Here is a 64,807-nt window from a genome sequence, read left to right as displayed (position 1 = left end):
GCACCAGACCCCACTCCCTTCCTGGAATCCTACCCCCCCCCCACATTGCTAATGGGTGCACTGGACCACATTTGCTTACATAGAGGGGGGCCTTGCCTCCCCCGCACTCTTTCCCTTCATCCCGCCTGGACATCCATCCTCATCTGGGGGGGCAAAAGGAGCAGAGATCTGCCCTCCATGCCCCACCCCCTGCAGCATCAGGGAAAGCCCCCCCCCAAAAAACAGCCCGGTTTCTATCTTTCCAGATACCCCCAGAAAAACAAGCCCCCCCCAGGATCAGAGTCCCCAGAACTTCCCCCACAGCTCATTGCCAATCTGGGGGTTCTCTGCACCCACCCCTCCCCCAAGATCAGAGAGACACCCCCAACCACCCCCTAGCTCAGTGCCAATCCGAGGAGTCCCCCCTGGATACCCATCCCCCATGTTCAATGACTCCGCCAGCTTGGAGCCAAACCGGGGACACTCCCTTCCCCCCAATTCTCAGCCCCCTCCCCCCCCGCAGCTGAGGTTTATTCGAGGAGTGGCCCCCTGCGCCCCGAGGCTGGCGGCACCCCCACAACCCCGGCCACACAGCTCAGTGCCAATCGGGGGGGTCTCCCCTGCCCCCTCCCCCGCCGAACCGAGCCCCCCAAGCCCATCCACCTACCTGCTCTAGCGCCGGCTGCGCCGCGGCGCGCGGTGGGGGGGCCAGTGCGCGCCTGGGGGCGCCCCTCCCCATCCCATGCAGATGAACAAAGAACCCAGGGCGGGGGGTGCTGCGATCCGTCCGTCCGTCTGCCCGCCCCCCACCGCGGCCGACCCGGCTGTGCTGGGGGGCTGGGATCCCTCCATCCAGCCCCCCCCTTCCTCCGGCTCCGCTGCGCGAACTTGACCAGCCCAGCGACCGCCGCTGCGCCCGGCTCCCCCACCCCCCCCAACCCGGCCGCGGCGCCTCCGAGGGGCCCGGCTGGGGGAAGCCGGCAGGGAGGGGGCCCGCTGCGGGCTGCACCTGGGGGAGAGGGGCCCCGATCCCCCAGCCAGAGAGGAAAAGGCAGGAGCCGCTGCCCCCCCCCCCCCCCCGCAAGCTGGCGCTAGGCTCGGGAGCGGGGGGGGGGGGCAGCGGGGGAATGTGGCAGGTTGCTGGTCGGAGACAGAGGAAAGATGCAGAAAGGGGGCGAGGAGGAGGGGGGCGAGCAGGGCTGCGCGGGGGGAGGTAGAGATGGGGGTGGGGATGGAGAGAGCCCGGGTCCGCGGATGGATGGACAAATCCACGGAAGGAAGGAGATAGATAGATAGATAGATAGATAGATAGATAGATAGATAGATAGATAGATAGGCAGGCAAGCAGGCAGGCAGGCGTAGGGGGATAAATGGAGGGGGTACTGAGGGACAGACAGACAGAGGGTGTCTGGGGTACACAGATGGTGGGAGGCAGGGGGACAGATGGGGGGAGGAAGGATGTGTACCGGGATAGAGGGATGGATGGAAGGGATGTGGGGGGACAGAGGGACAAACAGAGGATGTATTGGGAATGGATAGAGGGGGTGCACAGATGGAGGGAGGCAGGGAGACAGACGGATGGACAGACAGACAGGACATATAGGGAGGGGGCAAAAGGGTAGCAGCCCCAGACCCTGGAGAGGCTGTTGAGCGGCAGGGAGAGACAATCTCCAGACAGGTCTCTGTCCTTCCCTAGTGCTGGCTGCCTGGTGGGGGGAGTGGGATCCATGCCCCCCCCCCACCACACTGCAGTCACACACTGATCCCCCCCTACAACTCACCTGCCGGACCTAAGCCTCATCCGCTTCTCCCAGCCGAGGGCGCCCGCAGAGCGGCATGCTGGGAGAGGCTCTTTGGGGTGCTGGTGACATCATCGGTGGGGGGGGGAGGCGGGAGAGAGCCATGGAGCCTGGATTCCGGAAGCAAAAAGCAAAGATGCCCACCCTGGTACTCGGGATTCCCTGAGTCTGACCCCCCTGCAAACCCACTGCTGCCCCGACAGCCAGCCAGGCCCCCAGAGGAGAAAGGCCCCGAGCCCCATTCCCCGCACTCCAGAATCCACCTCTATGACTGTAGGGAAATGGGGGAGGGAGGGTCTGGTCTTGGCTGCCCCCGGCCAATGCAGAGTCATGGGGCCTGGCCGGTGATGCTGCGTGTTCACAGAGGGGTGACAGGGATGCGATTTGCTTCTCTGACCTCAGGGACTCATCCCGCTGCAGGGAGAGAAGAAAATAATGCAGCATAAATGGGATTAGCCACTGCTAATCGGGGGCAGAATTAATTAACAGGAGATAGAATGATAACGAACAACTGCTGCTGTCCCAGGCCTGGACTTCCCTTCACTGCCCTGCCGGTGCCCCTCACTCCCGCGCCCCAGCCCTGCTGATGCCCCTCACTCCCGCCCTGCCAGCCCCCCTCCCGCCCCCCCCGCCCCCCAGCCCTGCTGATGCCCCTCACTCCCGACCCGCAGCCCCTGCCAGGCCAGCCCTGCCCCCCAGCCCTGCCGATGCCCCTCACTCCCGACCTGCAGCTCCTGCCAGGCCAGCCCGGCCGGTGCCCCTTACTGCCAACACGCAGCCCCCTGATGTTCCTCCCTCACCAGGGGGAAGCATTCTTAGGGGGACAAGGGTTTTCCCAGTTTTCATGGGCTCAGGTAAGATGCATTGGGCCAGTGTGACCCACAAGTAGAGATGGGGACAGTGGGCAGGGCACTGTCTGTGGCTGACAGGTGTGTTTGTGTGTTGAGGGTGTGCTAAGGGCTCTGTGTGTGCGTGTGCATTTTGGGGGGAGTGGTGCTGAGGGCAGTCTGGGTGTGTGTGCGTTTTGAGGGGACTGGGTGCGTGCGGAGGGCAGTCTGCGTGTGTTTGGAGAGGACGGGGTGCATGCTGAAGGCAGTCTGTGTGTGTGTTTGGAGAGGACGGGGTGCGTGCTGAGGGCAGTCTGCGTGTGTTTGGAGAGGATGGGGTGCGTGCTGAGGGCAGTCTGTGTGTGTGTGTGTTTTGAGGGGACAGGGTGTGTGCTGAGGGCAGTCTGGGTGGGTGCGTGCATTTTGAGGGGGTGGGGTGCATGCTAAGGGCTGTCTGGGTGTGTGTGTGCGTTTTGAGGGTGTGTGTTTGTGTGCTGAGGGCTGTCGGGGAAACATTTTCACTCTCTGGTCTCTGTGTACCCGTGTGCAAGGTCAGTAACTAAACTTTTTCTAGCACTTTGGCCCCAAAGAGCTCTGTGGAATGGAAATACACACACCCGTCACCCAGGGGAGATGCAGCTACCTCTGGGGTAGGTGCGGAGGCTGTTTACCGGGGGACCCCCTCAATCACAACAAAGATGCAGCCCCTCTGGAGTGGTGCGCCATAGCTGTTTCCTGTTTATATTGGGACCCCCTCGCCCAGCACTGAGATGCAGCCACCTCTGGTGGTGCGCAGCAGCTGTTCACGCTGAGTTCTGAAGGGGGGGAGGGGCAAAAGGAGGGGGTGAGGAGGCCCAAGATGGTAAGGGCTGGGAATTCCAGAGGGGAATGGCTGGCTCAGGGAAATGGGGCTCAGTCAGCGTATGGGGCCAGACGCTGTGGGGAGGGGGGCATGAGACAGTGGGAAGGCACCAGGCCAAAGGGATGTGGGAGGAGAGACATCTGTGGGGATGGGGGGGGGCCTGAGGTCAGGAATCAGGGTAGCATGATGGAACCCCTGCCCCCAATCCCCACCCCAACCCCCTGCCAGCCCAGCCCTGCCCCCCATTCCCCCCTCCCACCCCAGCCCCCTGCCAGCCCAGCCCTGCCTCCCAACCCAGCCCCCTGCCAGCCCACCCCTCCCACCCCCAGCCCCCTGCCAGCCCAGCCCTGCCTCCCACTCCCCCCTCCCACCCCAGCCCCCTGCCAGCCCAGTCCTGCCTCCCACTCCCCCCTCCCAACCCAGCCCCCTGCCCCCCACTTCCCACCCCTCCCACCCCAGCCCCCTGCCAGCCCAGCCCTGCACCCCATTTCGCACCCCTCCCAGCCCTGCCCCCCCACTCCCTACCCAGCCCCCTTGCACCCCAACCCCCTGCCAGCCCAGCCCTGCCCCCCATTCCCCCCTCCCACCCCAGCCCCCTGCCAGCCCAGCCCTGCCCCCCACTTCCCACCCCTCCCACCCCAGCCCCCTGCCAGCCCAGCCCTGCCTCCCACTCCCCCCTCCCAACCCAGCCCCCTGCCAGCCCAGCCCTGCCCCCCACTTCCCACCCCTCCCACCCCAGCCCCCTGCCAGCCCAGCCCTGCCTCCCACCCCCCCTCCCACCCCAGCCCCCTGCCAGCCCAGCCCTGCCCCCCACTTCCCACCCCTCCCACCCCAGCCCCCTGCCAGCCCAGCCCTGCCCCCCACTTCCCACCCCAGCCCCCTGCCAGCCCACCCCTCCCACCCCAGCCCCCTGCCAGCCCAGCCCTGCCCTGCCCTCCCAGCCCTGCCCCCCTCCCACCCCAGCCCTGCCCCCCCACTCCCTACCCAGCCCCCTTGCACCCCAGCCCTGCCCCCCAAGCCCTGACGGTGCCCCTCACTCCCGCGCCTCGGGCCTGCGCTCCCCCCACCCGGCAGCCTCTGCCTTTGGCTGGAAGCCAGGGCAAAAAATTCCATCTCCCTCCCCCTCGGCTCAGGCTGCTGCAGCGGGGAGCGCCGGGAAGGGGCGGGGGGCGGGGGGGGGAGGCGGTGCTAGTCCCAGCAGGGGGAGGGGGGGGAGGGGCGGGGGGCGGGGGGGGGAGGCGGTGCTAGTCCCAGCAGGGGGAGGGGGAGGGGGAAGGGAGGGGGGCGGTGCTGCCCTAGCAGGGGGAGGGGCTGACAATGGCAGGGAAATTCCACCCCCCAGCTCCAGTCGGCCCCGGGGCGGGGTCTAGTCTTTCTGCGGGGCGGTGGGTCGGATCTGGCCCCAAAGCAGGGGGCGGGCTGGGGACAGCTGGGGCTGGGTTGAAGACCGACTGAGTTGGCTGCAGCGGGTGCTGGGGAGGGGCGGCAGGCTGGGGGGCTGGGTGGAGGACAGGCTGGGGGGGGGGGCTTGAGAGCAGAATTGGGGTGGCCTGCCTGGAGGATGGGGGGGGACTCTAGTCTGGGGATGTTTAGGAAGCCCCACCCCTGCCTCAACATCATATTCTTCCAGCCAATGGGGAAACTCTGCGATGGCTCCGTCTTTCCATAGGTAACCAATCAGATGGCCAGATTCCTGAGCTCACCTTGCTCCTGTCCCTGGGCCAGGTCACCACCTAGGGGACGCTGGGGTGCAGGGGCGGGGTGGGGGTCAGTGGGGGGTGCTGGGGTGCAGGGGCGGGGTGGAGGTCAGTAGGGGGTGCTGGGGTGCAGGGGCAGGGTGGAGGTCAGTGGGGGGCGCTGTGCTGCAGGGGACAGAGTAGGAGTCAGTGGGGGGCGCTGTGTAGCAGGGGGCAGAGTGGGGGTCAGTGGGAGGCACTGTACTGCAGGGGACAAAGTGAGGGGTCAGTGGGGGTCGCTGGACAGCAGGGGACAGGGTGGGGATCAGAAGGGGGTGTTGGGGAGGGGTGTAACTAGGGGGTACCAGGCTGCAGGGGGCAGGATGTGGGAGCCACTGGGGGGGATTTTCCTATTGGGAGCCAATCTCGCCTTTCCCGGGGGGGGTTCTTCCTCGTGGGGGGCAGGAAGGTCTCTGGTCTGTCATTTCTCTGTCTCTGGCCATTAACTGACCCCCCCCCCTCCACAGGTTAGTAGCTGCCTCCTAGCCAGAGACGCCCTCCCCCTGCCCGAGCAGGCCCAAGATGTCCTGTCACAGAATTTATGCTGCCAGCACATTTTAGGGTCGTGCGAGGACATTTAATGTCTTGGTTTCTCATCACCCGCCCTCCTGCACAATCTGGATTCCCGGTCCCTTTCCCAGAGCTGCTCTGCTCCCAGTCCCTGCTCTAACCACTAGAACCCACTCCCCTCCCAGAGCCAGGGAGAGGACCCAGGCATCCCCGCTCCCAGCCCGCTTTGCTAGGGGATTCACACCAATCTGTCCCCCCTGAGTGTTCTCCCCCGGCTCCTGCAGCTCTGAATGGGGGGTGATGGTAGAGACAGAGAGGGGTGTGCGTGTGCGTGTGCGCGCTGCCCCCTGCTGGAGGAATGAGCCCTGGTCTGGGAGCCAGAGAGTCTGACATCCAGCCTGCGCCCATGGCTGGGAACCTGGCCTGGCACGGTGTCTGCGGGCCTGAGATCGAGCTGTTCCTCTGGGCTTTCTCACCCTCACATCCTGGCTTGCACAGCACCCTGGGCACCCCTGCAGAGCGAAAGTGACCTCTGATGTGGGGCCCAGGGTCTGCTTCGACAGGGGAACTGCGCCCGGTGCGGAGAGGCGCCCACCTCTTGGGTGGGGTGCAGGGACCCTGCCCTGCCCCAGCTGCTTCTTCCTGACTGACCTGCCCCGCCGGGCAGGGGATGGTCGGAGGGCGCTGGGCTGCCCTGATCAAAGACCGTGACCCCAGGCTGTCTGGGGCCTGTTATCCCCTTTCTGCGGAGAGCAGCTGGGAGAATCATTGCAGAGCTGGCGGAATGGGGGGCTGGGCTGGCAGGGACTGTGGGGTGGGAGGGAGTCAGGGGTAACAGCAGAGCTGAGGAGGGGGCCCACGAGTCAGACACAAGCCCTGCCGTGCGAGTTTGTACGGAGGTCGCTGAGGCTGAAAATCTCTGGGTGAGGGGGGCACCCCTGGCAGAGCCCGCAGACCCCAGGGGACCCAGCTGAGAACTGCCCCCCAGAACCAAGGGACAGGGCATTTTTTTCTTTCATGGGGCTGCCGTTTCCCCTGGGCCCAGCAGGTGGCGCTGGCACCTCACATGGACCAGACCCAAAAGGATGCTGTTTGGTGACATGAGCTGTTAGGTCTGAGCTGGGGTCCCACTGGCCAGAGCCATCAGGCACAGGGGCAGGGGACAGCCCAGCTTGGGGGGATGGGGAACGGGGCAGAGGTCTGTGGGGTGGGCGCTGGGTGATGCTGGAGGGGCTGTGGGTGTGTGTCTGTCTCATCCAGACCATCCCCCACCCAAGGCTGAGCTCAACAGGGTGTCTCCCTCTCTCCCACCCTTCTTTCCATTCCCTCAGCACCCTCCACCCCTTCCCAGCCACCATGCCCCAGTCCTGTGGGGTCCAGTGAGCCTGGGTGGGGTGGAAACTGACCAGTGCCCTGGCAGATAACGGCTAATTAGAGATGCTGGGAGAGGATGCGGGGGGGGGGGGGGGGGGAAGGGCTCAGCCACAAAACAGCTGGCTCTGTGGGGGCTCTTTGACCGTCTGTATGGGGATGGGTCGCCCAGTGCTGAGACGCGGCTGCCTTGGGAGTCGGCTACAGGGACTGTTCATACAGGGATTCCTCATCTGGCTCTGAGACGCGACTGCCTCTGGGGTAGCGCGTGGGGGCTGTTAATATAGGAACCCCTTGCCCAAAACAGCAGCCCCTCTGGGGTGGCTCCCAGCAGGGCAGGGCCCTATACCCTATTCCCCCCGCTCCCAGCCAGCCAGTCCCCTATCTGAGCCAGATGGGAGCTAGCACCCCCTCAGAGGGGAAAGTCCCAGGGCTCAGTCCCCAGCCCTGCCAAATCCAGGCAGTGACGGTGGATCATTTCCCACTTTCCCGGCATCCCGCCCTGGCCAGATGTCTTTAAGCTGCTTCCAGAGCCCAGCTGTGCGGGGCAGTGGGGGTGAGCTGGAAGGGTGCCTGATCCCGGCTTCGTCTCGCCGCTAATCCGTCAGCACCGGCCCAGCCTGGGCGCTGAGTAACTGGGGTGAATAAGGCCCAGCTCATCTGCAGCCAGCAAGAGGCACAGCCCAGACCAGGGAGGCTAGGGCTTGGGAGGGGATACCGGGGAATTACTGCACCGCACACTTCAGTCAACCTCCGTGAGGGGCCAAGAGACCGGCTGGCCCCTGGTGCCCCAGTGTGTCCCGGCTCTCTGCTCCCCACCGGGGGCCTGGGTGGCTGGCAGGAGTCTGGAAAGGATGAAGGGCCCAGGTAGCAGTCCCGATCTCCCTGGAGCCCTACACCCGCCCCAGGGGAAAAGGCCAAGGTATGGGGTTCATAGCAGGAGCCCACCAGCCTTTCTGGTCAATTTCAGGGCTGCAGTCCCTCTCCACCCCCAGTTGTGAAATTGGCGAGAACACTCACAGGCTTCCACGGAAAGCCATAAAAGATCATAAGCAGTCATTTATCCCAGCATTGAAAACTCTCATCTGCCGCTGCCGCCGCCTCCAAGTTCTCTCTGGGTATGTCTACACCGCAAAGTTATTTCGAAATAACTTTCCTAGAGTCTACACAGCCATTCTGTTATTTTGAAATTAATTCGAAATAGCGGAGGGCTTATTTCAAAATTGGTAAACCTCATTCCATGAGGAATAGCGCCAATTTCGAAATTGCTATTTCAAAATAAGTGCTGTGTAGACACTTATTTCGAAATAGGGAGCCTCCAGCCCTTCCCAGAGTGCCCTGCTGGCCGCCCTGGCCACAAGGTAACTTCTGACCTGATGCCCGGCCGGAACTGGTTCCAACCAGCCTTAAACGCGATTCAACGTCCACTCAGTGTGGACGCGCTATTTTGAAACAGAAAAACGCTATTTCAAAATGCATTTTGTGTGTAGATGCGTTATTTTGAAATAAGCTATTTCGAATTAACTATTTTGAAATTGGATATTTTGAAATAACACTGTAGTGTAGACATACCCTCTGATACTGGAGAGATGCATTCACCTGCCTAGCACGGCCCCTTCCTCTCTCTGGAGCAGAGCTACTCAACACATGGCCTGTCAGCCGCATGCAGCCGACAGCCCGTCTGCAGCCTGAAGTGCAGTTTGAGCGTACGCTGGTGTCCCGCGAGTGGGAGCCAAAGCAGAAAAAGAGTCAATCTAGTCGTCTTCTGTTGAGATGTGTTTTAGTAGTTCAATTCCTGGATTGCCATTGCTCATTAAAAGTGCTGTCATATGGGTGGAAATTGGGTAACTATGGCATTTTATTAATACCAGCAGAACTTACATCTCTAGATCCGCAGTCAATGCTCCTCCTAATATGCCATTGGCCATCTTGGCTACAAGGGCATCCTGTTGACTCATATCCAGCTTCTCATCCACTGGAATCCTCAGGCAGTCGGTCCCCAGCCTGTAACAATTCTTGGGATTCTTCCATCCCAAGGACAGAACTCTGCTCTTGTCCTTGTTGAACCTCATCAGATTTCTTTTGGCCCAATCCTCTAATCTGTCCAGGTCACTCTGGACCCTATCTCCACGCTCCAACATAGCTACTTCTCCCTCCAGCTTAGTGTCATCCGCAAACTTGCTGAGGTGCAATCCATCCCCTCAGCCAGGTCATTAATAAAGATGTTAAAGGTGACGCGTTGTCACCATCTCATCGGATGGAACCTTGACCAGCCTTGGACCATCGTGTGCCTCGGGTGGATTTTCTGCTCTAGGGTCCTTTCTGTCCCGTGCCCAGCGCTTCACCCTGCCCCCCCATGCCTTGCCCCCCCAAATCACACCCAGTCCCAGTGCCTGCACCCCCACACGCCCTACTGTCACAAGGATGCTCCGCTCTAGCTGAAGTGCTCAAAGCTCACAAGACACGTACTTGTTAGCCCAGGGCTACTCAACACACGGCCTGTATGTTTGTGGCCATGGTGCCATTTGGGTTTACACGGAGCTCTACACGCCGCCCACGGCTGGGATCCTTTGAACATGGCCCCCACTGGGAACACGCTCCACTGGTGAGGCATCAAGACGCAAGCGGACGGACTGGCTAGAACAGGGGGTCAGGGTTTCTAGCCCCCAGGGCATTGTGCCGGGAGCACCAGGGCATTGTGCCAGGAGCACCAAGGCATTTTGGGAAGTGCTTTGCACTCATGCCCACCAGTGAAAGAAGCTATTTGCATATATATTTGCATGTCTATGCAACCACACTTAAGTTGTGGCCCTCGGCCTGTGCTGTGAGTATCATTGTGGCCCCCGGGGCTTCCAAAGTGGAGTATCTCTAGACTCCACTCTCCGAATGTGATTCCTGCAGACATTGGGGGCAAGGGCGAATGACAGTGGTGAAAGGGTGACGGAAATGTGACCTATTACATCACCCTCAATGAATCAGAGAAGATTTCGGTTGGAAGAGACCACAGGGGGTCATCTAGTCCCAATCCCCTGCCCAAAGCAGGACTAACCCCTACAAAACCATCCCAGCCAGGCTTGGTCTAGCCCCTTTCCTGGGGCCACCACCCCTCTAAGGCCCCACCCCTTCCATCAAGCCCCACCCCCTTGTTCCAGCCCCTCCCCCATTGCTTCCTTCCTCGCAACCTCACTCGCTTTCACCGGGCTGGGGCAGGGGGCTGGGGTGTGGGGGAGGAGAGAGGACTGCAGCTTGGGGTGTGAGCGCTGGGGAAGGGCTGGGGACGAGGGGTTAGGGATGCAGGAGGGGGCTCAGAGCTTGTCAGGGGGTTGGGGTGTGCGGGAGGGGTGTGGTGGCAGCTCCAGGAGGGAGTTTGGTTGCAAGAGGGGAATCCAGGCTGAGGTGGGAGGGATCGGGTGGTGGGGGAGGGGTTTCCCAGCAGTGTTTTCTGTGGCTCCCAGTGGTTGTGGTCCCTGGCCAATCCTCCCTGGCTGCCCCTGAACCTAGGGGCCGCAGGGATCTGACAGCCGCTTCCAGGAGCCGGCCAGAGCCAGGGCCTGGGACAGGTGGGCTGTGAAACTGGCCAGGAGTTGGTAGCCAACAGGTGACGCGAGTGACGCAGTGTGGACGAAAAGACACAACATCACCTACTGAGGCTCACGGATGCCCGGCGCCTTGACTGGGGCTGGCGTTTGTGTGGGGCCGTAGGGAGTTCTCTGCATCGGCAGCAAGGTCCACCAAAGGGGCTTCACGTTGACCTTGGGCTGTAGCATAGACCAGGCTGGACACTAGAAGGGCAGCTGCTTCTTGGGAGGAGCAGGGAGCCCTTGGATCTGAACCAGTGCTGTTTAACAGTGCAAAGGATGAGCCCAGGATACTGGCCCCGATGCCCCAGCGTGACACTAGGGGGTTCTGTGCTGCAGGAGGTGGGATCAGGGCTCTCCCCTGGCAGTCAGAGCTGGTCTAGATGCCCCAGCGTGACACTAGGGGGTTCTGTGCTGCAGGAGGTGGGATCAGGGCTCTCCCCTGGCAGTCAGAGCTGGTCTAGATGCCCCAGCGTGACACTAGGGGGTTCTGTGCTGCAGGAGGTGGGATCAGGGCTCTCCCCTGGCAGTCAGAGCTGGTCTAGATGCCCCAGTGTGGCACTAAGGGGTGCTGTGCTGCAGGAGGTGGGATCAGGGCTCTCCCCTGGCAGTCAGGGCTGGTCTAGATGCCCCAGTGTGGCACTAGGGGGCGCTGTGCTGCAGGGGCAGGGGCAGGGCTCTCCCCAGTAGCCAGAGCTGGCCTGGATACCCCAGCGTGGCACTAGGGGGCGCTGTGCTGCAGGAGGTGGGATCAGGGCTCTCCTCTGGCAGTCAGGGCTGGCCTGGATGCCCCAGCGTGGCACTAGGGGGCGCTGTCCTGCAGGAGGTGGGATCAGGGCTCTCCTCTGGCAGCCAGGGCTGGCCTGGGTGCCCCAGAGTGGCACTAGGGGGCGCTGTCCTGCAGGAGGTGGGATCAGGGCTCTCCTCTGGCAGCCAGGGCTGGCCTGGGTGCCCCAGAGTGGCACTAGGGGGCGCTGTCCTGCAGGAGGTGGGTTCAGGGCTCTCCTCTGGCAGCCAGGGCTGGCCTGGGTGCCCCAGAGTGGCACTAGGGGGCTCTGTGCTGCAGGGAGCAAGCTCAGCTTCCCAGATAGACGCCTCTGCACCCCACCCCAGAGGTGGTTGCATCTCAGCAGCAGGCAAGGGGCCCGGTGTAGAAAGCGACAGTTTATCAGTAATAATCCAATTTAACACAAGGACAGTTCAGGAGGAGACAGTAGTTTAAAAAAATAACTTTTATTTGCCACCGTTTATTAAATAAAGCCAGTAAAAATCTCTCCAGTGAAAAGGCTCGTTGCAATTATTACAGACAAATAAATAGACGATGTTCCTTCATTTCCCTGCTGGGGAGGGGTTGGGGTTTGTTGGCGAGAAAGGATCCACCCAACAGGAGCAGCGACTCTCCCCTCCAGACCTTCATCCCAACCGCAGACTCTGGGACGGGACCTTTTCAGTGCAAGCAAACGGTGACAGGAGTCATGTTTGCAACATTTGTCGGCTTCGTGGGCCCAAGTGGCACGGCGCAGGATAAAAACCTACTGCCGCTGTGAAAGGAGATCCCCCCAGAAACCTGCAGGGAGCTCTGATTTGGAGGAGGTGAGTTTAGCCCAGTGGGAGACATTTGGCAGAGAGAAAGGCATCCGTAGGGTAAAGCCCAGCAATGACGCCCTTCTCCGCCCCCCGAGATGGACGCATCTCAGTGCTGGACAAGGGAGCCTTTGTAAACAGTCGCCCCACCCCAGAGGTAGCTGCATCTCTGCAGTAGCTGAGGGATCCCAGTATAAACAGCTGCCTCAACCTAGAGGCAGCCGCATCTCAGTGCCATGCTGGCTGAACAGCTCCTGCTGCTCCCACAAGAGAACTTGTTACGTCTCAGCGCCCCGTCCCAGCCCCACCCCCCGCCCCAGAGGCAGCTGCATTTCAACACTGCTTCAGACAGTCCCGGAAGAGCCTCACTGGGGTGGGAGCTGCAGACGGTGACATTAATAAATAAAATGAGGTCAGACCGTTGCCTGGAGCTGGCTGTTAACCAGACACAAGGGGAAAGACGGCCGTTGGAGAACAACTGCGTCTTGGGCTGACAGAGCTTCAGTGCTGACGGGGTGTGAATAATCCACCCCACCCAGCCGAGTTCTGGGTCCCTGCCCAGCGGCCACTGGAAGGAGATTTCTGTAGTGTAGACCTGGCCTTAGAGATGAGAGAACCCAGGAGTTCTGGTCCAGAGCCCCCCTGCTCTAACCATTAGACCCTGCTCCCCTACGAGACCCAGGGAGAGCGCACAGGAGTCCAGATTCACTCTGCCCTCACCAAACATCAGGCCTCACTTTCCTCCCAGAGCTGGGGATGGAACCGTGGAGTCCTGGCCCCCCTGCTCTCACCACTAGCCATCACTTCCCCGTCTAATCCGGTTGTCCGGGGGGGATGGGAGGTAGAAGGAGAAGAACTCGGCACCCCGGGCTGCGGGCTCACACCTGGACTCGGTAGTGACCGGCCCGCTTGCGGCAGGCCCGCCGGATCCACACCCAGTAGAGCAGCCCCATGCCGGCCCAGTAGCCCAGGTAGACGCCCAGCCCGATGAACAGGTAGCCCAGCTCGGCCTGCTTGACCGGGCTGGCCCAGTCGGCCTGGGCCTCCTGGTAGATGGTGACCCCCAGCCCGGCCAGGAGCAGCAGCGCCCAGACGGAGACGGGCAGCAGGGGCATCAGGTTGCCCACCAGCTTCTTGCGGCCGGAGGTGCCCCAGCTGCTCTTGTTCATGGTGGCGATGGCGAAGTACTTGGCGGGCAGCAAGCCGCCCATGTAGAGCAGGGCGTAGAGGCTCATGAAGAGCATGCGGGCGTTGCCTCGCAGCCAGCAGGCGTACAGCGCCTTGACGCAGGCCACCAGCTGCACGCACAGCAGCACCCACAGCACGTCCCACAGGCTGCCCCCGTAGAAGAGGCGCAGCACGGTGGCCGTCACGAAGAAGGGGAAGACGCCGGCCACCACGGCCTCGTAGGTCATCCACAGGTGGTGCCGGTGCCACCACAGGGAGTTGTAGAGCCACTCCCGGAAGTAGGACTTGGTCCAGCGGGTCTGCTGGGCCAGCCAGCGCAGGAACTGGGCCGGGGTCTCCGAGTAGCAGCGGGAGCGGGCCGTGTACCTGGGGGGAGGGATCGCTTAGCTAGTGGAGGGCTGGGGTGGGAGCCAGGAGTCCTGGCTCTAACCACTAGACCCCACTTCCCTCCCAGAGCCTGGGAGAGAACCGAGGAGTCCTGGCTCTAACCACTAGACCCCACTCCCCTCCCAGAGCCCGGGAGAGAACCGAGGAGTCCTGGCTCTAACCACTAGACCCCACTTCCCTCCCAGAGCCCGGGAGAGAACCTAGGAGTCCTGGCTCCAGTTGCTGCTGCTCTAACCACTAGCCCCCATTCCCCTCCAAGAGCCAGAGAGAGAACCCAGGGGTCCTGGCTCCCCTCCCCCCATGCTCTAACCACTAGACACCACTCTCCTCTGAGAGCCAGGGAGAGAACCCAGGGGTTCTGGCTCTAGCCCCCTCCTGGCTCTAACCACTAGTCCCCACTCCCATCCCAGAGCCCAGGAGAGAACCTAGGAGTCCAGGCTCCAGTTTCTGCTGCTCTAACCATTAGACCCCACTCTCCTCTGAGAGCCAGGGAGAGAACCAAGGAGTCCTGGCCTCAGCTCCCTCCCCCCCCCCCCCCCGACTGCTAGAACCCACTCCCATCCCGGACCAGGGAAAGGACCCAGGAGTCCTGGCTCCAAACCCCTCCCCCTCCCGCCACAGCTCTAACTACTAGACTCCACTCCCCTCCCAGAGCCAGGGACAGCCCTGAGGGGTGCGGGCCAGGCACTCACTTGGTGGCGTAGCCCATGCTCAGCATGCGGTTGGTGAGGTGCCGGTCGTCGCCAAAGGTGCAGTGGGTGCCCAGGAATTTCTGGTTGTACCAGGACTCCAGGAACTGCTGCAGGAGATCGTTCCGGTACAGGCCTGCAGGGCAGCAAGCAGCACCAGGTCAGCACAGACCCAATTCCCAGCACTCCCTTCCGGGCCCCTGCTGCAGCCCAGCCTCCACCCTGTGTCTACCCACTAGACCCCACTCCCTTCCTAGAGCTGTGGGGAGAACCCAGGAGCCCTGGCTCCCAGTCCCCTGCTCTAACCATTAGGCATCGTTCCACTTCCATAGCCAGGGACAGTACCCAGGAGCCCTGGCTCCCAGCCTCCATCCTGTGTCTACCCACTAGACCTCACTCCCTTCCTAGAGCTGTGGGGAGAACCCAGGAGCCCTGGCTCCCAGTCCCCTGCTCTAACCATTAGGCATCGTTCCACTTCCATAGCCAGGGACAGTACCCAGGAGCCCTGGCTCCCAGCCTCCATCCTGTGTCTACCCACTAGACCTCACTCCCTTCCTAGAGCTGTGGGGAGAACCCAGGAGCCCTGGCTCCCAGTCCCCTGCTCTAACCATTAGGCATCGTTCCACTTCCAAAGCTAGGGACAGTACCCAGGAGCCCTGACTCCCACCCCCTCCCACTCAGTCTAACCACCAGCCCCACCCCACCCAGAGCAGGGGGCCGGGGGCTCACCCAGGGGCCCGCTGATGCAGGAGACGCAGTCGAAGTAGGACTGGCAGGCGCGCTCCACGTTGAAGGCCATCCAGTAGCGCAGGCTGCTCATGAAGCTGATGAAGGAGTCGGAGATGTTGAGGATCCGCACGTCGCCCCCCACGGCCCCGTAGCGCTCGTCGGCCTCCAGAACCTTCACCAGCTCCACCGTGGCCCTGGGGTCCAGCTTGGTGTCGGAGTCGCACACCTGGGGGCAGCCAAGGGGGGGAGGTTACCTGCTGAGCCCTCCAGGGGGTGCTGTGCTGCAGGGAGCACTGGTCCCAATGCCCCAGGGCAGCACTAGGGGGCGCTGTGCTGTGGGGGACAAGTTGATGCCTCTCCTCAGATGCCCCAGGATGGCACTAGGTGGCACCGTGCTGTGGGGGGCAGGCGGCTCCCCTGGCAGGCACAGCTGGCCCCAATACCCCAGGGCGGAACTAGGAGGCACTGTGCTATGTGGGGGCAGGGAGGGGGCTCTCCCCTGACAGGCAGGTCTGGCCCCAATGCCCCAGGATGGCACTAGGGGGCGCTGTGCTATGTGGGGGGGGGCAGGAAGGGGGCTCTCCCCAGGCAGGCAGGCAAGGTTGGCCCCAATGCCCCAGAGCGGCACTAGGGGGTGCTGTGCTGTGGGGGGAAGAAGGGAGCTCCCCCCCAGGCAGGCAGGCTCCAATACCCCAGAGCAGCACTAGGGGGTGCTGTGCTGTGGGGGGAAGAAGGAGGTTCTCCCCCCCCCCCCCAGGCAGGCAGGCAGGCAGGCAGGGTTGGCCCCAATGCCCCAGGGTGGCACTAGGGAGCGCTGTTCTGTGGGGGGAGAAAGGGGCCCCCCCAGGCAGGCAGGCAGGCAGGGTTGGCCCCAATGCCCCAGGGTGGCACTTGGGGGCACTGTTCTGTGGGGGGAGAAAGGGGCCCCCCCAGGCAGGCAGGCAGGCAGGCAGGGTTGGCCCCAATGCCCCAGGGTGGCACTAGGGAGCGCTGTTCTGTGGGGGGAGAAAGGGGCCCCCCCAGGCAGGCAGGCAGGGTTGGCCCCAATGCCCCAGGGTGGCACTAGGGGGTGCTGTGCTGTGGGGGGAGAAAGGGGCCCCCCCAGGCAGGCAGGCAGGCAGGCAGGGTTGGCCCCAATGCCCCAGGGTGGCACTTGGGGGCACTGTTCTGTGGGGGGAGAAAGGGGCCCCCCCAGGCAGGCAGGCAAGGCTGGCCCCAATGCCCCAGAGTGGCACTAGGGGGTGCTGTGCTGTGGGGGGAAGAAGGGAGCTCCCCCCCAGGCAGGCAGGCAGGCAGGGTTGGCTCCAATACCCCAGAGCAGCACTAGGGGGTGCTGTGATGTGGGGGGAAGAAGGATGTCCCCCCTCCCCAGCAGGCAGGCAGGCAGGCAGGGTTGGCCCCAATGCCCCAGGGTGGCACTAGGGGGCGCTGTTCTGTGGGGGGAGAAAGGGGCCCCCCCAGGCAGGCAGGCAAGGCTGGCCCCAATGCCCTAGCGTGGCAGTAGGGGGCTCAGCCATGGGGGGGCAGGGTCAGGGACAGGGTCAGGGTGAGCTCCCCAGCTCTAAGCTCCTACCTGGACATAGTCCACCGAGTTGCCCAGGGCCCGGAAGGCCGTGTACATCACCTCCCGCTTGCCGCCCCAGCGCTGCATGATGCAGACACAGCGCCGGGAGCGGACCAGCTCCTCCACCACCAGCTGGCCCGGGTCCACCATCTCCACCTCGGCGTAGCGCCCGGGCTCCTCCCCGCCGGGCCCCTGGCTGCTGCCCCCCGGGGCGGCCGGCAGCGGGGGCGGCTGGTGGTAGTTGTGCTCCCACACGTAGGTGCCCACGGCCTCGCCGGCGAAGACCTCCCGGAACATGTCCAGCATGTAGCGGTCGTCGGGGCTGTTGCCGTCGATCACCATGATGACGCGCAGCTTGTCGGAGGGGTACAGGGCGGCTCGCACCGACTCCAGGCACTGCCGCAGGTAGGCCGGGTCCTCCTGGTAGGCCGAGATGGTCAAGGCCACCGTCCTGGTGTAGCTGCAGGTCAGCGTCTGGCCCCGCATGCGCTGGTGCTCCCGCAGGGCGAAGAAGCTCTGGAGCAGCAGGTGGGCGGCGAGGAAGGCTCCGTAGAGGCCGAAGGCCATGATGTGGTCCCGGTCGGCCACCAGCTGCACCCCGGCCACATAGGCCCATGTCAGCACCCCCAGCACCAGCAGGGCAAAGGCCACGGTGAGGACACGGCGCCCGGCGGAGAGGAGGAATTTCGGCACTTTTCTGGGGTCCATGCCTGCAAGGGGCGGGCCTGGGGTGAGAGGCGGCTGGGCAGGTTGGGCTGGACCCCCAGGGCTTGGGGATGGGGTGGGGGTTCTCCCCATGGGACAGCCCGAGGTGGCAGGGGCTGAGGGGCACAAGAGGGATTACACGGGTGGGAAGGAGGAATCGAGAAGATGGCCACTGGCACCCGAAAATAATGGATCAGTAAACCGTGCACACAAATTTCACCTCCCACCTGCCAACACCAGCCCCCACCCTCTGCTCTAACCTCTACACACCACTGCCTTCCCAGACCTGGGGAGGTGACCCAGGAGTCCTGGCAGCCAGCTCCTACCCCCCTGCTCTAACCACTAAACCTCACTACCTTCCCAGAGCTAGGGAAAGAACCCAGGAGTCCTGGCAGACTGCTCCCGCTCTCTGCTCTAACCACTAGACCTCGCTGTCTTCTGGCTGAGGAGAGAACCCAGGAGTCCTGGCAGCCTGTTCCCACTCTCTGCTCTAACCACTAGACCTCGCTGTCTTCTGGCTGAGGAGAGAACCCAGGAGTCCTGGCAGCCTGTTCCCACTCTCTGCTCTAACCACTAGACCTCGCTGTCTTCTGGCTGAGGAGAGAACCCAGGAGTCCTGGCAGGCAGCCCCTACCCCCTGCTCTAACCACGAGACCCCACTGCCTTCCCAGAGCTGAGGAGAGAACCCAGGAGTCCTAGCTCCCAACCCCTGCACTCCCCCCGGCTGTAACCACTGCACCCCACTGCCCTCACCTGGTGCCGCTCGCTGTCGCTGCCAGGGCGGTCAGTTCTGGCTCCCTTACTGCAGCTGGGGGAGTTTTTAGCCTCAGGGAAGGGCTCAGAGAGGGCGGGAGCGGGAGGGGGGAACCCTTCCTGTGCGTCAGTCAGAGGGACCGAACCCCCGCCCCCCGGAGTCCCACGCCCTCTGCCTCCTCCCCCCCCCGGGCATTTACCGGCAGCGCCCCGGGCTGGGAGCGTCCGCAGGGCTGGAATGCGGGGGAGTGTGTGTGTGTGTGGGGGGGGGGGGCGTGGCGGGCAGGTACTGGGAGGGGGGGAGTTGCTGGGACTCCGGGAGTGTCCGGGAGCTGGGGCAGCCCAGCGAGCAACCCCTCCCCCCCCGTGCCAGTCTGGGGGGGGGGGGGGGTAACCAGGCAGGGGGTGGGTGGCGGGGAGCACCAGGGAGCCCCCCCCCACGCCCCTCACTCCCGACCCGCAGCCAAGGGGCTGACGCTGGGACCCTCCCTGCTCCTGCCCCAGACAAGCCGGTTGTCAGGGAGGCAAAAACAAAAATAGATGGGACGTGAGCAATGAGGCGCCCCCGCCCCCCTGCCCCACTTCCCCATGGCCGTGCCATGACCTTCATCTCAGTCCCTCCCACGTCTCCTGGCCTGTGCCAGCCCCGCCCCACAGATCCCCCTCTCTGCCCCCAGCCTGTGCCAGCCCCCACCCCATAGATCCCCTTCTCTGCCCCCAGCCTGTGCCAGCCCCGCCCCACAGATCCCCCTCTCTGCCCCAGCCTGTGCCATCCCCCGCCCCACAGATCCCCCTCTCTGCCCCAGCCTGTGCCAGCCCCCACCCCATAGATCCCCCCCCTCTGCCCCCAGCCTGTGTCATCCCCCGCCCCACAGATCCCCTTCTCTGCCCCCAGCCTGTGCAAGCCCCCACCCCATAGATCCCCCTCTGCCCCCAGCCTGTGCCAGCCCCCGCCCCACAGATCCCCCTCTCTGCCCCCAGCCTGTGCCAGCCCCCACCCCATAGATCCCCCCCTCTGCCCCCAGCCTGTGTCATCCCCCGCCCCACAGATCCCCTTCTCTGCCCCCAGCCTGTGCAAGCCCCGCCCCACAGATCCCCCTCTGTGCCCCCAACCTGTGCCAGCCCCCGCCCCACAGATCTCCCTCTCTGCCCCCAGCCTGTGCCATCCCCCGCCCCACAGATCCCCTTCTCTGCCCCCAGCCTGTGCCAGCCCCCGCCCCACAGATCCCCCTCTCTGCCCCCAGCCTGTGCCAGCCCCCGCCCCACAGATCCCCTTCTCTGCCCCCAGCCTGTGCCAGCCCCCGCCCCACAGATCCCCTTCTCTGCCCCCAGCCTGTGCCAGCCCCCGCCCCACAGATCCCCCTCTCTGCCCCCAGCCTGTGCCAGCCCCCACCCCATAGATCCCCCTCTCTGCCCCCAGCCTGTGCCAGCCCCCACCCCATAGATCCCCCTCTCTGCCCCCAGCCTGTGCCAGCCCCCGCCCCACAGATCCCCCTCTCTGCCCCCAGCCTGTGCCAGCACCTGCCCCACAGATCTGGCCACTCCACTGTGTTGATTTGCCCCCATCCCTCTCCCCTTCAGCCCCCACCCCCAGCCTGCTGTGCCTCCTGACTCTCCATGGGGAAGTTTTCGAGAGGCCAGATGCGGGAAGGAGGTGAGAGGAGGGGGGCTGGGTTGTGTGAGCCATCCCCGTGGGAGGGGAGGGGGAAGGGAGCGGGAGCTGGCGGGGGGGGGGGGCGCTTTGGGGCAGGAAGTGGTCCAGGTGTGGCCTGTGGATCAGGCTCTTGGCATTCCTGGCGCGGTTTGGGGCTGGGCTCAGTTCCTGGGGAAAACCGCTGGATTGCTCCCCCTCCCCCACGTGCGGGGAGCGGGACACAGGCCTGGGCATGCGCCGTGGGAAGGGGGCAAGTTGGCTCTGGAGCGGCGGGTCCAGGGGCCCCATGTGCGCCTGGAGTTTGCTGGGTCTCAGCCCCGGTTCCTGCAGGGACCGTCCCCCCCCCGAGCTGGGACTCAGGTGCCAGCCGGGCTCACCCGCCTCCCAGCCAGGAATCTCTCTACCCCGGCTCCGGCCCTGCCCAGGACAGCTGGACCCGCCTGCCCCCTTTCCGTGGGGCACGGGAATGGGAGGGTCCCAGGTGTCCTGCCCTCGGCTCTGCCTCTCCCAGGGGCTGTGCCCCAGAACATGCCCGTGTGACCCGGCTGGGCACCTGCGGCTGCAGCACCCGATGGCCCCGGTCGGGAGCCCTGCCGGCCTAGGGGCTGGATCTCTGTCCTGAGACCCCCAGTTGCCACCCGCTCCCTCCCAGCCCCCTGCCTTGTCCCCCCACCCCAACTCCAGCCTCTCCCTAACCTCTGCCCCCAGACCCTCCTCTGCCCTCCAATCCCCGCAGCCCCCTGCCCCAGTAAGCGCACTTCTCAGCCCCTGCCTGCCCCCCCGCGACCCTCCTCCCCTTGACTGCCCCACCCCCCCATAACACAACCCCTCCCCCGCCCCACTAGCTCCCCGCCCACGGTCCCGTCTGCTGCCGGTTCCAGGATCCCTGAGTCGGCAGCTTAGCTTTGCTGTCCCCATCAGCTTTGACATCATGTGCCTGCCCCACCCCAGCCTGGGAATCAGTGCCCTGAAGCCATGGGATGCTTAGTGAGCATGGCCTTCCAGGGACACGCCAGGAACAGGGGGGACCCCCTGCCACGGGGCATCAGGGAGTTAACCTGTGGGACTCCCTGCCCCGGGTTAACCTGTGGGACTCCCCGCCCAGGCATTAGCAGTGGCAGCCAGATCCATTGGGCCAGCCCCTGAGCGCTCAGTGGGTTGCCCTGTGGAACTCCCTGCCCCTGGACACAAAGGGGGCGATGGCGCCTCTTCAAGGAGTAGTGAAGCCTGGGGGGCTGCAGGTTGGTTCGGGGCCCCGCAGCGACCTCCCCACCAGCATCTCCAGCCAGGGCAGCCTGTCTGGCGCAGTGGCAGGGCTTTCCCGGCAAGTGCTCCACAGAAGGGGCTGACTCAGGCCAGCCTGGCCATTGGGCAATAGGGGAAGCCAGGGGCTGGCGCAGTGTCTGAGGGGCTGCGGGGTGGAGCCCGGGCTCCCGGGTTCGCTCCTGGGTGCTGGGAGGAGCAGAGACTAGCAGTCAGAGGCGGGCCGCGTTGCCATGGCAGCAGGGTACCATCAGCCAAACAGTCCCTGCCTCGGCGCTAATCAGCCCGTGGCTCAAGGAACTGACATTTCCTCTCCGGCTGCCTGGGAACCTCCGCCCTGCAACACCCGTCCCCAGGGGCCGCCCGCCCGCCGCTGACACAGAGCAGGAGCCGCAGGGATGGGTCAGCCCCCCGCTCTGTGACCACTAGTCCCGGCTCCCCTCCCAGAGCCTGGGATAGAACCCACGAGTCCTGGCTCCCCCTAACTATTAGACCTCCCCCTTCTTCCCCAAAATGGGCAGAGAACATAGGAGCCTGGGTCCAGCTCCCCCCCACCCCACAAACCATTGGACCCCACTCCCCTCTCAAAGCCTTGGAGAGAACCTAGGAGTTCTGGATCCCAGTCCCCCTGCTCTGACCACTAGACCCTGCTCCCCTCTCAAAGTCTAGGATAGATCCTGCAGGCGCTGGAACGGTTTAGGCGCCACCTGCTGGAGACATTGTGCATTGCACTCTGCGCACGCTGTCCCAGCCGCGTGCGGTGTGGGCTGGCGTCCATCGGGGGGGCTGGCAGAGACCCAGGACTCCTGGGTTCTCGCCCCGGCCCGGCAGGGGAGCGGGTGGCATGCTCCCAGCGGGGCTGGGGTCAGCGCAGAGGAAGGGGGCAGAGGCTGCGGTGTGTCCATGTGCTGACTGGGCCATGGCCTTGGCGCTGTGTCTGCTACAGGCAGCCTCCGGGGCTCCCTCCCCCTGGTCCCAGACTGTGCTAGGGTCAGGGGCAGCCACATCCTCTTCCTGCTACAGCCACTGCTCTGGCCCGTGTCCCCTGGGGCTGGACAGCGGCTGTCGCTGGGCCTGGGGGCAGGGGCCGATGAGGATTTTGCGGGGCCCAGGGCAGCACAATTTCGCGGGGCCCCCCCTTTGCCACGGCGCATGCGCGGGGCTTCTTGAAGCACAGGTCCCGGGGCGGCCGCCCCGCTCGCCCTGCCCTATATCCGCCCCTGCCTGGGGGACACACACAGCTCAGCCTGGAGCCTGCTGGAGGCTAGGGTCCTACGGGCTCTGATAGCTGGGCAGGGGAGCCATGGGGCTGTAGAGACCCACTGACACACACACACAGAGAGCAGGGACAGGCATACACACTGTATAACAGCACTCAGTGTATAGCAACACATACACAAATACACACACAGTGTATAACAATACAGGCATACACACTGTATAGCCACACACACAGTTTATAACAATACAGACACACACAGTGTATAACAGGCACCACACACACACTGTATAGCGACACAGATACACACACTGTAGAACAACACACACAGTGTAAGCAACACATACACACACACACACACACTGTATAGCAAAACTCACACAGAGAGTTTATAATAACACAGACACACACACAGGACTGACACACACATACTATATATAAGACTATGTAGCACTTTAAACACTAACAAGATGGTTTCTAAAGTGCTACATAGTCCTGCATTTTGCTTCAGCTACACCAGACTAACACGGCTACATTTCTATTACTATACTATATATAGTGACAGATACACCCTGGACATAGCAACACACAGGAAGTCACGAACACACAGACACACAATAGAGCCCTAGTGTCCAACCTGCTCGGAAGGACCCCTATGGCGAAGTAGCCACACTCACCTGGCCAAACAGCCACATGTGACTAGCGGGTTGGATAGTGACACACACAGAAGGGCTCATCCTGTCCACCAGAGGGCGGTGGAGCGACACCGACAATAGAGCCCGTCCCCTCCAGCAGGTGGCACAGGGACACGCTCTCTCTCTCTCTCTCTCTCTCTCTCTCTCTCTCCCTCTCTCTCTCTACTTTGGATACTTCCAACAATTTTTCCTGTCTCGAATCCAGCCGACAAATCAAACTGCCCCCCAAATTCATGATCTGACCCCCCCCCCGGATGTTTCTTTCCCCCCATTAACTGAACCATATTGCTTAAAAAAATGCTGGGCAAGGGGAGGGGCCGAGACTCCCCCAAGTGCATGAGGCTGCTGCCCCCCGATTCATCCCCCCTTGGGGTCACCTTATCTCCTGCCTGAATGTGTCTCACGCCAGGCTGGGCTGCGTTAGGCCTTCCCCTGCCCCATGGGAGCCCCGTTAGTTGTTTGGGCCAGGCAGACGGGCGCCACTCTCCCCTCACCAAGCTCTGGTCCTGGCGGATGAAAACAGTTTGGGAACCAGGGTGCGATGGAGCCGGAGGGCTGGAGTGTCTGGCTCCGAGGCAGGTTTCTGACCTTTTCATCTTCCTCTCGCTCTTCTCCCGGCCTCCCCACCTGACCAACGTCCTCCTGGAACTGTGGGCCCAGGATCCGGTCACAGGGTCCCAGCAGTGTTGCCCCGGGGCTGCACCTGGAGGGGACGTCCCCTCCCGCAGGTCTGGCCCCGCTGGGAACCCCTCCCCTGCGTCCGGCCGGCCAGAGGCTCCCGCGTTTCCCTGCCACCGGGCAGCTGGGAACTGCCCTGACTCACTGGTTTCTAGCTGACCAAAAAAAGCAGCCATGTAGCACTTTACAAACTAACAAGATGGTTTATTAGGTGATGAGCTTCCGTGGGCCAGACCCACTTCCTCAGATGCAAAAGCTCATCACCTAATAAACCATCTGGTTAGTCTTTAAAGTGCTACGTGACTGCTTGTTTCGTTGGACTGAGATCAGCCCAACACGGCTACCTCGCTATTGGTGTCTAGCTGGGTTGTTGTCCTGGCTTGGGGCTTTGCTAGCGACTGTTTGTGTTTCCACGGGCAGAGGCAGGGCTGGGCCAGTCCCCATCGCCCCTTGGGGCCAGGATGTGGTCTGAGGGCAGCAGCTATTAGATTGCGCCACCACCAGGTTAAGGGCACAGGGCTGGGGGGGGGGGTGGGCAGGGGCTGCGGGTCGGGAGCGAGGGGCACCGGCAGAACTGTGGGTCTGGAGTGAGGGGCACTCAGTGTGGCGGGCGAGGGGGTATTGCCATAGCCGTGGTTTGGGAAGGCCTGAGTCACTTTGTGGGGAGCTATCCAACCCCCCGCAGTGGGGGGGGGGGGCAGGTGAGTCAGAGTCTGGATCGAATTGTCCCTGTGGGAACCTGCAGGCTGGGGGGGTGACTGACAGACTGATGGACACAGACATGAGCACCTCCCCCAAACACAGCCCCCCAACAACACCCCATAACTCCCCAAACACAGCCCCCCAACAACACCCCATAACTCCCCAAACACAGCCCCCAACAACAGCCCCCCAACAACACCCCATAACTCCCCAAACACAGCCCCCCAACAACACCCCATAACTCCCCAAACACAGCCCCCCAACAACAGCCCCCCAACAACACCCCATAACTCCCCAAACACAGCCCCCCAACAACACCCCATAACTCCCCAAACACAGCCCCCCAACAACAGCCCCCCAACAACACCCCATAACTCCCCAAACACAGCCCCCCAACAACACCCCATAACTCCCCACACACAGCCCCCCAACAACACCCCATAACTCCCCCAACAACACCCCATAACTCCCCAAACACAGCCCTCCAACAACACCCCATAACTCCCCCAACAACACCCCATAACTCCCCAAAACACAGCCCCTCACTCCCAGGGCAGCCGGGTGCCAGGACAGAGAGTGGGGTGGGGGGCAGGGCTGCTCCCAGCACCAGCCTCCCCCTTTCTGGCACCTCCCAGAAGCACCAGGCTCTTTGCAGCCTCGGGGCACCGGCAGAGACGCGCTGAGCCGGCCGAGGAGACTCAGAGACAAGGTAAGAGACCCGCCGGGCTGTCCCCCTCCCTCTCCCTGTCTGTCCCTGAACCCCGGCATGTCCCCCCTCCCCCTCCATCCCCGCGTCCCGGGTTGGATCCCATCCCCTTCCCTATTTGTCCTCGCACCCTGGCATGGATCCTCCTAGACCCCTTTCCATCCCCAACTCCCCCCCCGATCTATCCCCCCACAATCTGTCCCCCCATGTCCTCTGGATCTATCCCCCGACCCCTCTCTGTCCCCTGACATTGCCTGGATCTATGCCCCCAGGCCCCTCTATCTATCCTCCTCTACTTCCTCTCTGTTCCCTGATATATCCCCCAGACCCCTCTCTGTCTGTCCCCTGACACCCCCTGGATTTATCTGCCCCCCACATCCCTTCTCTGTCCCCCAGTCACTGCCTGTCCCTATCTATCCATCCCCCCATTCATCCTAGCTGTCCCCCGACACCCACGTATCTCTCCATCTCCCCACACCCTCCTCTGTAGGAACCCCGTCATCCCTCCTGCTCACTATCTATTCCCAGATGCATCCTGTCCCCACACCCCCATTCCCCACACTCACTGTGCATCTGTCCCAGACACCCCCCCCCCCCATCCTAGCTCATCGCTGCTCCTGCCCGTCTGTTATTTGGTGCAGCACAGAGGGGTGCATGGGGATGGGCAGATACAAGGCCTGGCTCCCACACACCCTGCTCTAACCACTAGCCCCCACTCCTCTCCCAGAGCTAAGGAGAGAGCCCAGGCGTCCTAGCTCCCAACCCCTTTAGACCCCACTCTCCTCCCCAGCTGGGCCGAGAACCCGGGACTCCTGGCCCTGGCCCGCAGGCGCACAGAGGAGATGGGGGCTCAGGGGAAGCCCTGGCAGTCGGCAGGAGCCGGGCATCTGGGGGGGAGGGGGTGTCTCCCACTGCACTGAGCAGGGGAGAGCCTGAGCGGGGGGGGGAGGGTTGGTGGGGCCCGTCCCACATGGCCACGGTGTTCCCGGCCCAGCCGCCCACATCCTGGCTCCGGGGGAAGCTGCGCGACCTCAGGATTCTCCTCATCCAGCCAGTCACCGCGGGGACTTGGCACCATGGCTGGGGCTGGCAGAGGGCCGCTAGGAGGTGGTCGCCCAGCGGGCTTGGCTCTCCCTCCTGCCCCCCCACCCCTGCTCCGTCTCCCCCCCTGCCCTGAGCCCTTCCACCCCTGCTCCGTCTCCCCCACCCCCACCCTGAGCCCTCCCACCCCTGTTCCGTCTCCCCCACCCCCGCCCTGAGCCCTCCCACCCCTGCTCCGTCTCCGCCAACCCCGCCCTGAGCCCTCCCACCCCTGTTCCGTCTCCCCCACCCCCGCCCTGAGCCCTCCCACCCCTGCTCCGTCTCCCCCCATCCCCGCCCTGAGCCCTCCCACCCCTGTTCCGTCTCCCCCACCCCCGCCCTGAGCCCTCCTACCCCTGCTCCGTCTCCCCCCATCCCCGCCCTGAGCCCTCCCACCCCTGTTCCGTCTCCCCCACCCCCCGCCCTGAGCCCTCCCACCCCTGCTCTGTCTCCCCCCACCCCCGCCCTGAGCCCTCCCACCCCTGCTCCGTCTCCCCCCACCCACCGCCCTGAGCCCTCCCACCCCTGCTCCGTCTCCCCCTACCCTGAACTCTCCCACCCTTGCTCCGTCTCCTCCCACCCCTGCTCTCCCTCCTGCACCCCCTGCCACCTCTGCTCCATGTCCCCCCACCCCCGCCCTGAGCCCTCCCACCCCTGCTCTGTCTGCCCTGAGCCCCACACCCCCTGCTGTCTCTCTTGTACCCCCTCCCAGCCCTGCCCTGAACCCTCCCACCCCTGCTCCGTCTCCCCCACCCTGAATCCCCACACCCTGTGCTTTCACTCCTGCACCCCCTCCCGGCTCTTGCCCAGAGCCCTCTAACTCCTGCCTTGACTCCTGCACCCCCACATCCTGGTTGACTTAGAGGGGCAGGGTGAGTGGGGAATGGGGCAGGGGCCTGTCCCCTCTAGGGGGTGCTGGCTCCCATGCTGCCCCCTGGTGGGGAGTGGCGGGCTCAGGGGACGGGGAATGGGGCATGGGGCTTTCTCCTCAGGGCTTCTTTCCCGCAGCGCCTCCCTCAGCATGGCTGACAACGCCTCCTCCCCCTACGACTACGACGGCGACTACGAGGACGAGGGCGGCTTGGAGGCCGGCTCCTGGCTGCACGGTGCCGTGCACGTGGTCTCCATGGTGATCTACTCCATCGCCTTCCTGCTGGGGGTGACGGGCAACGGGCTGGTCATCTTCATCACCGGCTTCCGGATGAGGAGAACCGTCAACGCCATCTGGTACCTCAACCTGGCCGTGGCCGACTTCATCTTCACCTTCTTCCTCCCCCTCAGCGTGGCCTACGTTGCCCTGGGCTTCCACTGGCCCTTTGGGCGGGCCCTGTGCAAGATCAACACGGCCGTGGCCTTCCTCAACATGTTCGCCAGCGTCTTCCTCCTCACCCTCATCAGCGCCGACCGCTGCGTCACCGTGGCCTGGCCCGTCTGGGCCCAGAACCACCGCTCGCCCCGGCTGGCCTCCCTGTTGGCCGGGGCTGCGTGGCTGGCGGCCCTGGCTCTCAGCGGCCCGTATATGGTTTTCCGGGACACTAGGAGCTCCCCCTTTCAGGAGAACACCACCCACTGCTACAACAACTACGCCCTGTCCCATGGCTTCCAGCAGGAGGAGCCGGCTGGGCTGAGGGAGCGCCGGCACCGGGCCATGGTGCTGACCCGCTTTCTAGCGGGCTTCCTGGTGCCGTTCGCCATCATCCTCGCCTGCTACGTGGGCATTGGGGCCAAGCTGAGGCGGAACCGGCTGACCCGCTCCGGCAGACCCTACAAGATCATGGTGGCCGTGGTGGCGGCATTCTTCCTTTGCTGGCTCCCCTACCACGTCTTCTCCTTCCTGGAGGTGTCAGGCCCGGCAACGGCGCCCCCGTTCCAGTCGCTGCTGGCAGTGGGGATCCCGCTGGCCTCCGGCCTGGCCTATCTCAACAGCTGCCTCAACCCCCTCCTCTATGTCTTCGTGGGCCGGGATTTCCGGGAGAAGCTCCGGAGCTCGGTGCTGTCGGCCTTCGAGAGCGCCTTCAGCGAGGTCTCCGGCCAGCCCCCTCCCCCCGTTGGCAAGGGCAAGGCCAGCGCCGAGACCCAGTGGCACCTGCTGGAGAGGGGGCCGGCTGGCTCAGGGGCAAAGGGCCACAGGGCCATTCCTCTCTAAGGGGATGTCTACACTAGCCCCCTACTTCGAACTAGGGTGGTTAATGTAGGCATTCAAACTTGCAAATGAAGCCCGGGATTTAAATATCCCGGGCTTCATTTGCATGTTCCCAGGTGAGCGCCATTTTTAAATCCGTATTTAACTGCAATGAGGTGTAACAGGATTTAATTCGGATTAACTTCTGAGTGCCGCGTGTATCCGTGGGCAGTCAGTTCGAACTAAGGGGGTTTAAAAATGGTGCCCGCCCGGGAACATGCAAATGAAGCCCGGGATATTTAAATCCCGGGCTTCATTTGCAAGTTCTAATGACTACATTAGCCAGCCTAGTTCGAACTAGGGGGCTAGTGTAGACATACCTTAAGGGTATGTCTACACTACAGTGCTATTTCGAATTAACTTAATTCGAAATAGTTCATTCAAATTAAGCTAATTCGAAATAACGCATCTATACACAAAAACTATTTTGAAATAGCATTTTGCTATTTCAAAATAGCGTGCTCACACTGAGTGGACCCTGAACTGAAGTTAAGGCTGGCCAGAACCAGTGCTGGCAGGGCATCAGGTTAGGACCTTGGCTACGTCTACACTGGCATGATTTTCCGGAAATCCTTTTAACGGAAAAGTTTTCCATTAAAAGCATTTTCGGAAAAGCGTGTCTAGATTGGCAGGACACTTTTCCAGAAAAGCACTTTTTGCGGAAAAGCATCCGTGGCCAATCTAGACGCGCTTTTCTGCATAAAAGCCCCGATCGCCATTTTCGCAATCGGGGCTTTTTTGCGGAAAACACTGCTGTGATGTCTACACTGGCCCTTTTGCGCAAAAGTCTTTCGGAAAAAGACTTTTGCCCGAATGGGAGCAGCATAGTATTTCCGGAAAAGCACTGATGATTTTACAGTAGATCATCAGTGTATTTCCGAAAATTCAAGCGGCAAGTGTAGACAGCTGGCAAGTTTTTCCAGAAAAGCGGCTGATTTTCCGGAAAAACTTGCCAGTGTAGACACAGCCCTAGTGTGTGGAGCTGCTGCCTGAGGCTAACTGAGCTTAAAGGGACCCTACCCCCACCCCGGACAGACAGTTCTCAAGGTTCGCCGCTTGCTTGTCTACCTCAATGAGGGACAGCAAAGCAGTCCTGTCTTGGAGTGCCCTGAGTGCCCACACTCGGGACACCACAGCACTCGGCCACATAGAGCCAGAGCTGCCCCTGGGCACGCCGGTGCATCTCATGGGGTCATTGCCATCAGCTCAGCTGCACTTGCCGCAGGCTGCCATCTGGGGGGCCCATTGGGGGGCTGTCAGGATCCAGGAGGCCCTGCGGGAGAGCGTCTACCCCTCAGAGCCCTCAGAGCCCCCCCCAGTCCTCCTCACCGGGGGCTAGCGCCCCATTCCTCCCTCATGTCCTTCCACTTACCCCTCCCTAGCCCCCCTTCTTGATGTCAAATAAAAGACACGTATGTTCAAAAAATAGAAACTGGGTTTATTGAACAAAACCGGGCGGGGGTGTGACGGACCGGGCCGTGTCTGGGCACAGCTGAGGGCGTCCGCTCAGGGCGAACTGCTCGAATCCGGGGCTACTTACAGCCCCCGACTGGTGACCTCTCCACACAGGCCACAAACCAGTCCCACAGAGCGCTTCAGCTGCCTGCCTGAAGCCTCACGAGCAAAACCCCTCCAATGCCCCAGCAATATCCATGCCCCAGATGGCCCCGGGCCTATACACAGGTGGGGGGTCCTAGCACCCAATCCCACCTACCCCGAACAAGTCCTGTCCGGTTCCAAGAAACCAGCCACAGATCCCTGGTCAATTTACCCTCTGGACCTTACCCACAAATCACGCTGGGCCAATCCTTTAGAATCTATATCTAAAGGTTTATTATTACAAGAAAGAAAAGCCTGAGAGTAAGGTTATTAAAGTACAGTACGTTACATGCACCGAATCTCCCAGTCCTCGATGCAGGCTCTAGCAGAGATGTTGCAGCTGCTGGTTTAAAAGATCTTATTGCACATCCTACGATCAGGATGGGTTCACAGGTCTGCCGGGCTCTTCAATCCCTGCAGTGCTGCCTCTGGGATGAAGTGCTGAGCTGAGAACAAAATGGCATTGACCGCATGGCCTCTTTATACCTCCTTCCTGGCCTCTTCTGGTCTCAGCCGATCACCTGGTCCTCAGCCTCTCTCTGCTGGCAGCTCTTGGGTCTCCGCCCTCCTGCTTTAGGTGTGTCTTTGGGCCATCAAGGGCCATTGTTCCACAGGGCTTCGCTACTCAGCCTGTCCATAGCCATGCTTAACCACATTCACAGAAATATTCAGCTTCCACACAGATTACAGATTCCTACCTACACACACATAGACGTTATACACTCACATAAATAGCGTACATAAGATCAACAAACAATAATCTCCCATTCAATACCCCACATGGCTCCCCCCACACCAATTTCTGGGGCCAACACCCCCACCTAGGGGTGCAGCAGCGATCTGGCTGCTTCCCTCCAATTCAGCAACGTGACAGGGGGGCAGAGATGAACCTCTGGGGAGATTGGGAAAAGGAGGTGGGAAAGGGGAAGAGAGAGGGTGGAAGAGGGGAGGGGGAAACCTGGGAGAAGGGAGCTGGAAGGGGGAAGCAAGGGGAAGAAGGGGGAGGGGAATCTCAGGGCCCGCCTTCTCCAGCCCCTGTCAGGCTCCTGGGAGCTGGCAGACTGTTCCTGGGGAGCGGTGGAGGGCTGGCTGCCAGGGGCTTGCTGGCTCATGTTTTGGGGCCACAGGGTCAGGGGCCCTGGTGGCCACTGCTGGCTCTGGGCTGGCAGGCTTGGAGCTGGCACAGGCACTGTGGCCAGGGTCTACCCCTTTAATGGCTCTGGGGCTGGGGGAGAGGAGAGGAAGGTTTCCTGGTTGTGCCCAGAGTGGCCACCAGGGCTCCCTGGGAAGGGCTGGAGGCCCCCTAATTCGAATTAAGTGTCTACACAGCACTTCATTCGAAATAGCTATTTCAAATGTAGTGTTACTCCTCATAGAATGAGGTTTACCAAATTCGAAATAAGGGCTCTACTATTTCAAATTTTCGAAATAGCGGTTTGCCTGTGTAGATGCTATTAAAGTTAATTCGAAATAACGGCTGTTATTTTGAATTAACTTTGTAGTGTAGACAGACCCTGAGGGTGCCGACTCCTGGCTGGCGGGGCAGGGAACGGGACGGGGCAGCTTTACCCTTCCTGGCTGGCCCCAGGAGGGGAAGTGGCTGGGTTAGGGTATGGAGATAGAACCCAGGAATCCTGGCTCCCAGCCCCCCTTGCTCTAACCGCTAGCCCCCACTCCCCTCCCAGAGCCAGGGAGAAAACTCAGGAGTCCTGGCTCTCTGCCTCCCCCTCCCTTCCCACGGCCGGCACTTGTCAGTGGCTGCAGAGCGTGGCTGTAATTTGGTGGTGAGTCCCTCCCCATCCTGTGGCCTGCATGGGTGTCCTCACCTCAGGGCGGGGCAGCGGGTGCGACGGGGCCCGGGTCTTAGGCGGGGTCTGTGCTGCGCCCGACAGGAGGGCCCTGGGGTGTTTCAGTGGGTCTGGTGTTAATTCTCAGACACTTTGCTCTTTGCATAATCCAAGTGGGGTTTCGAGTTCATGTGACGTGTGTGTGTGGATGAAATTCGTGCCCCAGATCTCCCATAATCCCCCTCCCCCGGCCCTCATGCCCTAACCCTGACCTTCAGCATCACCCCGGGCCTCCCTGAAACCCTCTTCCCCTAAAGCCAACCTGTGACTCTAACCGCTACTCCTGGCTCTGACCTTACCAGGCGTTACCTGGTACGCACCCCCCCGCCCTGACCCAGCGCCGTGCAAACACGCAGCAAAATGATACCGCCCCTCCCCCTAAGCGTGGGCCCACCCCAACTCTCCCTCAGAGTCATGGGACGGTTCGGGGCAGCCACCCTGGGCCTTGCGCTTGGGGGCCCCATGCTGGCCTGGGGCATGACCGGGGGGGCTAGTGCCAGCAGCAGGGGTCCCCTTCCACCCTGCGCACTCACCAACAGGGGTGGGAAGGCAGAGTGAGCCAGCCCCAGGGTGCCCCCCCAAGACAGCCGAGAGGTGTCTGAGCAGGGATGGGAAGAGACAGGCAGGTGTGGATGGGGTGGGGCTTGGGGAAGGGGTGGGAACAGACTGGCAGATGCGGATAGGGGGCGGGGCTTGAGGAAGGGGTGGGAACAGACTGGCAGATGCGGATGGGGGTGGGGCTTGGGGAAGGGGTGGGAACAGACTGGCAGATGCGGATAGGGGGCGGGGCTTGAGGAAGGGGTGGGAACAGACTGGCAGATGCGGATAGGGGGCGGGGCTTGAGGAAGGGGTGGGAACAGACTGGCAGATGCGGATAGGGGGCGGGGCTTGAGGAAGGGGTGGGAACAGACTGGCAGATGCGGATAGGGGGCGGGGCTTGAGGAAAGGGTGGAGTAGGGGTGGGGTGGGAAGAGGGGGTGTGTGGAGCAGGGGCGGGGCTTGGGGGTGGGAAGAGACAGGCAGGCGCAGTTATGGGGCGGGGTTTGAGGAAGGGTTTGAGTGGGGAGGGGCAGGGGCGGGAAGAGGAGGGGCAGGGTCTGGGGGGGTGACCCAGGCCCCACATCTCCTAGGGACGCCCGGACCACCCTCCTAGCCCTAAAACTAGCCCCCGCCCTTACCTCTGGGGGTTGACTTGCAGCACGTCTCGGCGCATGGGGATTGTCCCGACTGGCAAGGGGGAAATGGGCTGAGCCGGACACCGGACGTGGCCTGGAGCACGGGCGTTGGGCAGCCAGGGAACTGGGAGAAATTTCCCAAGGCCGGTGGAGTCTCCATCCCCAGCCAGTGGCGTGGGAACTAGGGGTGCAGGGAGCCTGCGCCAGCCCTGCTCCCTGGCCCTGCACCCAGGCTCCACACAGGGGCCCCACTCTCGGTCCTGCACCCAGGACTCTGGTCCCTGGTGCCTAGGTCCAGGCCCAGGGCTCTGCACCCGGGGTCTGCAGCCCCCAGCCCCGAGCCCCAGCCTCCACGCCTGGCCAGAGCCCACCAGCCCCCATCTGTGGCCTCTCCTCAGACCCAAGTCCGGCCTAGTCCAGCTGCCCGGCATGGGCGGCCAGAGGCAGCAAAGCAGCGGAGGGGCTGACGGCCGAGCGGGTAGCTCCGTGGGGGCAGCCGCCTGCCAGTCGTCCCTGGCAGGGGGAACAGCGCGGCAGGGGCTGAGGTGTCACTCAAAGTCTGTCACACGCACTACCTGTCACACAAGCGCTCTGTCTCACACAATGTCTGTCACACTCACTGCCTGTCACACACACTGCCTGTCACACAAGCGCTCTGTCTCACACAATGTCTGTCACACTCACTGCCTATCACACACACTGCCTGTCACACAAGCGCTCTGTCTCACACAATGTCTGTCACACTCACTGCCTGTCACACACACTGCCCACTGCCTGTCACACAAGCGCTCTGTCTCACACAATGTCTGTCACACTCACTGCCTATCACACACACTGCCTGTCACACAAGCGCTCTGTCTCACACAATGTCTGTCACACACACTGCCTGTCACACACACTGCCTGTCACACAAGCGCTCTGTCTCACACAATGTCTGTCACACTCACTGCCTGTCACACACACTGCCCACTGCCTGTCACACAAGCGCTCTGTCTCACACAATGTCTGTCACACTCACTGCCTGTCACACACACTGCCTGTCACACAAGCGCTCTGTCTCACACAATGTCTGTCACACTCACTGCCTGTCACACACACTGCCTGTCACACAAGCGCTCTGTCTCACACAATGTCTGTCACACTCACTGCCTGTCACACTCACTGCCTGTCACACAAGCGCTCTGTCTCACACAATGTTTGTCACACTCACTGCCTATCACACACACTGCCTGTCACACAAGCGCTCTGTCTCACACAATGTCTGTCACACTCACTGCCTGTCACACAAGTGCTCTGTCTCACATGCACTCTCTCACACACTGCCTGTCACACTCACTACCTTTCACACACACTGCCTGTCACACAAGACCTCTGTCTCACACTGCCTATCACACTCACTGCCTGTCACACAAGCGCTCTGTCTCACACACTGCCTGTCACACTCACTGCCTGTCACACACACAGCCTGTCACACACACTGCTCTTCACACATGCGCCCTGTCATACTCACTGCCTGTAACACACACACATTCCATCACACACACTGCCTTTCACACGCACTGCCTGTCACATACGCACTCTGTCTCACACACTACCTATCACACACACACCCTGTGACACAAACACATCCTATCACACACACTACCTTTCACACACATGCCCTGTCACACACACTGGCTGTCACACTCACTGCCTATCATACACACCACGGGAAAGCTGCTGGCAATCTAACAGGATGCCCACAGAAAGATGGGATCCACAGACAGGCATCCCCTGATGCTGGAGTTGCCCCAGGGGGCCTGGAAAACCCGGCCCTAAGCCCCCTGCGGCCTGTTGCCCCGGTGGGGGGAGCTACCCCCAGTGCACGGCTCTCCCTGCCCACGTGGCTGCTCTGTGCCCACACCAGGAGCGAGCGTGGACAAGCAACAGTGGTTTCCTCACAGCACCACAACCTTGTGCACAAACCGTTGCCGTGTGGCGAAGACCCCGGAAACAGGCGAGTAACTCCCTCCTAACGGCTGCAGTTAAGAGACTGATGGGAACCAGGGAGCAGAGTCCAGTCTGTCTGTCTGTCTGTCTGTCTGCAGGCACCCTAAGGCCAGCCGCGCTCTCTCCCCCTCCCCTATACAGACCAGCAAGCTCCCTAGACGCTGGACGACCAAAACAGATGGAGCAAAAGTCTCTTCTGTGCAAAACTTTCCTTACGGCGCTTGCATGGGAATCAGTTTGAATTTGAGAACAGAATATGGGGCAATGAACCAGCGAATTGGTCAGTGGTCAATGGGCCGTAGCTCCACTGGAATCAATGGGGCAGATCCCAGCTGGGTCAATGGGCCGTAGCTCCATTGGGGTCCCTGGGGCTGATCCCAGCTGCAGCAAGGGGTCCATGCCCGTGGCACAGGCAGGCTGGGATACTTGGTGGGGTCCTGATTCAGGGTGGACGGGCACTGACAGGAGGGCGGAGCTAGGAGCCTCCTCTCCCCACGACAGCCCCCTGGGGGTTATAAATGCTCTGGCCAGTGGTCCTGGGGAAATGGGGGGGGGGGGAGCAGCTTGCCAGTCCAGCTCCCCTGCAAGAGCCAAGGCCAGATTGACCCAGCTCCATGGCCAGCCTGTCTGATGGGCGGAGAAAGGCAAGCTCCTGACCTGGCTCTGTGGCCAACAAGCCTAGTGGGCGGAGCAGGGAAGGAGCTGAGCTGGGACTGAGGGCAGGGTGGGCCTGGATGGTCCATGACCCTCTCCAGCTCTGGCCCTGGTTATGCCCCAGACACTCGTCCAGCAAGTGGCTCCAAGGGGCGTCCAAGCCCGACACCACTGGAGAGCCCGTAGTGCTGGGCACGTAGAAGGGGGAGGAGCAGCTCAGGAAGTGGTGGGGACAACCTACCCTGCGCTGGAACGGGAAACGGGCTGTTGCAACAGGCAGAAGCAGCCGAAGTTCCTGGTGATCTGCCCAGGAGCCACAAAACTCCCGAGCTGGGTCAGCTTCTCTTCTCTACAGCAAGTCCCCAGCCCTTTGCACCCTTCTCTGCGCTGAGCTGTGCACCCCACAACCCTTCCAGGGCTGGGGGTAGAGCCCAAGCTCAAACCCCTACCTTGCTCTAACCACTAGACCCCGCTCCTGTCCCAGCACTGGGTGATAGGATGCAGGAGTCCTGGCTCCCAGCACTGTTGTAAGAGCTGGGCCTGCCAACATCTCTCACCTGTGAATTCACGACCCCCTCGCACAGCTGACTGCAGTGGGCACAGGGGCCATGGGAACCCCAGGGCAGGGTGGCTGGTGAGCTGGGGCAGGGGAACCCCAGGGAAATCACAGCTTGGAGCCAACTCCCAAGTCCTCTGCCAACCCCTCCTCAGCCAGGAGTCTATGAGCCGGGAGCCGGTGGGACCAGAGAGCCACCAAGCACAGTCGGCATGTTGGGTTCTGGGTCCCCCGACGGCCGCGTGATGCGGGGTTGGCCTGACAACGCCCCCTCTAGCGGCTCCGGCTCCGTCCCACCCCTTTGTGGGGCTTTTCCTTCCACCGGCCTGGTTCCTCCTGCCCCTCCCCGCCTGCCCCCGGGCTTGTACAGCCAGACCGGGCATTTTGCAGCCCTGAGGCCCGTCAGAGCTGGGGGGTGGCCGAAAGCAACGCCCGGAACCACCCGAGGCTGCTCTGAATTTGCCAGGCCTCAGGTGGCTCATGGGACCTGGGGGGTTTCCAGCAGCGAGGCGACGGGCGAGCGTCGCGGCAGGAGACGGAAGCAGCGTTTTCTCGCCCGACCGCCGCTTCCTCGCCCTTCGGCTCCGGGTTTGCCCTGTTGGGTCTCCTAGAAAACAGCCTCGGACTTGGAGCAGCAGCGCGGGCCGGCTCAGGGTGATCTCTGGTAGCTGCGAAAAGGGCCGCGGCTCCCGTCCAGGCCTCTCTGCCCCAAGAGCACGGAGGGTAGGATGGATGGGGCAACCCAAGGCCTGACTCCGAACTTTGCCCTGCAAAGACCATTCACTCGTCTGCCTCCTCCCTCCGGGGGTGCTAGCAACAGGGCGTTGGCTGGGCTCGCGAGCAGGCTCTGGGATCCCCCTTGGATCTTCTTCAACACTGCTCTGCACTGGAGCGTTTCGGGTGCATGGTCCCGCTTTGGGGCACCTTTGTTATAAATTAACACAGTGACCTCCTACCCTAACCACTACACCCCACTCCCGCGCAGACCTGGGACAGGAGTCCTGTCTTCCCACACCCGCCCCTGCTGTAAGCCTCACTCCCCTCCCAGAACTGGACAAAGAACCCAGGAGTCCAGGTGCCAGCCCCTCCCACCACTCTGACCACTAGACCTCACTCCCCTCCCAGAACTGGACAAGGAACCCAGGCGTCGTGTCTGCAGCCCCTCCAACCACTAGACCCCACTCCCCTCCCATGCTTGGGAAGAGAACCCAGGAGTCCAGGCACCAGCCCTTCTCTATTCTAACCGCTAGACTCCACTCCCTTGCCAGCGATGGAGAGAGGACCCAGCAGCCCTGTCCCACCCCAAGGAGGGTGTCAGGGTTACGTCATTCTCTCTGAGTGGGGACTCGCTGTTCTTCCCCTCTTAGGCAATTCATGTCACATTTTGCTCGTGGTGCCATCCCAGCCTCCCGTGGCCCAGAGCTCTGAGCGTCACTGACCCGGAGGAGCAGGCAGGGCTGGCTGCAGGGAGAGACTCGGCCAGGCAGCTCCACTGACGGAGAAGGATCCCCCCAAGCATCGGGGCCAACCAGAGGTGCGAGAGGGGGACCAGATTTCATCCCTGACCCAGGGGAGGTGCAGGATCCTAGGGGGTTAGAGCGGGGGTGGGGGCAGGACTCCTGGGTTCTATCCTAGCTCTGGGTGGGGGGCTGGAGCTAGGAATTCTGGGTTTTCTCTGGGTTCAGTCCAGTGGATTGAAGAAGCGGGGGAGAGGGGAGCCACGGCTTTGGGGCACCTTTGTTATAAATTAACACAGTGGCCTCCTACCCTAACCACTAGACCCCACTCCCCCGCAGAACTGGGTCAGGAGTCCTGTCTGCCCACACCTACCCCGCTGTAAGCCTCACTCCCCTCCCAGACTGGACAAAGAACCCAGGAGTCCAGGCGCCAGCTCCTCCCACTGCTCTGACCACTAGACCCCACTCCCCTGCCAGAGATGGAGAGAGGACCCAGCTGCTCTGTCCCACCCTAGGGTGGGTGTCAGGGTTACGTCATTTTTCTGCGGCTCTCTGTCCGGCCGGAGGCTCGGTGTTCTTCCCCTCTTGGTCACTTCCTCTCATGTCTTTGTGGTGGCACCATCCCAGCCTCCCACAGCGCTGAGCACCACCGACCCGGACGAGCAGGCGGGGCTGGCTGCAGGGAGAGACTCAGCCAGGTAGCCCCCCCCGACGGAGAAGGAGCCCCCCCCAAACATCAGGGCCATCCAGAGGTATGAGAGGGGGACCAGGACGCCCGGGCTCCATCCCTGACCCAGGGGAGGTGCAGGATCCTAGAGGGTTAGAGAGGGGGTGGGGGCAGGACTCCTGGGTTCTATCCCAGCTCTGGGTGGGGGGCTGGAGCTAGGCATTGTGGGTTTTCTCTGGGTTCAGTCCAGTGGATTGAAGAAGGGGGGAAGAGGGGAGCCAGGACTCCTGGGTTCTGTCCCTGTTGTGGGAGGCAGGGAGAAAAGAATGAATGTATGTAGCCCTGACACTGGCACTGGGGTGGGACGGGACTGCTGGGTCCTCTCTCCATCTCTGGCAGGAGAGCGGGGTCTAGTGGTTAGTGCAGGGTGATTGGAGCCAAGATTCCCAGGTTTTCTCCCAATTTCTGGCAGGGAAGTGGGCTTAGGGCGTGGGAGGGGCGGGAGCGAGGACTGCTGGGTTCTCTTCCCGACTCTGGGGTGGGATTCTCAGGTCTGGAGGGGGGACCCGCCCCCTCACAACCAGCGTAACCGGAGCCCCCAGCCGTGGCAGGGAGGGGAAGTGGCTCTGGGACGTTAAGTCTGTTCGTGCTCCTCCCTTGTGCAACAACTGCCCCGGTTGGACATCGCAGGGCTTGGGACATCTCCGGGCACCTCTCAGCCTGTCGGTGAGCTCCAGGCCTCGGCCCTGCAAGAGCCCCCGGGGCAGCCCCAGCTCTCCCCACAGCCAGCCCTTTGGGGGCGGGGTCGTGGGCTTATCGTGGGAAGATCCGTTCCCACGGCGATGCTGCCTCTCTGCAGGAACGTGCCAGATTCATGGGTTTGGCCTGCCGGGCTGTACCCGCCACTGGGTCCCAGGGCCCTCCCTGGCGTAAAGCCCTGGGCCCCGCTCCCCTCCCAGAACCCAGGAGTCCTGGCCCCCTGCCCTCCCCACCTTCCCCCGCCCCTCCCAGAACCAGTAACAGAACCCAGGCGGCCAAGCCCCCCGGCCTGCTCCCGACCCATGGGAGGGTCTTTGCTGAACAATCATTGAAACCCCATTGAAATAAAAAGGCTCAGAGGGGTCACCCTGTCAGTCTGGAACTGTAAAAACAACGAGCAGTCCTGGGGCACCTTGGAGACTAACACAAATACACCTAGAATTATGCAATTTCATCAGCAAAACCCACTTCCTCAGAAGAGCTGGAGAGTGGTAACAGGAACCTAGAATTTACCACAGAAAAAGAAGGGGAAATGTACCTGTCAGTTGTAGGCTAATTACGTTAATTGAGTGGGCTGGAAATGTCCCCTAGTTAGCTTTTGAGGTAAAAGTGTAATGTGAAAGGCAGGGCAGGCTGGCTGTGTAATGCGACATCCAGTTCACGTCTTTGATCAAGCCGAGGGAAACTGTCAGATTTGCAGATGAAGGTCAATTCCGCGCTCTCTGTCTGCGACTGGCTGGTGAAATGCCTTTGTAGAAGGATGGCTGCTTGTCAATCCAGGCCTGAGTGTTATAATGTTCCCCCATATCCCCACTGAAATAGTCATAAACAATCCACTGAGTGTGGTGCAACACACAATCAAGCACAGGCGACCCGCATTTTGATCTTGCATCTGAATTTGTTAATGGCTGGTGTTTCCATCCTTCCCCCCGCAGACATCTGACAGGTTTTGAGTAGTATGATATGAAATGTGGTGATCAAATGGGGGGGGGGTACGGTTCAGTGAAAAATGAAAATTTGGTGACATTAAAACATTTCTCAAATCTTGGCCAGTTTCACCAAATTGTTCTCATCAGAATCTCGTCCCCCCCCCCCCCCCCCCGTTCCTCCACACACTCTGCCAAAAAACAAATTTCCTCCCCAGATTGAAAGTTTTCCTTTGGACATGTTTGGAAACAAAATGTGTCGATTTTAAATGACTTCTCATTTGGGTAGATCAAGTTTTCAGCTACTCAAACCGATTAAAATTGCTCAAGATGCAAACAAGATGGTTCCTTTTGGATTGAAGGAAACGGTTCCCCAAACTGATTTTTCCTGACTTTTTCAGTCGCTTAAAATTGTGAAAAGCTTCCATTGTGGTTGAAGGAACAGAAGTTTGACACCGTGTAGATCCAAGCACAAGGCCTTTTGTTACACGTTGCTGGTGGAGTGTCACTTCGCTTGTTAGGCTCAATGAGACACTGCCAAGCAATGGATTACGATAGATTATACAGGGTGCTGATGGGAGGAGAGAAGCGACGGGGTGGGAGTTCCCGAGCCGCTGGGTAAGTTCTAGCAGCAAGGCATAGTGAGCACAATAAGCCAATTGTCTAAAGGGTTACATCATTGCTCCGCCCATGGCTCAGGTTCACAGGTTTGCTATTACACAGCTGTCATCCCTCAAACTTTTCCTCTTGGAAGTATAAATTGATTTCAGGCCCATGGAAATGATGGTGGCACCTCTCAGACAGGTTTGCCCGCAGGTACATTCCTAGAGGGTCTTAAAGCAAAGAGAATGGTAAATAGTACCCAGCAGTGTCCCCTTGAGCTCGGGTTGGCATCTGGAGGGACGGATGCCATAACTTATGCTGCCATGCTAGCCCTCACCCTGAACTCTGGTTGGCATTCAGGGAGTATGTACTTGTGATCTCTTCCTATCATGGAGTAAACTCTGAGGTCCCTCTTGGTGAGTTATGTGCCCGTAACTCACGATAAGTCTCCCAGTTACTGTTCTCCACCTGGGTTGTGCTGTCTCAGCTTGTTTTATGTTTAGTTATACAAACAGGCTACGTCAAGACTGGCATGATTTTCCCCAAATGCTTTTAACGGAAAAGTTTTTCCGTTAAAAGCATTTGCAGAAAAGAGCGTTTAGATTGGCACGGATGCTTTTGCGCAAATCTAGATGTGGTTTTGTGCAAGAAAGCCCCGATAGCTATTTTCGACAGCGGGGCTTTTTTGCGCAATACACTTTTTAGCTGTCTACACTGACCCTCTTGCGCACATACATTTGCGCAAGAGGGCTTTTTCCAGAATGGGAGCAGCATAGTATTTGCCCAAGAACACTGACAATCTTACATGAGATCGTCAGTGTTCTTGCGCAAATTCAAGCGGCCAGTGTAGACAGCTGGCAAGTTTTTCCGCAAAAGCGGCAGCCACAAAGTTGTCTCCCACCTGTCCCAACTTTTCCTTAGACAAGTATTGTCTATTGTTAGGTCCCAGGCCACAGACTAGGGCTGTCCAGTTTGGGCATACGTGAGAGACTTTTAACAAAGACTATGGTCAGAATCTTACATGCATATTAATGGAATTTTGGCTCTTCAGTGGTTCCACCTGAAACCATTTTGTCCCCAGGGGAGTTCAGAATCACTAGCAACCGGAAAAGCCCATTATTGGAAGGCAGGCTAGTCATAAAACCTCGCCCACTAATTCCCGTTGGATGAAATGCACATCTTTGAGAAACTCCTCCCATCTTGATTTTGAACCTGCCAGTGATGGAAATTCCTAACTGTCAGGGTGGTCAAATATTGGAATAAATTGCCAAGGGAGGTGGTGGAATCTCCCTCTCTGGAGATATTTAAGAACAGGTTAGATAGACATCTGTCAGGGATGGTGTAGATGGAGCTTGGTCCTGCCTTGAGGGCGGGGGGCTGGACTCGATGACCTCTCGAGGTCCCTTCCAGTCCTATTATTCTATGATTCTATGATTCTATGAATCCAGTTGAGCTGTTAGGAAGTTATTCCCATGGTGAATTCCCACAGCATTACACATTTGCCTGTTATTTATCTTGTTTCACTTTGGGCCTTGCTAGACTTTGTTTGCTGGACCAAAGAACCCAAGATCAAACATTTGTTCTCCACATAGCTACCTGTGCACTGGGATCAAATCATCCCTCAACTGCTCTTTGTTATGCCAGAGAGCTGGATTTCCTAGAATCTCCCACAAGGCAGGAGTTCCAATATCTGAATAATTCCCATAATGATTCTCTGAGTCCTCTCCAATTTATCACCGTCCCTCAGTTGGGAGACGTTGACCTAATCCAATGACTGGGAAAACAGTAAGTTAATTTACTATGTAGGCACCAGGAGCGTCTCTTGAGCCCCTCCCTCTATCATCTTAGTTCAAGTGTCTCGCTGAGTGTCAATGTGGGCAACAGGCCACAGGAGTCTTTGTGAAGACTGGTGTTCCCGCCCAGGCACCGGCTGGTTGGGAGGCTGCCCGGGGAGATGACTAATGGAGGGGTTGTGCTAGTGTGTTCCAGGTGGAGAAAGGTCCGACGGAGAGAACAGAAGACACTCTCATGGCTGCAAAGGGCACCTCCCTCCCCACAACTCTCTTGAGCGTCTCTCCCCCGACCTATTATGATGAATATGGGGAAATCTATGAAGATGATGCCCAGCAGAAAGCGCTGCTCAAGAACATGCATGTGCTCTCCATGGTGATCTACTCCATCGCCTTCGTGCTCGGAGTGACGGGCAACGGGCTGGTCATCTTCATCACCGGCTTCCGGATGAAGAGAACTGTCAACACCATCTGGTTCCTCAATTTGGCCGTGGCTGATTTCATCTTCACCTTTTTCCTCCCCCTCAGCGTGGCCTACACTGCCATGGGCTTCCACTGGCCCTTCGGGCTGGCCCTGTGCAAGATCAACACAGCCGTGGCCTTCCTCAACCTCTACGCTAGTGTCTACCTTCTCATGGTCATCAGCATAGACCGTTGCATCTCCGTCATGCTTCCAGTGTGGGCCCAGAACCACCGCACGCCTCGCCTGGCTTTATTGGTAGCCGCGGCTGTGTGGGTCCTGGCCTTGGTCTTGTGTTCTCCAAATCTCCACTTCCGCCACACAGATCCCTCCCCGAATAACAAGGACATCATCAACTGCTACAATAATTTCAACACAGCCTCGAAAGGGGCTACCAAGGAGGAGATCCACAGAATTATCAACATGAACCATCGGGCCATGACCATCAGCCGCTTTGTCTTGGGTTTCCTCATCCCCTTTGCCGTCATTGTGTGCTGCTACAGCACCATCTTGATCAGGCTAAGGCGGGGCCACATGACCCAGTCTAGTAAGCCCTTCAAGGTCATTGCCGCCGTGATCGTGGCTTTCTTCATCTGCTGGTTGCCCTACCACATCTTCTCTTTCCTGGAGTTACACCGGACCCCCAGCATGGACACTGCTCTCATCATTGGCCTCCCCTTGACCTCCAGCCTGGCCTTCATCAACAGCTGCCTCAACCCCATCCTCTATGTCTTCATGGGACAGGACTTCAAGGAGAAGCTGCGCCGGTCCCTCTTTTCTGCCTTCGAAAGTGCCTTTACCGAGGATGCTGTCAGCACCACGGCCAACACGAAGAGCAAATCCAGCATGGAGATGGAATCCCAGGCCACCTAGGAGCTGTGCCTTTGCCTAGAGCTGGGAACTGCAGCTGGGGTCAGCCCGAACCTCTTCTCATCATCCACAGGGGCAAAATGGACCCAAAGGACTCCGCCCTCCCATGGACATGATCCCTACTGAACCCTGCTTGTTCTGATATGCCAGAGACGATCTAGGCTCATGTGGTCTTTCCCCCTTCAAACACTACGCTTCTGTGAACCAATGCATTCATGCGGATGGATGGAAGCCAAAGAAGGATGAAACGAATCCTTCACTGATTTCTCTGTATTAAATGCATTCAACATAATGACCACAGACAGGCTTTTCTGCACTCAGGAGTGACGTCAGGGGCACCCCACGGCAGACATCGGGTCTTCATTTGGTCTTCCATTTGGTCTCTGAGAACAATCACAAAGGCCTTCTTCCCCCGCTTCTGTCCTTAACGCTGCCTTTTATTGAAAGTTCCAAATAAAATATCGGGGCCTGCAGAACTCTGGGCTGGGAATTGTGTCGGAACAGGGGGCTGAGACAGGGCCACAGGCAGTAGAGATCTGGAACAGATCTGCTGTCTTTGTTTACAAAAAAAAAAAGACCTTCTCAATAAGGAGGGAATTCTTTTAGGGCTGGTTAGTTTGTGGTAGCAGCAGGGTCTCTCAAAGGGGTGACGAGCACATTAGAAGCCCTTGTCACTAAAGTAAAGGGTTTCTTGTTTGGAATAGAGTTCCAGGAGGGTCTAGTGGTTGGAGTAGGGGATGGGATGCTTGGATCTAGGACTCCTGGGTTCTACCTAAAGTTCCGGGAGGGGAGTGGGGCCAAAGGTCACAGCTGGGGTTACCAACCCTCCAGGATTGGCCTGGAGTCTCCCAGAATCATCCTCCGTCTCCCAGTGAGGGTTGAAAGCAAGCGAGAGGTTTTAAGACCTTATGGCGGGGAAAAAAGTTCCGGAAGTGCTTCACACATCAGTCATCACCCAACGGGACATTAGAGACTCACACAGGGCTATTCAACTTTGGAAGACCCGAGGGCCACAACGATACAGCACATGCCGAGGGTTTCAACATAAGTGTGGTTGCACAGACATGCAAATATATATGCAACTATATGCAAATAGCTTTTTTCACACTGGTGTGCATGAATACAAAGCACTTCCCACAATGCCCTGGTGCTCCCGGCACCTCCTCCCAGGGGGCTAGAAACCCTGACACCCTGTTCTAGCCAATCCGTCCGCTTGCATCTTTCAGTGCTCACCCCACCTGGGAGACGCCTCAACACTGTGGAGCGTGTTCCCAGTGGGGGCCGTGTTCAAAAGATCCCAGCCGTGGGCAGCATGTTGAGCCCCGTGTAAACCCAAATGGCACCGCGGGCCACAAACATACAGGCCACGTATTGAGTAGCCCTGAACTAAAAGTATATGTCTTGTGAGCTGTGATAGCTTCAGCTAGAGTGGAGCACCCTCAAGACAGGAGGGCGTGTGGGGGTGGGGGCACTGGGACTGGGTGTGATTTGGGGGCAGGGCATGGTGGGGCCGGGTGAAGCGCTTGGCACAGGACAGAAGGTACCCTAGAGCGGAAATCCACCCAAGACACATGATGGTCCAAGGCTGGTCCAGTCCCCATCCAGTGAGATGGTGACAATGTGCTTTACTGAACATCTTTGTTAATGACCTGTATGAGGGGATGGATTCCACCTTTATGGATGACACTAAGCTAGGGGGAGAGGTAGATACGCTGGAGGGCAGGGATAGGGTCCAAAGTGACTGGACAGATTAGAGGACTGGGCCAAAAGAAATCTAATGAGGTTTAACAAGGACAAGGGCAGAGTCCTGCCTTTGGGACAGAAGAATCCCAAGAATTGTTACAGGCTGGGCACCGACTGGCTAAGTAGCAGTTCTGCAGAAAAGGACCTGGGGGTTACAGTGGATGAGAAGCTGGACATGAATCAACAGGGCGCCCTTGTAGCCAAGAAGGCGAAAGGCATATTAGGGGCATTAGGAGGAGCATTGCCAGCAGATCTAGAGAAGTGATTATTCCCCTTTATTCGACACTAATGAGGCCATATCTGGAGTGTTGTGTCCCGTTCTGGGCCCCCATTACAGAAAGGACGTGGACGCATTGGAGAGAGTCCAGTGGAGAGTGACCAAAATGATTCAGGGGCTGGAGCACATGACCTATGAGGAGAGACTGAGGGATTTGGGCTGGTTCAGTCTGCAGAAGTGACGAGTGAGGGGGGATTTGAGAGCAGCCTGCAACTCCCTGAAGGGAGGTTCCAAAAAGGCTGGAGAGAGGCTGTTCTCAGTAACGACCGGATGGCAGAACAAAGAGCAATGGCCTCAAGTTACAGTGGGGGAGGTCTAGACTGGATATGAGGATATGCATTAACAGGTGTGTTGTGAGCAAGACACGAGGAGTCATTCTTCCGCTCTACTCTGCGCTGGTGAGGCCCCAGTTGGAGTATTGTGTCCAGTTCTGGGCACCACATTTCAAGAAGGATTTGGAGAAATTAGGGAGGGTCCAGAGAAGAGCAACAAGAATGATTAACGGTCTAGAGAATGTGACCTATGAAGGAAGGCTGAAGGAATTGGGTTTGTTTAGTTTGGAAAACAGAAGATTGAGGAGGGACATGAGAGCAGTTTTCAGATATCTAAAAGGAGGAGGGAAAAAACGTGTTCATCTTGGCCTTTGAGGACAGGACAAGAAGCAATGGGCTTAAACTGCAGCAAGGGAGGTTTAGGTTGGACATTAGGAAAAAGTTCCTAACTGTCAGGGTGGTTATCTAACCTACTCTTAAATATCTCCAGGGATAGAGATTCCACAACCTCCCTGGGCAATTTATTCCAGTGTTTAAACGTCTCTCAGGGATGGTCTAGGCAGTATTAGGTCCTGCCATGAGGGCAGGGGACTGGACTCGATGACCTCTCGAGGTCCCTTCCAGTCCTAGTAATCTGATTCTATGATACTATGAGGAAAAAATTATTTCCCTAGGCGGGTGGGGAAGCGCTGGGCTGGGTTCCCGAGGGAGGGGGTGGAATCCCCATCCCTAGAGATGTTTAAGTCCCGGCTTGACAAAGCCCTGTCTGGGATGATTGAGTTGGGTTGGTCCTGCCTTGGGCAGTTGACTGTACTGGATGACTCCTGAGGTCTCTTCCAGCCTTAGTATTCTGCCAGTCCGTGAACGTGCTGCCACCTAGTGGCCAGATGCCAGACAGGCCGCCCCAGACAGGTCCTCCCTGCTGCCTCTAGTCCGCCAGAGACACTGCATGTCCGTAATGCTGGACACATTGGAGAGGGTCCGATACAACCAGGGTGGGAGCCGGGGGTCTGACAAGCACTAACTCCTGCACAAGGGCAGTTAACAGACAAGGGACGCCCCCTAGGTCTAACTCATGGGGCCCCACGCCCATCACAGGCATTCCGGCTCCCGGCCCCCTTGCTCCACCCGCCAGATTCCACCCTCGTTGGCCATGATGGGATTGGGACGGTGCGGCGATGTGCCGCGTGCGAGGTCGGGCACGTGGGACGCTGCGGGTTTGCTGAAGAGGAGAGTCCGATTCGTGCGCGAGTCTCGCTTCGGAACGTGACCGTGGGAGCATTGACCCTGGCTTGGTATATCCACCCACGAGGAAGGATGCTTCCCACCTAGCGGGAGGGAAAGGGCCATGGGAACGAAGCCGATCTCCCTCCCGAGGCCCTCGGGGAAAGGCAGCCGTGACTTCGTGAGGACACGCGGTGTCACCAGGCCTCCGGACGCCATCTTGAGGGCGCGGGGGGTCTCCCACAGACCTGCTGGGACTGGGCTTTGAGACGCAGGGTTTGTGCACCAGCCCGCGCCGCGTCAGCCCGGGAGCGACCGTGTCTGGCCTGTCTCGCCTCCCACCCACGGGAGGTCTGGCAATGCGGGGGGCCAAAGACTGAACCGGGGGAGGAGCAGCGCCCGGGTGGCTGGTCCCCTCAGCAGAGGCGGAACCAGGCCCCAGTCCATGGCGCACACTGAGTTCAGTTTGCGGTTTGGGTTTAGTTGCTGGTGAGATGCTTGGCGCCGCCCTGGGAACCACGTCGCGCCCGCGCCTCACTGCTCTTGGCCTTGTTTGGCCCAGTGTGAGGGACGCGGCTCCCCGGGGCGAGAGTTGCCGTGAGCCGTAAGGGGGGCATCATGCTGGGGCCGCAAGCCGGGGGGGTCTCATAGTTACCCTGTGGGAGCCCTGCCACGCAGGGGCTGGTCAGAGCCCCGGTGGGTAACTGAAGCCAGGAGCAGGGGGGTCCCTACCCATGGGAGGGCTGGTGACAGCGCCAGTTGGAGGGCCTGGCAGCTTGTCACACCAGCACAGGGCAAGGGGGAGCCCGGGGAACCAGTTCCAGGTGGCACCTGGGGTGTGTGGAAATCCATTACAAACCTCTCTCCACTCTGGGAGCCAGGGAGAGCCCAGGAATCCTGGCTCCCAGCTCCCCTTCCACTGCTCTACCCACTGGACCCTACTCCCCTCTGGGAGCTGGGGATAAAACCCAGGAGTCCTGGCTTCTAGCCTCTGCCCTCCACTGCTCTACCCACTGGACCCTACTCCCCTCCCATTTCTCAGACGGCTGGTCTGCTATGAACAGGCCTCCACTTCATTCTCTCCCCTCAGCCACCCCCTGTAGTTTCTCTGCTCCCCCACTCACCCTGGTGCAACCGGGACGGGGCCCTGCCAGGATGTGGCTACCCCCCCCACCCGCTCTTGGCTCCTGGCCCCACCAGGCCTGCCTGTGAGAGAGTCCATCTCAGAACCACAGTGACGCTGGGGCCCCAGGGGACCTGACATTCAGCAGGGAGCAGCAGGAGCCAGGCGCCTGTGAGGTTTGCAGACACTAGCAGCCCCCCCTCCCTTACCTCCCCCTCTGCTGAGCCCCACAGAAACCCACGGAAAATCAGCTTCCTGGCCCCCCACATGGTCAGCCTGTCTGAGCTGCATCTGTCACGTCGGGGACCACGGCTGAGACACCCCAGCCCGACACACCACAGCCCTGAGACAGGCAAGCAAAGAGCAGAAGCTACAGGAAGTCGGGGTAAGATGTGACCTAGTGCTGTCCAGACCCGATCGAGATCAGCGGCTCCATCGTGCCGGGTGCTGCTCAGACCTGACTGAGATCAGGGCCCCATTGTGCCGGGCGCTGCCCAGACCCGACTGAGATCAGGACCCCATTGTGCCAGGTGTGCTCTTTCAGAAGAAGTTTTTGCGGAAGATCTCTTTGGAAAAAAGCTTCTCCCCAAAGAAGCCTGCAGCCTAGACATAGCCTCACAGTTGTCTTGGGGCTTGTCTATACTTACCCAGAGATCGACATTCCGAAGAGTGAGCTTCCGGGGTTTGATTTAGCAGGTCTAGTAAGGACCTGATGAATCGACCGCTGATAGTGCCCCTGTCAACTCCCATACTCCACAGCAGGGGATCCCAAACTTTTTAACACGGGGACCAGTAAATCCATTCATAAACTTTTGGAGGACTGGTAATGTTAATTTGAATATTTGCATATTCATTAATCAAATGATGAATATTCAAATAAGTTGTTTCTGGTCCTCCCAAATCTCCCAGTGCCAGCTTTAGCAAAGCTTTTGATATGGTCACCCACAATATTCTTGCCAGCAAGTTAAGGAATATGGATTGGATAAATGGGCTGTAGGACAGACAGAAAGCTGCTTAGACCAGGGTTTCCCAAACTTTTTACTTTAATTGGAACCCTTTTTTTTCAGTTCTGCTTTTTGCAGCCCAAAAATATAAACACATGAAAAACAAAGTGAGAAAATACCAGACATAGCGCATGTCTTGTATTTCCTCAGTAGGTGAGGTGTATTGTTACTAGATGTATCAGTTTGTAGTTTCGAACTGCCTGGCTGGTAAAAGTGCTCAGGCTGCATGAGCGTGTCTACCAGCCAGATAGATCGCGACTATTCGAGGGGTGTGTGTGTGGGGGGGACAGTAGAATCCCTGCGCCGGACTAACTCATGCATTGGGGGGGGGGGGGGGGGAAGAGGGGAACGGGGTTGGGTCAGTCCCACTCCCCGCAGGTTGATTCATTCCTCCCCCCTGCTCTCCCTGCTGCGTCTCTGGCCAGCCCCACTTCCCCCAACCCCCTCCCTGGCAGCCAGTTCTTCCCTACTTCTCCTCCCAATCTCCCTTGGCCAGCCCCGCCGCCTGCGTCCAGCCCTCCTGCCAGCGACCCCTTCTCCCACCCCGCCCACATCTGCCCCGGCCAGCTCCCTGCTCACACACCCCCCCCCCCGCAGCCCTGCTTCCACCAGCCCCCCAATCTCCCCAGCCTGCCCTGCTTCACCCGTCCAGTTCTGCTTCCGGTGGCCAGCTCTCCCTCCCTCGCACCCCGGAATCCCCTGGCACCTGCACCGTCCCTTAGCCCTGCACCCTCCTGGTGCCTCCCTTTGCCCTCTTTATCCCTAATACCCACCCCCTCACCAGTCTCTGCTCCATCCCCTCCTGCCCCTCTGGGCCCTCACACCTGACCTTCCTCATGCGCACCCCTTCTCTCAAGCCTCCTCCCAGCCCCTCCCCTCCCCTCCAGCCCCCAGTGCCCTCCCAGCATCCCCCTGTCCCCCTCCCCCCGACACCGCCCCACCCGCCCTTTCCCTCATGGTCTGCACTTGGCCCCCCGGCATTTGTCTCTCCTGCACCCCTGTCCCTGGGTGCCTCCCCCGCTCAAGCCCCTTCTCCTCCCCTCCCCCGCACGAGCCGCCCCCCCCCCTTCTCCTTCCGCGCTGCGGGGCCGGGTCCGCGCTCAGACCCCGGAGTCCGAACCCGGAGCCAGCCAGGCCCCGCCACGCGCCTCCCGCGGGTTCCAAACCCCCGGGCCGTGACGTCACGCCCGGGCGTCCTCCCCGCCCACGTGCAACGCCGCGCGTGGGCGGCAGGGAGCGAGGAGGAGCCGCGCGCGGCGGGGATGCCCGGGGCCGAGGGGGACGCGCGGGGGGCGGGGGCCGAGGGGGACGCGCGGGGGGCGGGGCCCGCTCCGGGCGGAGCCGGGGAGAGACCCAGCCCCGCACAGCGCTGGAGCAGGGCCCCGCTCGTCACTCGCCGGCACTGCCGGGTGCAGGGGCGCGGGGCCCATTGCACCGAATGGGGCGGGTGGCTTTAAGGGCCGGCAGCCGCCAGGCGCGCTGAGTCCCGGGCCGCGGACCGCAGTTTGGGAAGCGCTGCTCCCCGGGTCGGGAGGAGCAAGGGAAAGTGAGAGAAATGGCAGGGGCTGAACGTTTGCACACGCAGGGCACTGCACTGAGCCGCATGCAGGGGGGAGCCAGCTCTGCTAGTGTAGACCTGGCCCTAAGGTACAGGCAGCTGCAGCAAGTTTCCACACTGGGAAAGGCTACACACACCTGGCGCTCCTGGACTTCGTCTCTGCCCTGGCCGGGCTCCTGGCCATTAACCGTCCTCCAGGCCCTTCTCTGACCCCTCCTCAAGTCGCTCAGCATCTTGGTGGCAGCGAGGGCACCAGAGCCGGACCCGGGATCCCAGCGCTTGGTGCCATAGGGACAGAGTCGGGATAGTCGACAGACTAATCGACTAGTCGCTTCCCCCGCCTTGCTGCCTCTATGAGAAAGTGCGGAGCCTGAGGCCAGACCCCGGGCTCCGTGCAGAGCTGCCCCTTTGAAACACTACGAGGAGCACAGGGCCAGTGGGGCACTGCCTGAGCCCCCCCACTGGCCCTGCGCCCCCTGCTACGCTTTTGCCTTTGAAGTGAAGCAACAGCCCTGGGGCGGAACCGTCCTTATCAGCTAATCAAATAATCGATGCAAATTGCGAAACCATCGACATTTCACATCCCTAGTCCAGCAGGTAAACCCCCCTCCCTGCGCTCCAGCGAAGTTCCTTGGGGACGGGGCCCAGGCTGGCCTGAACCCGGCTGCCCTGGGGGCTCAGGCTGAACTGAAACGCGCCTCAGGCCGGTTGGAGGCCGGGCTGTGGTTTGTGTGGTCTCTAGCCCAGCGCGAGGGTTTCCTTAGCGGCCGACTCCCAGCGGGTCTGGTCTTGTTCCCAACTGGGAGGGGCTGGAGGGCAAAGTCCCAGCTGGTGTCTCTGCTCCTGAGTCCTCCCCCGGGGAGCTGGCTGGACGTGGCTGTCTCAGCCCCAGCTCCACCCAGGGTGTTTCACCTGCTGGCCCCAGGATGTGGGAGCCAAATGCAGACACTGTGCCGGGGCCCAGCGGGGGGAGCTCGTGGTTCGTGTGAGCTCTGCGTAGAGCTGTGGGAGCCGGAGCCTTCCAGGCTTTGCAGATGTGATCAGATCCAGCCACGTCCTGTGATCTCCCCCCACGGCTCCCTCCCCACAGAGATCCCCCCATATGAACGGCTTCTTGTTGCTGGCTGGGCCAGTCTGGGTGAGCTGCAGGCACCGTGAGGGGACTTGGGACAGGGGTCGGCTCTGCGTCACTGCGTCCACCCGAGACACGGGAAAGGAATTGATGGAAACCCTCCAGCTGCCCATTAGATCTCATTCCACCCACCCCCCATTGCTCTCCCCAGTTCCTCCCCATATCCTCTCCGGATGGAGCCAGCTGATATTATTTGCCCATCCCATAGTCAGAGTTTAGGGTGCTGCACAGACTCCAACCGACTTCAGGGGCCGCCTTCCACCAGGCATTGCACAGACTCTGACTGAGTTTGGGGGTCCCATTATGCCAGGTGCTGCCCCAATCCTCAGGGAGAAACAGTCTGGCCACAGCCAACTCACACTCTAAACAGGCAAATGGTCAGAGGGGAAACTGAGGCACGGGGCCATGATGTGCCTTGCCCAAACCCCCTGAGCATTTTAGTGGCAGAGTCTGGGATGAAACCAGGAGTCCTGATTCTTCGTCTCTACAGCCAAACAGATGCCTGAAATGTCCCTTCATTAAAAATAAAACGTTTGGCTTTTTACTGGACTTTTCACCCTCTGGCATTTTGCCAGGTGGCTTTTTTAATCTTATTTTCCTCTTCCTTGGAACCTTTTCATGACCAGACGTTACTATGTTGTGGGGGAGAAGGGTTTTGTGGGGATTTTGCCTGCAACGTGGGGATTAATCCAACGTGGGGATTAGCAGCTCCGTAGGATGTTTCCAGCAAGAAGAGCGTTTGGGAATTTGGGGGAGATAGAGAGGTATCGTATGTCTCTGTCTTTGCTCCCAGGTCGCCATGTTGCCTAGAAATCCAATTTTTCAGCAAGAAGCCAATGTGTTTTATTTTCAATAATGTATTTGGTTTAGTTAAAATCCCCACTATTGTGTAGAAACACAAAACATTGGGGCTGAGGACAGACACAACAAACCGGGTATCTTGGCAGGGCTCAGACAAAACGACAATTCTGCCCCTCTGCTCACCCTGGGGTTCTGTTCTTCTAAGGTCTTCCAGCAAATGGGGCCATTGGCCTGAGTTCAGCTCAGGATCTGGGAGATCATAAGCTCTGCATCTCTCTCTTTCTCTCTGTCTTCTCCTGGAGCCCTTTTCATTGCTCTTCCTTCCTTCCCTCAGCACAACATCCGCCCTGCCCCACCCCCAGCCCTGAGGAGAAGCGGGGATACTATGACAGCCGCTCCTTCAAGAATAATATACTGGACCCCCTTGCTGGTGCTCTGCAGCGTGGCCTTCCCCACTGGGCTGTTGTGGAACGGCTACGTCATATTCGTCACCGGTTGCCATGTGGAGAGGACGGCCAGCGCCGTGTGGTTCCTCAACTGGGCCGTGTCCGATTTGATCTTCATCCCCTGCCTGCCCCTCAGATTCAACTTCATCTTCTCCATGCACGGAGACTGGGCCAGCAGGCTGAGCAGCACCATCACCTCCCTGCACATGTTCTCCAGCGCCTTCCTCCTCACGGCCATCAGCGTCCATCGCTGCATCCTCGCGGCACAGCCTGAGTGGTCCCAGAAATGCTGCACGGCCTCCCTGACCTGCTGGGTGAGTCTGGGTATATGGGCCCTGTCTGCCGGGTTCAGCTTGCGGTACGGTGACCTCTGGGAATCCCTCCTTCCACCTGCCAACACCAGCCTGAATTTCTCACTGGATGAAGGGAGGGTGAAGGTCGCCATCATCATCCAGTTCCTGGCCGGGTTTCTGATCCCATTAGCCTTGATCTTGATCTCAATCTTCTACGTTCTTCAAGCTGCCAGGCTGGGAAGGAACCGGCTGATCCAGGCCAAGCAGCTGCTCAAGATCCTTCTGGGTTTGATCCCGACCTTCTTCCTCTGCTGGCTGCCCTATCGCGTCTTCTTCTTCCTGTGGATTTCAGCTGCGCACCCTCGGCCTGTTCTGGAAATAGGAAGCACATCTGCTTGTGTCCTGACATATGTCAACAGCTGCCTCAATCCCATCTTCTACCTCACCATGGAGGAAGAGTTTCTGAGGTACCTGGAATGCACACACAACCCCGACACCACTGACCACACAGGGCTGGAGCCGGCTGACTAGGGGAATGGACGCTGTTGGTGGACATGGCACGGAGATAGAATTCTGTTCACCGGCTGCTGTCGGCTCCTTTTGATCCCCAAATTGTATTTTGGCAAATAGATTTTTGGTCTTCTGCAGAGGAGTGTGAGGAGAATGAAGAACCCGTCTCTGCTTGTGTGTTCTATGGTGCTTGCTTGGAAGCCAGGAAATCGCGAGACGAGTTGATGTACCCCTGGAAGAGCTCTGCCTGCCCCCGGGCCGTGCGTACCGCTGGCTGAGGCCCACTGCCGTACACTGTTCTCCAAAGCTCGGGGCTCAGCACAGCAGCCAAACCACCTGGCAGCATAATTTAGGTACTTGGCGTAAGCTGCTAATCAGGTCCCCCTTTCCCTTCCCTTCCGCGTCCTCTGCAGCAGCCCCAGAGTTGGAGTTGGGACGCAGCTCGGAAGTGCGGAAAACCCATCTCCGCATGAGCTTGTGCCCTGGAGCTGGCCTCCAGTGCAGACAGCGCCTCACCGGCAGCTCAGCTCTGCCACAGGGGGCGTGAGTAACAGTGCTGACGCAGGCCGGCTGGAGGCTGGGCTGTGGTTTGTGTGGTCTGTAGCTCAGCGCGAGGGTTTCCTTAGCAGGGCTGGGGACGCTGCAGCAGAGGCTGGGCTCAGATCTCCTGCAGCCGACTCCCAGCGGGGCTCTGGTCTCTTTCCCAGCCGGGAGGGCCGGGGGGCAGAGTCCCAGCTGGCATCTCTGCTCCTCGGACCTCACCCGGTGGAGCTGGCTGGACGTGGCTGTCTCTGTTCCTTGCGGGGTGCCTGGCCCGCTGTCCCCCAGACATGAGCCTCAGAACGCAGACACCTTGCTGGGACCCAGCGAGGGGAGTTTGTGGTTCACGTGGGAACTGGAGGCCTGCCAGACTTTGCAGAGGGATCAGACCTGGCCATGTCCTGTGATCTCCACCATCCTGCACAGGATTCCTGCTGCCGGCTGAGCCAGTCCGGGGAGCTGCAGGCATCGCGTCGGGGACCTGGGACGGGGGTCGTCTCTGAGGTGCTGCGTCCCCCCAGGACATGCAGAAGGAAATGCGGTAAACCCTCCAGCTGCCCCACTGGGTCTCCCCCTTCCCTGCTTCCCCATCTGCTCCATGCCTCTGCTCTGGAGAGAGCCAGCTGAAATTCTTGAGGGTCCTTTTGGACGTGTGAGGCCCCATCGTGCAAGGTGCTGCCCAGTTCCCACCGGAGATCAATGGGAAAGGCCCTGCCCAAATCCCAACCATGTTCAGGGCCCCTTGTGCTGGGTGCTGCACAGACTGACTGGGAGAAACAGGCTTGGCCACAGTGAGGTCACACAGTAATGGGAGAAATGTTTGGAGGGGAAACTGAGGCATGGGTGCAGGACGTGACTTGTCCAAGGCCTCCAAGCCTTCCCCGGCAGACTCTGGGATGGAACCCAGGAGTCCTGACTCTCCATCTAACCACCGACATGGACTCTTGCAACAGCCTCCCTTTCACAACAATCGTTTGGCTTGGTCCCGCTCTCGTCTTTCCCTCACGTTTTCCCTCCAGGGAAGCTGCTCTCTGTCCTGGAGATTGTTGTGGGGAGTTCGTTCAGTGGCGATTTCGCCTGCTCCACTAACTCACCTCCCCAAAACGGCCCACGCCGCACACAGACTCCACTCCAAAATGATGGCAGGGGTCAGACGAGACAAACTTTGTGGTCCCTTGTGGTCCGATGCTTCTAAGATCTTCGAACCATTGGGGTTGTTGCCCTAGAAGGTTTGATCCTGTTTTAGTTCAGCTCAGGATCGGGAGAGTTTATAAACTTTCTCTCTCCCTCTTTTGCCGTCCTGTCCACCCAGGAAGCCTTTTTCATTGCTCTCAGCAGCGTCTTTTTGGGGAGGGAAGCAAATTTAACTCTGATTCCAGGGGCTACCTGGGCATTAGAAAATGCGAGTGTTTTGAGGCATAAGGATCTTGCGCAGAAAGGGGTTGCTATCTGCCTGTTACACACACGTGCCCTGTCACACACACTGGCTGTCACACACTGCCTGTCACACACACCACAGGAAAGCTGCTGGCAATCTAGCTGGGATGCAGAGACAAGCATCCCCTGATGTTGGACTTGCCCCAGGAGGCCTGGAAAACCCGGCCCTAAGCCCCCTGCGGCCAATTGCCTGGGAGACGGTGGGGAGCCACCCCCAGTGCATGGCTCTCCACGCCCACATGGCTGCTCTCTGCCCACACCAGGAGCGAGTGTGGACAAAGAACAGGAGGTTCCTCACAGCACCAAAACCTTGCACACAAACCGTTACTGTGCAGAGAAGGCCCCAGAAAAGGGCGAATAACTCCCTCCTGATGGCTTCAGTTAAGGGAGTGATGGGAACTGGGGAGCGGAGCCCTGTCTGTCTGTCTGTCTGTCTGCAGGCACTCTAAGGCCAGCCGCGCTCTCTCTCCCTCCCCCATACAGACCAGCAAGCTCCCTAGACGCTGGACGACCAAAACAGACGGAGCAAAAGTCTCTTCTGTGCAAAACTTTCCTTACGGCGCTTGTGTGGGAATCAGTTTGAATTTGAGAACAGTCAATGGGGCAATGAACCAGCAAATTGGTCAGGTCCCAGCTGGATCAATGGGCTGTAGCTCCACTGGAATCACTGGGGCAGATCCCAGGTGGGTCAATCGGCTGTAGCTCCACTGGAATCAATGGGGCAGTTCCCAGGTGGGTCAATGGGCTGTAGCTCCACTGGAATCAATGGGGCAGATCCCAGGTGGGTCAATGGGCTGTAGCTCCACTGGAATCAATGGGGCAGATCCCAGGTGGGTCGGTGGGCCGTAGGTGCATTGGAGTCACTTTGGGTATGTCTACACTTGCCCCCTAGTACAATGTAGGGAGGCAAATGAAGCATACCGAAGTTGCAAATCAAGCGCGGGATTTAAGTATCTCGCACTTGATTAGCATAATCGCGGCCGGTCGCCATTTTAAAATGCCAGTCGCTCGATTTACTTGCCACGTGTAGATGCGGAAGTTCAATCAGAAACCCTTCCCTTGAATGAACTGTGACTCCTTGTGCAATGAGGAGTACCAGTTAATTCGAGGGAAGGTTTTAAATCGGACTACCACGTCTACACGTAGCAAGTTAAATTGGGTGACCAGCATTTTAAAATGGCGACCGGCCGCAATTATGCTAATCAAGCGTGGGCTATTTAAATACCGTGTTTGATTTGCAACTTCGGTATGCTTCATTTACCTCCCTACTTTGAAGTAGGGGCAAGTGTAGACATACCCTGGGGTAGTTCCCAGGTGGGTCGATGGGCCGTAGCTCTATTGGACTCACTGGGGCAGATCCCAGCTGGGTCAATGGGCCGTAGCTCCACTGGAGTCACTGGGGCAGATCCCAGCTGGGTCAATGGGCCGTAGCTCCACTGGAGTCACTGGGGCAGATCCCAGCTGGGTCAATGGGCCGTAGCTCCACTGGAGTCAATGGGGCAGATCCCAGCTGGGTCAATGGGCCGTAGCTCCACTGGAGTCACTGGGGCAGATCCCAGCTGGGTCAATGGGCCGTAGCTCCACTGGAATCAATGGGGCAGATCCCAGCTGGGTCGATGGGCCGTAGCTCCACTGGAGTCACTGGGGCAGATCCCAGCTGGGTCGATGGGCCGTAGCTCCACTGGAGTCACTGGGGCAGATCCCAGCTGGGTCAATGGGCTGTAGCTCCACTGGAATCAATGGGGCAGATCCCAGCTGGGTCAATGGGCCGTAGCTCCACTGGAATCAATGGGGCAGATCCCAGCTGGGTCAATGGGCCGTAGCTCCACTGGAGTCACTGGGGCAGATCCCAGCTGGGTCGATGGGCTGTAGCTCCACTGGAATCAATGGGGCAGATCCCAGCTGGGTCAATGGGCTGTCGTTCTCCATCTAGTCCCCACTCAGCTCCCCATGCTGGGAACGGGCCGGGAGCACCGAGGGACAACCCCGCACCCTGCATGCCCTGCGCACATGACCACAGCTCTGCCAGTCCTGGTCTTTCATCATCTCCCCGCAGGGGAAGTTATGAGCCTGTGGCCAAGAACTGAGCAAATTCCTCCCCACCTGCTTTGGTTGTAGCAGCCGTGGGGCAGGGCACGAAGGAGGAGGGACACCTTTCTCTCTCAATCCCCATACAGCCCCTCTATCTCCATGCACCTCCTTATCTATCTATCTATCTATCTATCTATCTATCTATCTATCTATCTCCACACACACCTTTATCTGTTCCCATACACACCCTCGGTCTCTATGCACCTCCTTTTCTATCTATCACCAAACACCGCCCCTCATCTATCTATCTATGTATCAGCACTTCCACGGGCGTCAGGTGTGTATAATTTTTGGTGGTGGAATGAAGTTTAACTGTTAATTCAAACTAAGGGGTTTATCTTGGACTCGCGCTTCTCTGCCGTGTGTAGACGTGGGCAGTTACTTCGGGCTAGTCAGTTTCCAAAATGGCAACCGGCCAGGAATATGCTAATCAAGCGTGGGATATTTAAATCCCGCGCTTCATTAGCAGTTTCGGTCACCCTCATTAGCCTCCCTAGTTCGAACTTGGGGGCTAGTGTAGATGTAACTTTACTCTTTTTCACAGAATCTCTTTTGTTTACTAGATCTCTCAAAGTTCTTTTACATGAAATAAAGTAACTTTCTTCTGCTTACAGTGATGTCTAATTGATCATGAAAATAATGTCACCATACCATTGTGCCTGCATGGATGTGCCATAATGATGTCTATAGTCAAAGCAAGGATTTTGTAAAATATTGTCAGAAGATTTTGTAACGTAGTGGATTGGTCAAAATCTTATCATAATGCACTGGCTTGGTTTTGTTCTAGTGACGTATAAGAAATTTTTCAATGTTTTTAATAGTCTTATAACTTTCTCCCTGACTATTTTGTAATAAAGCAATCACTCTCAAATGGTTACACCTAGAGTCAAGTTTGATACTTGGCTTTAATATGTACATTTCTGAGTGTGAAGGTGTTCGCCAGGGCTTCAGTTATTGTGATTTTAAGTTCACTAATAAAAAGTTCAAAGTTGGCTTTGTACAATAATGTTTATTGGAATTAGACCTACTTTAAAACACAAAGACGACTTTTTTCTGATGCTTGCTTCAAAAAAAAAAAAAAGGCGTTTTACTGGCAGCTCAACCTCCCCTTCAGTTTTTCTTCAGCCCACGAAAGCTCATCATCTAATAAACCATCTTGTTAGTCTTTAAAGTGCTACATAGTCCTGTATTTTCTTCAACCACTGTCTGTCGTGGACGGAGCTCTGATCTCTCTCGCCTCTGGTGTTTTGTCTCTTCACACATCCTGGTTACTGAATTGCCGTTTCCTACTGGGCTATTGCCTTTGTTTGACTACTAGTTATAACTTCAAAGAATGACCAGCAAACAGAAAGAACAGGCTGTCCTGAGGGACCCATCCGGGCAGGGCCGGGGAGAGATCCAGCTCCAAATATTGGTGCAGCAGGGCCCCCGGCTCTGAATACTCCTGGAGCACGGGCACCACGGGCCCATATGACTAGCCCATGAGCACTCCCCGTCTATCTTTTTATCTACGCTCACCAGTCACTGATTCAGTGATATCCACTTTCTCCAGGTCTCTCGGGACAGCTACTGAACTTCAGCACAGATTGCGGGAGAACAACAAGGCAAATCAGCCAGATCCCAGCTGGGCCAATGGGCCGTAGCTCCACTGGAGTCACTGGGGCAGATCCCAGCTCGGTAAATGGGCCGTAGCTCTATTGGGGTCAATGGGGCTGATCCCAGCTGGGTCAATGGGCTGTAGCTCTATTGGGGTCACTGGGGAAGATCCCAGCTGGGTCAATGGCTGTAGCTCTATTGGGGTCACTGGGGAAGATCCCAGCTGGGTCAATGGGCTTTAGCTCTATTGGGGTCACTGGGGAAGATCCCAGCTGGGTCAATGGGCCGGAGCTCTATTGGGGTCACTGGGGAAGATCCCAGCTGGGTCAATGGGCTGTAGCTCCACTGGAGACACTGGGGCTGATCCCAGCTGCAGCAAGGCGACGTTGTCCTGTTTCAGTCCAGGGTCCGTGCCCGTGGCACAGGCTGGCTGGGATACTTGGTGGGGTCCTGATTCAGGGTGGACGGGCACTGACAGGAGGGTGGAGCTAGGAGCCTCCTCTCCCCACGACAGCCCCTGGGGGTGGTAACGCTCTGGCCAGTGGTCCTGGGGAAATGGGCGGGGGAGGGAGGGCTCAAGGGCTTGCCAATCCCACTCCCCAGTAAGAGCCAAGGCCAGACTGAGCAGGGTCGGCTCCATGGCCAGCCTGCCTTATGGGCGGAGCAAGGCAAACACCTGACCTGACTCTGTGGCCAACATACCTAGTGGGCGGAGCAGGGCAGGAGCTAAGCTGGGACTGAGGGCAGGGTGGGCCTAGATGGTCCATGACCCTCTCCAGCTCTGGCCCTGGTATGTCCCAGACACTCGTCCAGCAAGTGGCTCCAAGGGTCGTCCGAGCCCGACACCGGCTGGAGAGCTCGTGGCGCTGGGCACGTAGAAGGGGGAGGGGCAGCTCAGGAAGTGGTGGGGACAACCCATCCTGCGCTGGCAAACAGGCAGCAAACAGCTGGAAACAGGCTGCTGCAACAGGCAGAAGCAGCAGAAGTTCCTGGCGATGTGCCAGGCGCTGAAAAACTCCCGAGCTGGGTTGTTCTTTCTCCCCTGCAGCAAGTCCCCAGCCCTTCGTGCCCTTCTCTGCACTGAGCTGTGCACCCCACTCCCCTCCTAGGGCCGGGGGAAGAGCCCAAGATAAGAGCCCTGCCCTTCTCTAACCACTAGACTCCCCTTCCCTCCCAGAGCCACGGATAGAACCCAGGAGAGCTGGTTCCCAGCCCTGTCATGCTCTAACCACTACACCCCGCTCCTGACCTAGAACTGGGTGATAGGACGCAGGAGTCCTGGCTTCCAGCACTGTTGTAAGAGCTGGGCCTGCCAACATCTCTCACCTGTGAAATCACGACCCCCTCGCACAGCTGACTGCAGTGGGCACAGGGGCCAAGGGAACGCCAGGGCAGGGGGGCTGGTGAGCTGGGGCGGGGGAACCCCAGGGAAATCGCAGCTTGGAGCCACCTCCCGAGGCCTCTGCCAACCCCTCCTCAGCCAGGAGTCTATGAGCCGGGAGCCGGTGGGACTGGAGAGCCGCCAAGCACAGTCGGCATGTTGGGTTCTGGGCCCCCCGATGGACGCATGGTGAGGGGTCAGCCCAATACCGCCCCCTCCAGCGGCTCTGGCTCCATCCCACCCCTTTGTGGGGCCTTTCCCTCCCCCAGTCTGGTTCCTCCTGCCCCTCCCCGCCTGCCCCCGGGCTTGTACAGCCAGACCGGGGTATTTTGCAGCCCTGAGGCCCGTCTGAGCCTGGAGGTGGCCGAAAGTGACACCCGGAACCACCTGAGGCTGCTCTGAGTTTGACAGTCGTTTTCTCGCCCGGCCGCCGCTTCCTCGCCCTTCGGCTCCGGGTTTGTCCTGTTGGGTCTCCTAGAAAACAGCCTCAGACTTGGAGCAGAAGCATGGGCCAGCGGCTCCCAGACGGGCCTCTCTGCCCCCAATGGCACGGGGGGGGGGGGGAAGCCAAGGCCTGACTCCGTACTTTGCCCCGCAAAGGCCATTCACTCGACTCCCCGCTCCCTCCGGGGGTGCTAGCAACAGGGCGTTGGCTGGGCTCACGAGCAGGCTCTGGGAGCCCCCTCGGATCTTCTTCAACACTGTTCTACGCTGGAGCATTTCAGGTGCATGGTCCTGCTTTGGGGCACCTTTGTTATAAATTAACAAAGTGGCCTCCTACCCTAACCACTACACCCCACTCCCCCGCAGACCTGGGACAGGAGTCCTGTCTGCCCACACCCGCCCCTGCTGTAAGCCTCACTCCCCTCCCAGACCTGGACAAGGAACCCAGGAGTCCAGACGCCAGCCCCTCCAAGCACTAGACCCCACTCCCCTCCCAGACTTGGGAAGAGAACCCAGGAGTCCAGGCTCCCGCCCCTCCCTGCTCTAACCACTAGACCCCACTCCCCTGCCAGAGATGAAGAGAGGACCCAGCTGCCCTTTCCCACCCCAGGGTGGGTGACAGGGGTTACATCATTTTTCTGCTGCTCTCTGTCTGGGCGGAGGCTCGCTCTTCTTCCCCTCTTGGCCACTTCCTCTCACGTCTTGCTGGTGGCACGATCCCAGCATCCTGTGGCCCCAGAGTGCTGGGCACCACTGACCTGGAGGAGCAGGTGGGGCTGGCTGCAGGGAGAGACTCAGCCAGACAGCCCCACTGACACAGAAGGAGCCCCCCCCCAAGCATCGGGGCCATCCAGAGGTGCGAGAGGGGGACCAGGACGCCTGGGCTCCATCCCTGACCCAGGGGAGGTGCAGGGACCTGGGGGGGTTAGAGCAGGGATGGGGGCAGGAGTCCTGGGTTCTATCCCTGCTCTGGTTGGGGGGGCTGGAGCTAGGCATTGTGGGTTCTCTGTGGGTGCAGTCTAGTAGATTAAAGAAGGGGGGAAGAGGGGAGCCAGGACTCCTGGGTTCTATCCCTGCTGTGGGAGGCAGGGAGAAAAGAATGAATGTATGTAGCCCTGACACTGGCACTGGGGTGGGACAGGACTGCTGGGTCCTCTCTCCATCTCTGGCAGGAGAGCGGGGTCTAGTGGTTAGTGCAGGGTGCGTGGAGCCAAGATTCCCAGGTTTTCTCCCAAGTTCTGGCAGGGAAGTGGGCTTAGAGCGTGGGAGGGGCGGGAGCGAGGACTGGTGGGTTCTCTTCCCGACTCTGGGGGGGGATTCTCAGGTCTGGAGGGGGGACCTGCCCCCTCACAACCAGCGTAACCGGAGCCCCCAGCCGTGGCGGGGAGGGGAAGTGGCTCTGGGACGTTAAGTCTGTTTGTGCTCCTCCCTTGTGCAACAACTGCCCCGGTTGGACATCGCAGGGCTTGGGACCCCTCCCGGCACCTCTCAGCCGGTCGGTGAGCTCCAGGCCTCGGCCCCACAAGAGCCCCCAGGGCAGCCCCAGCTCTCCCCACAGCCAGCCCTTTGGGGGAGGGGTCGTGGGCTTATCGTGGGAAGATCCGTTCCCACGGCGATGCTGCCTCTCTGCAGGAACGTGCCAGATTTATGGGCTTGGCCTGCCGGGGTGTACCCACCACTGACTGGGTCACAGGGCCCTCCCTGGCGTAAAACACTGGGCCCCGCTCCCCTCCCATAACCCAGGAGTCCTGGCCCCCTTGCCCTCCCCACCTTCCCCCGCCCCTCCCAGAACCAGTAACAGAACCCAAGTGGCCTAGCCCCCCGGCCCATTTCCTACCCATGGAAGGGTCTTTGCAGAACAATCATTGAAATAAAAAGGCTCAGAGGGGTCACCCTGTTAGTCTCCAACTGTAAAAACAATAAGCAGTCCTGGGGCACCTTGGAGACTAACACAAACATATCTATATATCAGCAAAACCCACTTCCTCAGAAGAGCTGGAGAAATGTAACAGGAACCTAGAATTCACCACAGAAAAAGGAGGGAAAAAAGTACCTTTCATTTGTAGGTCCAGTTCTAATGAGGCTAATTGAGTGGGCTGGAAGTGTCCCCTAAATACCTTTTCAGGGAAAAGTGTAATGTTCAAGGCAGGGCAGGCTGGCTGTGTAATGCAACATCCAGTTCATGTCTTTGATCAAGCCGAGGGAAACTGTCAGATTTGCAGATGAAGGTCAATTCTGCGCTCTCTGTCTGCGATTGGCTGGTGAAATGCCTTTGTAGAAGGATGGCTACTTGTCAGTCCAGGCCTGAGTCTCTGGGCGGGTTAAAATGCGCCTCCATATTCCCACTGAAATAGTCATAAACAATCCACTGAGTGTGGTGCAACACACAACCACGCACAGGCAACCTGCATTTTGATCTTACCTCTGAACTTGTTAGTGGCTGGTATTTCCGTCCCTCCTCCTGCAAACATCTGACAGGTTTTGAGTAGCATGAAGTGAAATATTTTGATCAAAGTGGAGCGGGGGAGGGTTCAGTGAAAAATGAAAATTTGGTGACACTAAAACATTTCACAAATCTGGGCCATTTTCACCAAATTGTTCGCATCAGGCTGTGACGGACCGGGCCGTGTCTGGGTACAGCTGAGGGCGTCCGCTCAGGGCGAATTGCTCAACTTCGGGGATCCTTACAGCCCCCAGACTGGTGACCTCTCCACACAGGCCACAAACCAGTCCCACAGAACGCTTCAGCCGCCTGCCTGAAGCCTCACGAGCAAAACCCCTCCGAGACCCCAGCAATATCCATGCCCCAGACGGCCCTGGGCCTCATACACCGGTGGGGGGGTCCTAGCACCCAATCCCACCTACCCCGAACAAGTTCTGTCCGGTTCCAAGAAATCAGCCACAGATCCCTGGTCAATTTCCCCTTTGGACCGTACCCACAAATCACGCTGGGCCAATCCTTTAGAATCTAACAACTAAAGGTTTATTATTACAATAAAGAAAAGCATGAGAGTAAGTTTGTTAAAGGAATAGTACGTTACATGCGTCGAATCTCCCAGTTCTCGATGCAGGCTCTAGCATAGATGTTACAGCTGCTGGTTTAAAAGTTCTTGTTGCGCATCCTAGGATCAGGATGGGTTCAC

At 59.7% G+C, this 64,807-nt stretch overlaps 4 protein-coding genes across 7 annotated transcripts; 3 read left to right on the top strand and 1 right to left on the bottom strand.

Moving 5' to 3' along the window:
• Positions 1–12,985: 12,985 nt before the first annotated feature.
• Positions 12,986–18,417, bottom strand: HAS1 (hyaluronan synthase 1). Of its 2 annotated transcripts, XM_075907593.2 has the most exons (5): positions 18,262–18,417; positions 16,813–17,513; positions 15,240–15,465; positions 14,514–14,646; positions 12,986–13,800 (listed from the first exon to the last, which is right to left on the bottom strand). In XM_075907593.2, the coding sequence occupies exons 2-5, from the start codon at positions 17,509–17,511 to the stop codon at positions 13,125–13,127; spliced, it is 1,734 nt and encodes a 577-aa protein (XP_075763708.1). In that variant the 5' UTR covers positions 17,512–17,513; positions 18,262–18,417; the 3' UTR covers positions 12,986–13,124. The 2 variants fall into 2 exon arrangements, with proteins under 2 accessions (XP_075763708.1, XP_014435323.3); XM_014579837.3 differs by lacking the exon at positions 18,262–18,417 and having other exon boundaries at positions 16,813–18,239.
• A 6,568-nt stretch (positions 18,418–24,985) lies between these two features.
• Positions 24,986–28,404, top strand: LOC102448041 (chemerin-like receptor 1). Its single transcript, XM_075908231.2, has 2 exons — positions 24,986–25,181; positions 27,267–28,404. Exon 2 carries the CDS (start codon positions 27,280–27,282, stop codon positions 28,402–28,404), a length of 1,125 nt encoding a protein of 374 aa, XP_075764346.2. The 5' UTR covers positions 24,986–25,181; positions 27,267–27,279.
• A 9,243-nt stretch (positions 28,405–37,647) lies between these two features.
• LOC102462344 (chemerin-like receptor 1) lies at positions 37,648–45,160 on the top strand. Of its 3 annotated transcripts, none has more exons than XM_075907589.2 (2): positions 37,648–37,794; positions 42,662–45,160. In XM_075907589.2, exon 2 carries the CDS (start codon positions 42,701–42,703, stop codon positions 43,793–43,795), a length of 1,095 nt encoding a protein of 364 aa, XP_075763704.2. In that variant the 5' UTR covers positions 37,648–37,794; positions 42,662–42,700; the 3' UTR covers positions 43,796–45,160. The 3 variants fall into 3 exon arrangements, with proteins under 3 accessions (XP_075763704.2, XP_075763703.2, XP_006118640.3); XM_075907588.2 differs by having other exon boundaries at positions 42,652–45,159; XM_006118578.5 differs by lacking the exon at positions 37,648–37,794 and adding an exon at positions 37,874–38,469 and having other exon boundaries at positions 42,652–45,159.
• An 8,122-nt stretch (positions 45,161–53,282) lies between these two features.
• On the top strand, positions 53,283–57,090 carry LOC142819687 (chemerin-like receptor 1). The gene has a single exon (XM_075908233.2). The coding sequence runs from the start codon at positions 53,312–53,314 to the stop codon at positions 54,194–54,196; it is 885 nt and encodes a 294-aa protein (XP_075764348.2). The 5' UTR covers positions 53,283–53,311; the 3' UTR covers positions 54,197–57,090.
• The last annotated feature ends 7,717 nt before the right edge of the window (positions 57,091–64,807 follow it).

This window comes from Pelodiscus sinensis, chromosome 22, assembly GCF_052426305.1.
Source record: "Pelodiscus sinensis isolate ZL-2025 chromosome 22, ASM5242630v1, whole genome shotgun sequence".
NCBI lineage: Eukaryota > Metazoa > Chordata > Testudines > Trionychidae > Pelodiscus > Pelodiscus sinensis.
The sequence above is the reverse complement of the archived record's forward strand: the minus strand, read 5'-3'. Positions and strand labels throughout refer to the sequence as shown.

Coding starts and splice junctions, on each gene's coding strand:
- HAS1 (XM_014579837.3), bottom strand. CDS start 17,601: ATGGGGAGAACCCCCACCCCATCCCCAAGCCCTGGGGGTCCAGCCCAA. Junction 15,466..16,812: donor ACTCGGTGGACTATGTCCAG/GTAGGAGCTTAG, acceptor GGCTGCCCCCAG/GTGTGCGACTCCGACACCAA. Junction 14,647..15,239: donor CTGCATCAGCGGGCCCCTGG/GTGAGCCCCCGG, acceptor GCTGCCCTGCAG/GCCTGTACCGGAACGATCTC.
- LOC102448041 (XM_075908231.2), top strand. CDS start 27,280: ATGGCTGACAACGCCTCCTCCCCCTACGACTACGACGGCGACTACGAG.
- LOC102462344 (XM_075907589.2), top strand. CDS start 42,701: ATGGCTGCAAAGGGCACCTCCCTCCCCACAACTCTCTTGAGCGTCTCT.
- LOC142819687 (XM_075908233.2), top strand. CDS start 53,312: ATGACAGCCGCTCCTTCAAGAATAATATACTGGACCCCCTTGCTGGTG.